We start from the raw sequence: 72,089 nt of genomic DNA, 5'->3' as shown, positions 1-72,089 counted from the left end.
CAGTGCCCCTTGTTGGTGAGTCACTGCGGGTTCGGCATAGCGTCCCGAGGGCCTTCCCTGTAAGACACCAAATGTGTGTGGTAGGTGAAGTGCAAAAAAAGGATCCTTCTCGGAAGTTGGGACTCCGATTTTACTTACATGCGATGCAGGGAGCAGTCCGGGATAATCGGCTATGATGGCCACCAAGACACCATTGCGGCTTAACTGATAGAACGTCCTGTTGATGAGCACCACAAATGTGTCCGGATCTTCTTCGAGTCCGGGGTCGAGGGCCCGGTCAGGGTCCTCTGGTTGTGGAGACGGGCTGTGGACCTCCCTCATAGCTTTTCACAGTTCCTGCTATGAAATAGCAAGGTAAATATTTGAGACAAAGAATGCGGGAAGGTCTGGAGTAAAAAGTAGCAGCTGACCCAGTTTGGGGGGTTGTACATGGAGAATCCATCCCGTTGCTTGGTGCGGATGAACTCCTCTTTCTCTCCTTTATATAAATCGGACAGTATTTTTGCTAGAGCAGCGACGGAGTCCGAACCTTTACGACCGCAGCGGGTGGCATCGTCTTCTCCATTGAAGTGCCACATGGGTTGTCCCCGATATTGAAGTGGCTGCACCCCCCGCATTATACATATTGACATAACCTCGATTATAGTCAATCCTGATTTGGCCAGCGTTTGTATCCGGCCCATCAGGTAAAGGACCTCTCTGTTATCTTCCTCCTGGGGGCTCCGAGGGCGCCAGCTGCGGCGTTTCTTCAAAGGGGCGTTATTAAACTCAGGAAGGCCCCTCTGAATAGGGTCCGGAAGGGGGACGTCCTCCATATAAAACCACTCCGAAGGTCAGTCTTCGGATGTCTTCTTCGGAGTACCGGACAGGTATCCGGTCCCGGCGATGCGCCATATCTCAGCTCCGCCCACTTGATATATTGGCCCCTCCTGTGTACGGGGTACGAGGCAGAATAGCCTCTTCGATAGCTCAAAATGAGCTTCACAGCCCAAAAACTGCTCGCAAAGGGCGACATAGCCAGCGATGTGTAATATGGAGGCAGGAGTAAAATTATGCAGCTGGAGGCCGTAGAACTCCAGGAGCCCGCGGAGGAATGGATGGATTGGAAATCCAAGTCCCCTTAATAAGTAAGGGACAAGGCATACCCGCTCCCCCATAGATGGATTGGGAAAGCTCCCCGCTTGCTCCCCACCATTGTAAGTGGCTAGTCCGGCTCGGACGGGGACCATATACGCAGGAGGGAGAAACCCCTGGCTCTGTAACTCTACTAACTGTCCGTGGGAGACGGAACACTTCTTCCAATTGCCTGGCTTAGGGCTACGGGGGCGAGAGGAGGAGCTGCGATGGCCAGCCATGATGGGATGGATTTTTCCGGGCGTGCTCCGATGGATACTCACTGAGGGAGGATGGTGTGATCTGGATCTAAGGATCCCCGGTCCCTTAAATAGACGATTTACTCACATGGTTAGGGTGGCAAGTGTAAAAATGCCCCGACTTCTCGCATTCGCTCGACACATGGAAGATAGCCATTATTAGGCGCGGAAGCCAAGGAGCGCAACATTTATGGGAAGTCGGACACGATTCAACAGCTACTCAGAATTTGGAGAAGAACCTGCCTTGCAATGCCGAAGACAATTTGCACGCCGGACTCATCGTCATTGAAGCCTGGTTCGGGGGCTACTGAGGGAGTCCTGGATTAGGGGGTCCTCGGACAGCCGGACAATATACTTCCGCCGGACTGTTGGACAAGATTCAAGACTTCGTCCCGTGTCCGGGTGGGACTCTCCTTTGCGTGGAAGGCAAGCTTGGTGATACGGATGTAGATCCCCTCCCTTGTAACCGACTCTGTGTAACCCTAGCCCCCTCTGGTGTCTATATAAACCGGAGGGTTTAGTCCGTAGGAGAACAACAATCATAATCATAGGCTAGCTTCTAGGGTTTAGCCTCTACGATCTTGGGGTAGATCAACTCTTGTAATACTCATATCATCAAGATCAATCAAGCAGGAAGTAGGGTATTACCTCCATCGAGAGGGCCCGAACCTGGGTAAACATTGTGTCCCCCGCCTCCTCTTACCATCCGCCTTAGACGCACAGTTCGGGACCCCCTACCCGAGATCCGCCGGTTTTTACACCGACAGTGGGCGACGGCCATGGTGGGATAGACAAGGTTGCTTCTTCGTGGACCCTTCCTGGGTGGAGCCCTCCGTGGACTCGCGCAACCATTACCCTTCGTGGGTTGAAGTCTCCATCAACGTGGATGTACGATAGCACCACCTATCGGAACCACGGATAAAAAATCTCCGTGTCAACATTGCGTTTGCTCCCTCAAACTCCTCCCTTTACCTTCATATGCAATTGTTTTACATTCCGCTGCTATACTCTTAGAATTGCATGTGTAGGTTGATTGCTTGACTTGTGCTAAGTTGCTAAAATCTGCCAAGAACTAAAATTGGAAAAAGGCTAGATTTTTATTTGGTTAAGTAGTCTAATCACCCCCCCTCTAGACATACTTTTGATCCTACAAGTGGTATCAGAGCTTTGGTCTCCATTTGCTTTGATTTCCATAGCTTTTGGTGGTCATAGCCTTGGTTTCACAACCTAGGAGAGTATGGCGTCTAGCGAGGGAAATTACCACCGTAGAGGTCCTTACTTTGATGGTACAAATTTTTCTAGTTGGAAGCATAAGATGAAAATGCATATTCTTGGACATAACCCCGCCGTTTGGGCTATTGTGTGTATTGTCTTGCAAGGTGAATTCTTTGATGGGAGAGAACCAAACCGTGAAGCTACTGCGGAAGAGTTGAAGATGCTACAATACAATGCTCAAGCTTGTGATGTTCTCTTCAATGGATTGTGCCCCGAAGAATTCAAGAATGCAAAGGAAATTTGGGATACTTTGATTGATATGCACGAAGGTACCGACTCTGTCAAGGAATCCAAATTGGATGTGCTTCAAAGTCAACTTGACAAGTTCAAAATGAAGGATGGTGAAGGTGTCGCCGAAATGTACTCTAGGCTTGCTCTCATCACAAATGAGATTTCCAGCTTGGGAAGTGAAGAGATGACCGACAAATTCATCATCAAGAAGATCCTAAGAGCCTTGGATGGAAAATATGATACCGTGTGCACATTGATCCAAATGATGCCCAATTACAAAGATCTCAAGCCAACGGAAGTCATTTGAAAAATTGTTGCTCATGAGATGTCACTCAAGGATAAGGAAGAGCTTCACAACAAGTCAAGTGGTGCTTACAAAGCCTCATGTGATGCTCCCACATCATCAAGTGAGAAACAAACCTTCAATGAAGAATTGAGTCTAATGGTGAAGAACATCAACAAGTTCTACAAGAGTAGAAGCAAAGAAATAAGCTCCAAGTCAAGGTCCTACAATGACAAAAGATCTTCTAGTCGTGAGCGTAATTGCTACAACTGTGGAAGACCCGGACACTACTCCAATGAGTGTACGGCTCCCTACAAAAGAAGAGAAGATTCTCCAAAAAGTAGAAGTAGAAGAGAAGAATCACCACCAAGAGAAAGGAGGAGTAGAGATGATCGTTATGATCGAAGACCCTATCAGAGAAGCAAGGACTCGGAAAGGAAGGATAAGTCATCAAGGAGCTACACAAAAAGAAGACATCAAGCTCATGTTGGTGAATGGGTATCCGGCTCCGACTCCGACAATCACTCTGAAAGAAGTTATCACTCCGACTCCGAACATACTCAAGATGAAGGTGTTGCCGGTCTAGCACTTGCGTTAACTAACTCCTACGACATATTTGACTCACCAAATGAAGGAATTGGAAGATGCTTCATGGCCAAAGGTCCAAAGGTAACACATCCCGAGTATGTTGATTTCAATAGTGATGAAGATGATTTGCTAGGTGATGATGATTTACTTGTTGACAACTCTAGTGATGAAAGCTATGATGAAACGTCAATTAATCATGCTAATCAAGATAAAACGAATTATGATGATAAGAAGGAGATTGAGCGTCTAACTAAAGAACTAAACACTCTTAAGTTAGCTCATGAAACTACCTTGGAAAATCATCGAGAACTTTTAAAGACTCATGATAAGCTACGCTTTGAAAAGCTCAACCTTGAGCAAGAGCATGAGTTTTTAAAGGCAATCAATCATGATCTTCGGAAGAAAAGTTCTTCTTACATTTCCAAGCATTTACTCTTGTCTACTTACATGCCACAAGTTAAATCTAGCAACAAGAACAAGAAAGCTGCTTCATCTAGTAGTAACAACAATCAAGCTAAATCCAATGTTGTTGCTTCTAGTAGTTCTCTTGATTCCGCTAATGATTCTCTTAGCCAAGTTACACTTCAGCAAGAAAATAGCTTATTGAAGGGAATTATAGAGAAAGGTGTTTACAAGAGCCTTGCCGGAAGTAAGCAATTTGAGGAAATTGTACGCAAGCAAGGAAGACACCAGAAGAATCAAGGTGTTGGTTTTGAACGAAAATTCAATGCCAATGGAGTTGAGTGGGAAGAAGATCAATACCCCAAGACGAAGTTTGTTCCTCAACAAGAGAAGTATGATCCTACTTCTTTCAAAGGGACACAAGCTCAAGATGATCTTCCACCACGAGACCACAAGCAAAAAGGCAAGGACAAGCTTCAAGAGGAAATTGATGCATTTGAAGAAGCACCCAAGGCCTTGGTCAAGTGGGTTCCCAAGACTACATCAAGTTCTACTTCATCAAGTACAACTACAACTCCAAGGATTCCCATCAAGATGGTGTGGATCCAGTAGAAGAAGAACTAGAGAGTTCTTGAGGGTGACTCCGCCAACATACTTCACTCTTATCATTTTGGCAAGAACAACTTCCATATCTTGCACTATTTCAAGGAGTCACAAACCCTCTTGTTGGTAAGACAAGGGACAAGGTAACCCAATGCTTTCATGGACATCATCTTGTGTATGCATCACTCTATGTCTATGGATATCCTTGTTTGTTCCTTGTGGGAATAACCCGTGAAAGTGCAACTCACTCCAAAGGATTGCTCCAAATGATCTACATCAACATTGAGCATCTACATCTTCAACACCTACATGAAGTCATCATTGACAAAACCCAAGGTTAGTTCATCCCTCTAAGGGGGGATATCACATCTAGGGGAGCTTTACTCTAATCAATTGAGTTAAAGCAACTCTAATGGTGTGAACACATCAATGCTTTATGTAAAAGTGGTAACCCCACTTGTGCTTAAATGATGAGTATGACCTATGATCAAATGTTCTCATTTGACTCCTAAGTCAATATACTCATATATAGATGACCTAGTCATCGCCAAATTGCTTGATAGATGCTAGAGTGTTTGTGCATGCTTTGTCACATATTTCATTTGCCATTTTATTGTGTGAGCATGTTGGTTGCATACTTTACTCATTCGAGGACATCCATTTGTAGTTTTGTTTGGCTCTTTCTCTTTTGCCAAATGGATGGACAAGAATGCCTAAGAACTCCCTCTAGCTATCTATGCTTTTCTCATCTCAAACTCTATTCATGCTACATCACAAAGTTTGATCAAGTCGGATTCGAACCACTCTGTGTGAGGAGCACTCGGAGTTCCCGATTCGTCATAGACTTAAACCTCCAAAACCTCTTTGTGCATCTCGGTCTGACCGATTCATTCTTTTCGGTCCTACCGAGTCATTAAGTTGATCTAGGGTTTTCAATCTCGGTGCAACCGATTAGAACCTTTCGGTCACACCGAGTTGCAGTAACTGCCTGCAGTTTCGCATCTCGGTGCCACCGAGTCGTTCCACTCGGTCACACCGACAGGGTCAGGTTATATATACCGACGGGCCAAATTTTGGAAATTTTTCTGAACCTTCTCGCCCGCGCATAACCTGCTCTGCCTCTTCGGGTCTCCGGATCGTCCTCTCATCGCCAGCGACCTCCCACCGCTGGTCTCCACCGCCGTCAACGGAAATCTTCACCGCCGTTGCCGCCGTAGCAAGTTCGTCGCCGAACTAGGGTACGAACTTGATCTGTGTGCTAATCCTTTACTCCGATTCTTAGCACATTGCTTTGCCATGATTCTTGCCACGCTTGAAATCATCCTGTCCAGCGAAAACATCTCGTAGATTAGTTTTGATTTGAAAATTTAGGGTTAGATCTCCGCCGAATTCATCTCGGACCGACCGAGTTGTAGAAATCGGTCTCACCGATTTTGGCTTAGGCCAGAGCACACGCGTTTTCGGTCTAACCGAAAATTGCAAATCGGTGTGACCGAGTTCGATTCTTTGTGAAACCCCAGCAGTCTCGGTACCGCCGAACTGTGACTCGGTCTGGCCGATTTCACTAGTTTAGGTTCGAAAAGCTGCTTCGGTGTCACCGAGTTTACAAATCGATAGATCCGAAATGCTTTCTGTGAAGAACTAAAACTAAGTTTTTAAGTCATCCATTTTGCAAAACTCTTGTACTTTGTGATGCTCATCCACTCTACCTCATCTATAACCTATTCACAGGGTCTGCTGTCAGAGTATTTGCAGAGATGTCTGACCAGAGTGATAGTCAGAACAGGTCTCAACAACAGGTGCAGATGAGTGAGGGTTCAGATCCCTCTAGCAGCTATGATGATGGCAGCAGGAGCACTCCCAGCAATCTGCCAAAGGCTGCTACCAGGACAAGGAAGAAGAAAACTTCTGACTCTAAAGATGAAGATTATGTGGCAGTTGAAGATGAAGCCACTTCAAAGAAGAAGGTGCTAAAGAAAGAGTGTGGCATAACTGCAATAAAGCCTGGAATTGAAACAAAGATGCCAGCAAGAAGACAGCCAATGTCAAAGCCAAGGAAAGTTGCCATAGGGGAAACCATGAAGTTTACCATTGAATCAGATGATGGTGAAGCAGCAGGTGATGGTAAGAAGAAGAGGGCCAGATCCACTACTGCCAAAGTTCTTGGCAAGCCCTCAATGAGGAGAAATTCAGAAGAAGAAGAGGAAGAGGATGCTGCACCAGCACCCAAAGCTCAGAAGCTTATGGGAGATGCTATCAAATCAGGGGCTGCTCCATCAAAGCCCAAAGCTGCTCCCAAGGCTGCTGCTCCAGCTCCAAAGCCAAAACCCAAGAGGAGCACTAGGAATATCCCTGCTGAAGAAAAGAACGAGGCCCCAGTGCCTCAAGCTGCTGAAGAAGAAGAAGATGATTCTGTTGTGTTGAGGAAGCTGAAGCCCAAGATCCCTGACCACACTGATGCACACCCAGTTGCAGAGAATATGAAAATCAGGAAGGATGCAGGATTGAGACTATGGAGAGAGTCTGATCCCTATGCTATCAGGAGAAGGACTGCTGTGGACTACAGATTCCACACTAAGGAACAACAGGACTTCTATGAGACTATTCTGCTTGACAAGAAGCCCATTGTGTGTGACATGAGATGGGTTGACTGGGAGTTCATCAAGGAGAATGAAGATCACTTCCCTGGTGTGCTTGATAGCTTCAAGGCATGTGGAGTGGACACTTTTGTTGCCCAGAAGCTCACCAAGTGGAATGATGAGCTCGTCATGCAGTTTTACTCCACTACCCACTTCTATCCAGATGGAAGGATTATATGGATGTCTGAGGGTACTAGGTACCAATCTATAGTTGATGAATGGGCCAAGCTTATAAATGCTCCTGAGGAACATGAGGATGACTTGGACATTTATGCAGAGAAGAAGAAATACCACAACAGTATGGCTAACATGTACAAGGAGATCCCAGATGCTGCTTTGGATACACATAAGTTTGGATCAGTTCACTACCTGTTGTCTGGTCTGCCAACAATCAACTAGATCTTAAGGCACACACTGCTACCCAAGTCAGGTGATCACAAGATGATCAGAGGACATGCTATAAACTTGCTGCACATATTTGATGTCCCACAGAAGTTCAAGTCATGAGCCTGATTGTTGAAACAATCAAGAGGACTGCAGCTGATCAGAAGAGAAGTTGTGGGTATGCCCCACACATTCAGGAGCTAATCAACTCAAAGATGGGCAAAGGCAAGTACATCTTGGATAAGGAGCACCTGCCCATCTATCCTGAATTTGAAGATAACACTGTTGTGATGAATGAGAATGAACCATCTTCAGCTCAAGCACATGAAAAGAGAGAGAAGGCTGCAAAGATGCCAACAGCAGAGGAGGCATCTCAGGTATTCTTGAAGAGCAAGCAAGACCAGATTGGATATCTGATCCAATCCACCCTGAGGATTGAGAAGGGCTTGGCCACCCTGACCAAGAACCAGGAGAGTCTGGAGAGGATCATTGAGCAAAAATTCTATGACCTTGATGTCAAGGTGACAGAAATCCAAACTGATGTTGAGAAACTTCAGGAGGAAGCAGAGGAGAAGAAGGGAAAGTCTACCATAGATGCTTTTGCTAGAGTGCCCAGAGGACAGCGATCTGCTGCAGTGCCAGTGACAGACACTAGAGCCACAGCATCAGCAGCAGCAGCTACAGCTCCAGTTCCACCTCCAACAGCTACTCAACCAGCTCCAGCTACTTCACCAGAAGTCTTCGTCCTTGGAGTTCTCTCAACACCACCTCCCGAAGATCAAGCCTGAGAGTCGTTTAGCACTATGCATTTTTAAACTTTTTGGTAACTTGTTGCTAAAGGGGGAGAAAAATGTATAGATCATAGGCTTCGAGAGAGAGAGAGAGTGTTGGTTTTTATCTCTCTTTGCACTTATTTGGTTTTGTTTGAAACTTTTGTGTGCTTGTGTGAGCTACTTGTGAGATACTTGTTTGATCCTGTGTTTGATCATATGCTACCCTTAATGCTTGTTGGATGATATTATCTCTTATATCCTAGATGATCATTCACTTGTTTTGGTGATGAGTGCATGCTTTAACTTCTATCATTTTGAGCGCTCCACCAAGATATATGGGACATGGAAGAGTAACCCATGATCCTAATCGATTGTGCATTTGCATTCACAAGCAAATTTTAAATAATGCACAAATTTAGGGGGAGCTCTTGCTTATCACATACTTCTCGAAGCGACGATGCTTTTTCAATACTATTTATCACTTGTCGAAGCTTTGATCTATATGTTGTCATCAATTACCAAAAAGGGGGAGATTGAAAGTGCAACTATCCGTGGGTGGTTTTGGTAATTCCTAACAACATATAGCTCATTGAGCTAATGCTATTTCAAGATGAATATTTCAGGAAAGCTCAATGATTGGCATGGCATGGATTAGAAAGTGGACCCTTCAAAATGCTAAGGACAAAAGATTGGCTCAAGCTCAAAGCACAAGACTCTACATTTTCTATTTTAGTGATCCAAGATCACATTGAGTCTATAGGAAAAGCCAATACTATTAAGAAGGGATGAGGTGTTGCTTAATGAGGTGCTTGCTCAAAATGCTTAGTGATATGCTCCAAAACCCTCCACTACTTTCTCATATCCACATATGTCCCCCACCAAATATCCAACTCGGCCCCACCGATTCTTTATATCCGGCGCCACCGAGTTCAGTTGACATAGCCACTGCCAGAAACCCTAGTCTTTTCGGTCTCACCGATAGGGATCTCGGTCTCACTGAGATGGGATTGTAATCTCTCTGTTTCCCTTCGTAACATTTTGGTCAAACCGAGATGAGCGATCAGTCCCACCGAGATTGCAATGCAAACACTCTATTTCCTTTTCGTAACGTTTCGGTCCAACCGAGATGAGCGAATCGGTCCCATCGAGTTTGCCTGACCAACTCTCTGTTTGACTATTACCAAAATCGGTCCCACCGAGTTTGTCTAATCGGTCTCACCGAGATTACATTATGCCCTAACCCTAATGATATCGGTCCCACCGAGCTGACATGTCGGTCCCACCGAGAATCCTAACGTTCACATTTTGAACTAAATCGGTCTGACCGAGTTCTCTGAATCGGCCCCATCGAGTTTGGTGATTTGTGTGTAACGTTTAGATTTTGTGTGGAGGCTATATATACCCATCCACCCACTCTTTATTCGTGGAGAGAGCCATCAGAACATGCCTACACTTCCAATACATATTTTCTGAGAGAGAACCACCTACACTTGTGTTGAGGTCAAGATATTCCATTCCAACCACATAAATCTTGATCTCTAGCCTTCCCCAAGTTGCTTTCCACTAAAATCTTCTTTCAACCAAATCCAATCCTATGAGAGAGAGTTGAGTGTTGGGGAGACTATCATTTGAAGCACAAGAGCAAGAAGTTCATCATCAACACGCCATTTGTTACTTCCTGGAGAGTGGTGTCTCCTAGATTGGCTAGGTGTCACTTGGGAGCCTCCGACAAGATTGTGGAATTGAACCAAGGAGTTTGTAAGGGCAAGGAGATCGCCTACTTCGTGAAGATCTACCCTAGTGAGGCAAGTCCTTTGTGGGCGACGACCATGGTGGGATAGACAAGGTTGCTTCTTTGTGGACCCTTCGTGGGTGGAGCCCTCCGTGGACTCGCGCAACCATTACCCTTCGTGGGTTTAAGTCTCAATCAACGTGGATGTACGATAGCAACACCTATCGGAACCACGGATAAAAAATCTCCGTGTCAACATTGCGTTTGCTCCCTCAAACTCCTCCCTTTACCTTCATATGCAATTGTTTTACATTCCACTGCTATACTCATAGAATTGCATGTGTAGGTTGATTGCTTGACTTGTGCTAAGTTGCCAAAATCTGCCAAGAACTAAAATTGGGAAAAGGCTAGATTTTTATTTGGTCAAGTAGTCTAATCAACCCCCCCCCCTCTAGACATACTTTCGATCCTACCAGTGACCATGGCCCTCCACAGGCCGTACGTTCCATGGGCCATCTACGGGACGGACGATCCCTAAACTTCTGTGGCCGTCGGATTCGTGGGCCTTCTATGGGCTGTCGGATCCGTGGGCCTTCTATCGGCTGTCGGATCCATGGGCCTTCCATGGGCCTTCTATGGGCCGTCGGGTCAATGGGCCTTCTGTGCGCCATCGGGTCAATGGGCCTTCTACGGGTCATCTCATCTATGGGACTTGTACGGGCCGTATAAGGGGCCGTAAATGGGCTAGAGTGGAAATCGTACGTTTTATGGGCTGACCATAACGGGCCGTTAAACGGCCGTATTTGATGATGCTATGAAAATGGCCCAACAGATTAACGGGCCACAAACGGGCCGACTGTATCCACGGGCTGAATTTGGCCCACAAGCAGAAAAGGCCTGTAACGGGCCGTAAGTAAACGAATGCTGGAAATGAGCCCAAGAATAAATGGGCCCTGAGAAGGCCGAAAGATAACATGGGCTGGAAACGGCCCAACGGTATAATGGGCCGTTAATGGGTATAAAATGATACACTGTTCATCACGGGCCAGTTTTACCACGGGCCGTTAACGGGCCGAGGGTTACTAAGGGCCTCAGATGGGCCAAAAGACATCATGGGCCATACATGGGCCGGAAGTTAAAACGGGCTGGAATTATATTGGACGGCCCTGATGACGCTACTGGGCCTAATTCGGATAGGCCGTAAACGGGCCCTGGGTTAGCGTGCTGTAAATGGGCTATATGCGAACAGGCCGTTAACAGGCTTGCCGTAGGCCGGCCCGCCACCTTTTGACCAAGTCAAATGGGCCGGCCTTTTCACAGGAATGGGCCTCTGTTGGGTCGTGCCACGTGTCGATGTATCATAGGCGCTTTGGGTCCAATGAGTGGACGACATCTGTCCCAACGGTAAGCCGACACGTGTTTCCTCCAGCCAATGATGATTTTACACGTGGAAAATCCCCATTGGTCGGGGCTGTTAACGGGTTATCGGACCCAAAACCGGACCCGATAGCTTAACGGCGTTCCGTTACGGTGGATGCCACGTGTCGGTCACCCTTGACGAAAGCACTTCTGTGACGCGCGATTTATCGTCATGGAAGTGGACACTTCCATGATGATAATTTTGGTAATGTCATGGAACACTTCTACGACAGCACAGGTATGACTATCTTGATTCTCTCATAAATTTTTCATGGATGTACATGCATGACAAAAAACGCGACCTACTGTGAGAAACACGTATCCTCACGGCAGTGTATTTTTTTTGTAGTGCCATCTTCAGCCTAAGCAACACAAGACCCTCGCAAGGGACCAAGCCTCGCGAGGCGGACGATATCAAGACCTCCAGAGGGAGCGGCCATCTCAGGCTGGCTCCTGAGGAGCGGAGATTTCTATGCAAGCCCTCACCTCATGAGGTTCGGATGATGCGAGCATGACGACCAAGGCTAGGCGGGTGCCAGCGGGTGCAGTACAACAGTTTCCTCTTTGGTGCTAAAGAGACAAGCGCAGGCGCGGAGTCCCGAGGAATCAACAAAAGGTTTCCATTTTCATGCAACAAGACCAAGACCGCCAGGATGGCAGGATGGAGGTCATCGTCGAGCCCACGACGGTGTCACAACCAGAAGCTTTGCAGGCGAGGACTACTTTTTGTCAGGATAAGCTATACTAGTTGCCTCCCTTCGAATTTGGCCGTTGTGGGATCCCTTCCCGCCTTCATTTCGGGGAGAGGACCAAGGCCACTATAAATAGGGCTTAGCCACCAGCATAGAGGGGCAACTGAACGAGATGGATCCGGATCATTCAGATCATCCTCACCCTCACTAGCTCAAGAACACACCTCCTGAGGTTGTTCTTCCACTGTACTAGTTCATCCTCAGCCCACCTCGAGGCTAATCCACCACAAAGCAGGAGTTGGGTTTTACACCGCAAGGTGGCCCGAACCTGGGTAAACTGATGTGTCCTATTTCCTTCGAGTTCATCGAGCTAGGCCGTGGGATCGACGGGTTGGCAGACTGGGGAGGTTGAGTTCTTCACACGCACCCAGAGTTCGAATCTATCCAGGGTTTGCGGAGCCCGAAATCCAACAACAAATAGTTCATCCATTTCTGTTGTTTTTGCCTAATCACAAACAGTTAATCCGAGTGAACTGTATGTCGTATATCGCACACACCTTCATCTAGCTGCCCGTTTGTGTTCTTCTGCCTCATCGCAAATAGTTAATTGAACTGAACTGTATGCCCCATATTGCACACGCAACTAAAATCTAAACCCTGTTTGATGTATCTGGCATCGCAAATGTTTTGCATCTTTTTTTTACGGTTTTTTACATCACCGTTTGCGATTAACGCATTGCACACAATTTCATCGAAGGGTCTCTGATTGTAGTGTCACGTTAGCAGCATCCTGCAGTAGTGTTAGCCTTTGTTTATAATGTTGGTCATTTGTTAGAGCAATGTTTAGGTCAACTGGTTCTATTTAATTACAAAAATTGCCGGATTCAGTAAGTGTGTTCTGTGTGCTATACAGATGTCGGCTCTTTTGTGTACCAAAATTAGCATGTGATGTTAAATTATGCAATGATGTGGATGAGCACAGTACCCAGGGAAATTTCTACCAAATTTTGAATGATCAAACTCATCGCATGCACGTAAAGCAGAAGAATCGGCGATTCACACATTTGTTCAAAGTGAATTGTGTCCGGCAGCACCGCGTGCAAAGTTTCCCTCCACCTTTCGAAATTTTTGGCCTACTGCCGAAGTATCTAATTCTTCCCCCTCCCCACCCCCTTTTCACCCTGACCAAAAGCCACATTTCCCATGTTTCCCCCTTCCTTTCCAAGTTATAGCTGCTTCCTTGCTCTCGCCGTCTTGCATCCGTCTGCCACGATCGCCATGGTCTTCTTCAATGACCTCTCGAGCGGTTCCTCCTACGACAACGACTCTTCCACTAGCCGGGTATGCTTCTCTCCTCTCTCTCGGGTTATGATTTGGAATAAAGGATTTTAACCCAACGGCCGATTTGAGTCATTTCTTCCTCTTGTAGCTCCCTGGGACCATCACTTGCAATGAATGGAGTAGGGTGGCTGAAGTTATGCCTGCTCGTTGCCACCATCAGCCTCCATGCGTGAAGTTAGTTGCGTTTGAATCTGTGGACAGTGAGAGGAAGTTTCTGGCATGTGCCGAGAAGGTTAGCCCCACTTTCGTTGTTACAATTCATTTCTTATATGTGATTCAGACATTGTCACTGTGCTATGTTATTCTGGATGTGATTAAGAAAGTGTCGCAGTTTCTACCTAGTATCTAAAAATGTTGCCATCTCATCAGCGGTGCCCTGAGAAAATTATTTGGCACCGCTCCAGCAGTTTGTGCAGCCAACTTTGCTCCACACATCCAAGCAGCCAAGAAGTGAAATACTAAAACTTTATGGCACGAAGGAATTGCGCATTGGAGCAACTAGGTGCTCTGGAGTCCGGTTCCCTGAATTTTTCCTCTGGCATCGGCTCGGCAGTGCAAGGCACTGGTGCCAAATGTAGCAACAGTAGTTTTGACACCGGTTTTGGCATACATAGTGGACGACCTTAGTGCTATTAGTTCTATGTTACTAAATTTGTGCATGTACACACCTGTTAGTATCAATTTGATGTCATCCAAATACTGTCGCTATGCTGTTGCAGTTATATTCAGCTTCCTCATAAAATGTTCAATTTGTTATTTATAGTACATGACTAAGAACTTGTAGCATTGTTGTAGTTAATTATAGCTTGTGATGTTTCTGAATTTGGTTGTTGTCTCAGTAGCAATTAATTCATTTGCACATTGTTTTTTTTGGAGAAGATATGTCATAATTAACGTGTTTCGTCAGTTTTTACAAATATGTATGTGGTGATTTTCTATGTTTCTAGAAACCCATTTCCCCTACAATTTTTACTAATTTAGTTTAAAATATTATAGGATGAACGGAAGTATTCTTACCTGGAGTGGGTCGATCAACATTGTGAAGGAAATATGCCCTAGAGGCAATAATAAAGTTGTTATTTATATTTCCTTATATCATGATAAATGTTTATTATTCATGCTAGAATTGTATTAACCGGAAACTTAGTACATGTGTGAATACATAGAGAAACAGAGTGTCACTAGTATGCCTCTACTTGACTAGCTCGTTGAATCAAAGATGGTTAAGTTTCCTAGCCATAGACATGAGTTGTCATTTGATTAACGGGATCACATCATTAGAGAATGATGTGATTGACTTGACCCATTCCGTTAGCTTAGCACTTGATCGTTTAGTATGTTGTTATCGCTTGCTTCATGACTTATACATGTTCCTATGACTATGAGATTATGCAACTCCCGAATACCGGAGCAACACCTTGTGTGCTATCAAACGTCACAACGCAACTGGGTGATTATAAAGATGCTCTATAGGTGTCTCTGAAGGTGTTTGTTGGGTTGGCATAGATCGAGATTAGGATTTGTCACTCCGAGTATCGGAGAGATATCTCTGGGCCCTCTCGGTAATGCACATCACTATAAGCCTTGCAAGCAATGTAACTAATGAGTTAGTTGCGGGATGATGCATTACGAAACGAGTAAAGAGACTTGCCGGTAACAAGATTGAACTAGGTATTGAGATACCGATGATTGAATCTCGGGCAAGTAACATACCGATGACAAAGGGAACAACGTATGTTGTTATGCGGTTTGACCGATAAAGATCTTCGTAGAATATGTAGGAGACAATATGAGCATCCAGGTTCCGCTATTGGTTATTGACAGGAGACGTGTCTCGGTCACGTCTACATAGTTCTCGAACCCGTATGGTCCGCACACTTAACATTCGGTGACGATCGGTAATATGAGTTTATGTGTTTTGATGTACCGAGGGTAGTTCAGAGTCCCGGATATGATCACGGACATGACGAGGAGTCTCGAAATGGTCGAGACATAAAGATCGATATAGTGGATGACTATGTTGGACTTCGGAAGGGTTCCGAGTGAGTTTGGACGAATACCGGAGTACCGCGGGGTTACCGGAACCCTCGGGGAGTGTAATGGGCCTCATGGGCCTTGGTGGAGAGAGGAAGGGGCGGCCAGGGCAGGCCGCACACCGCCTCCTCCTCTAGTCCGAATTGGACAAGGAAGGGGGGCGGCGCCCCCCTTTTTCCTTCCCCCGCTTTCCTCCTTCCTTCCCTCCTACTCCTACTCATGGAAGGGGTGGAATCCTATTCCCGGTGGGAGTAGGACTCCCCTTGGGGCGCGCCTAGGAGTCCGGCCTCCTCCACTCCTTTATATACGGGGGAGGGGCACCCCATAGACACACAAGTTGATCATTGATCTCTTAGCCGTGTGCGGTGCCCTCTCCACCATAATCCACCTCAGTCATATCGTAGCAGTGCTTAGGCGAAGCCCTGCATCGGTAGCTTCATCATCACCATCATCACGCCGTCATGCTGACGGAACTCTCCCTCGAAGCTCTACTGGATCATGAGTTCGTGGGACGTCAATGAGCTGAACATGTGCAGATTGCGGAGGTGTCGTACGTTCGGTACTAGGATCGGTCGATCATGAAGACGTACGACTACATCAACCGCGTTGTCATAACACTTCCGCTTACGGTCTACGAGGGTACGTGGACGACACTCTCCCCTCTCATTGCTATGCATCACCATGATCTTGCGTGTGCGTAGGATTTTTTTTACATTACTACGTTCCCCAACAGTGGTATCAGAGCCAGGTTTATGCATAGATGTTATACTCACGAGTAGAACACAAGTGAGTTGTGGGCGATACTAGTCATACTACTTACCAGCATGTCATACTTTGATTCGGCGGTATTGTTGGATGAAGCGGCCCGGACCGACATTACGCGTACCCTTACGCGAGACTGGTTCTACCGACGTGCTTCGCACATAGGTGGCTGGCGGGTGTCAGTTTTCCAACTTTAGTTGAATCGAGTGTGGCTATACCCGGTCCTTGTTGAAGGTTAAAACAACACATAGTTGACGAAATAACGTTGTGGTTTTGATGCGTAGGTAAGAACGGTTCTTGCTCAGCCCGTAGCAGCCACGTAAAACTTGCAACAACAAAGTAGAGGACGTCTAACTTGTTTTTGCAGGGCATGCTGTGATGTGATATGGTCAAGACATGATGCTAAATTTTATTGTATGAGATGATCATGTTTTGTAACGAAGTTATCGGCAACTGGCATGAGCCATATTGTTGTCACTTTATTGTATGAAATGCAATCGCCATGTAATTGCTTTACTTTATCACTAAGCGGTAGCGATAGTTGTAGAAGCAATAGTTGGCGAGACGACAACGATGCAACAATGGAGATCAAGGTGTCGTGCCGGTGATGATGGTGATCATGATGGTGCTTTGGAGATGGAGATCAAAGGCACAAGATGATGATGGCCATATCATATCACTTATATTGATTGCATGTGATGTTTATCCTTTATGCATCTTATTTTGCTTAGTTCGACGGTAGCATTATAAGATGATCTCTCACTAAATTTCAAGGTACAAGTGTTCTCCCTGAGTATGCACTGTTGCGACAGTTCTTCGTGCTAAGACACCACGTGATGATCGGGTGTGATAAGCTCTACGTTCACATAAAATGGGTGCAAGCCAGTTTTGCACATGCAGAATACTCGGGTTAAACTTGACGAGCCTAGCATATGCAAATACTGGGGACCGAAAGGTCGAGCGTAAATCGTATAGAAAATATGATCAACATAGTGATGTTCACCATTGAAACCTACTCCATCTCACGTGATGATCGGACATGGTTTAGTTGATATGGATCACGTGATCACTTAAATGATTAGAGGGATGTCTATCTAAGTGGGAGTTCTTAAGTAATATGATTAATTAAGCTTTAATTTATCATGAACTTAGTCCTAGTAGTATTAGCATATCTATGTTGTAGATCAATAGCTCGCGTTTAGCTCCCCTGTTTTATTTTTGATATGTTCCTAGAGAAAACTAAGTTGAAATATGTTAGTAGCAATGATGCGGATTGGATCTGTGATCTGAGGATTATCCTCATTGCTGCACAGAAGAATTATGTCCTTGATGCACCGCTAAGTGACAGACCGATTGCAGGAGCAAATGCAGACGTTATGAACATTTGGCAACCTCGATATGATGACTACTTGATAGTTTAGTGCACCATGCTTTACGGCTTAGAATCGGGGCTTCAAAGACGTTTCTGAAACTCCACGGAGCATATGAGATGTTCCAAGAGTTGAAATTAGTATTTCAGACTCATGCTCATGTCGAAAGGTATGAGACCTTTGACAAGTACTTTGCCTACAAGATGGAGGAGAATAGCTCAGCTAGTGAGCATGTGCTCAGAATGTCCGAGTACTACAATCACTTGAATCAAGTGGGAGTTAATCTTCCAGATAAGATAGTGATTGACAGAGTTCTCTAGTCACTATCACCAAGTTACTAGAACATCGTGATGAACTATAATATGCAAGGGATAATGGAAACGATTCCCAAGCTCTTCGTGATGCTGAAATCGACGAACGTAGAAATCAAGAAAAGCATCGTGTTGATGGTTGACAAGACCACTAGTTTCAAGAAAAGGGCAAAGGGAAGAGGGGGAACTTCAAAAAGAATGACAAGCAAGTTGCTGCTCCCGTGAAGAAGCCCAAAGCTAGACCCAAGCCTAAAACTGAGTGCTTCTACTGCAAAGGAAATAGTCACTAGAAGTGGAACTGCCCTAGATACTTGGCGGATAAGAAGGATCGCAAAGTGAACAAAGGTATATTGGATATACATGTTATTGATGTGCACTTTACTAGTGTTTATAGAAACCCCTCGGCAGTTGATACTGGTTCAGTTGCTAAGAGTAGTAACTCAAAACGGGAGTTGCAGAATTAACAGAAACTAGTTAAGGGCGAGGTGACGATGTGTGTTGGAAGTAGTTCCAAGATTGATGTGATCATCATCGCACACTCCCTATACTTTCGGGATTAGTGTTGAACCCAAATAAGTGTTATTTGGTGTTTGTGTTGAGCATGAATATGATTTGATCATGTTTATTGCAATACGGTTATTCATTTAAGTTAGAGAATAATTGTTGTTCTGTTTACATGAATAAAACCTTCTATGGTCATACACCCAATGAAAATGGTTTGTTGGATCTCGATCGTAGTGATACACATATTCATAATATTGAAGCCAAAAGATGCAAAGTTAATAATGATAGTGCAACTTATTTGTGGCACTGCCGTTTAGGTCATATTGGTGTAAAGCACATGAAGAAACTCCATGCTGATGGGATTTTGGAATCACTTGATTATGAATCCCTTGATACTTGCGAACCATGCCTTATGGGCAAGATGACTAAAACTCCGTTCTCCGGAACAATGGAGCGAGCAACTGACTTATTGGAAATAATACATACTGATGTATGCGATCCGATGAGTGTTGAGGCTCGCGGTGGGTATCGTTATTTTCTGACCTTCACATATGATTTGAGCAGATATGGGTATATCTACTTGATGAAACATAAGTCTGAAACATTTGAAAAAGTTCATATAATTTCAGAGTGAAGTGGAAAATCATCGTAACAAGAAAATAAAGTTTCTACGATCTGATCGTGGAGGAGAATATTTGAGTTACGAGTTTGGTCTTCATTTGAAACAATGCGGAACAGTTTCGCAACTCACGCCACCTGGAACACCACAGCGTAATGGTGTGTCTGAACATCGTAACCGTACTTTATTAGATATGTTGCAATCTATGATGTCTCTTACCGATTTACCACTATCATTTTGGGGTTATGCATTAGAGACAGCTGCATTCACATTAAATAGGGCACCATCTAAATCCGTTGAGACAACACCATATGAACTGTAGTTTGGCAAGAAACCAAAGTTGTCATTTCTTAAAGTTTGGGGTTGCGATGCTTATGTGAAAAAGTTTCATCCTGATAAGCTCAAACCCAAATCGGAGAAATGTGTCTTCATAGGATACCCAAAGGAGACAGTTGGGTACACCTTCTATCATAGATCTGAAGGCAAGACATTCGTTGCTAAGAATGCATCCTTTCTAGAGAAGGAGTTTCTCTCGAAAGAAGTAAGTGAGAGGAAAGTAGAACTTGATGAGGTAACTGTACCTACTCCCTTATTGGAAAGTAGTTCATCACAGAAATCTGTTCCTGTGACTCCTACACCAATTAGTGAGGAAGCTAATGATGATGATCATATAACTTCAGATCAAGTTACTACCGAACCTCGTAGGTCAACCAGAGTGAGATCCACACCAGAGTGGTACGGTAATCCTGTTCTGGAGGTCATGTTACTTGACCATGACGAACCTACGAACTATGAGGAAGCGATGATGAGCCCAAATTCCGCGAAATGGCTTGAGGCCATGAAATCTGAGATGGGATCCATGTATGAGAACAAAGTGTGGACTTTGGTTGACTTGCCCGATGATCGGCAAGCCATAGAAAATAAATGGATTTTCAATAGGAAGACGGACGCTGATAGTAGTGTTACTATCTACAAAGCTAGACTTGTCAAAAAAGGTTTTGACAAAGTTCAAGGTGTTGACTACGATGAGATTTTCTCACTCGCAGCGATGCTTAAGTCTGTCCGAATCATGTTAGCAAATTGCCACATTTTATGAAATCTGGCAAATGGATGTCAAAACTACATTCCTTAATGGATTTCTTAAAGAAGAGTTGTATATGATGCAACCAGAAGATTTTGTCGATCCTAAAGGTGCTAACAAAATGTGCAAGCTCCAGCGATCCATCTATGGACTGGTGCAAGCATCTCGGAGTTGGAATATACACTTTGATGAGTTGATCAAAGCATATAGTTTTATATAGACTTGCGGTGAAGCCTGTATTTACAAGAAAGTGAGTGGGAGCACTACAGCATTTCTGATAAATATATGTGAATGACATATTGTTGATCAAAAAGAATGTAGAATTTTCTGGAAAGCAAAAAGGAGTATTTGAAAGGAGTTTTTCAAAGAAAGACCTCGGTGAAGCTGCATACATATTGAGCATCAAGATCTATAGAGATAGATCAAGACGCTTGATAAGTTTTTTCAATGAGTACATACCTTGACAAGATTTTGAAGTGGTTCAAAATGGAACAGTCAAAGAAAGAGTTCTTGCATGTGTTACAAGGTGTGAAGTTGAGTAAGACTCAAAGCCCGACCACGGCAGAAGATAGAAAGAGAATGAAAGTCATTCCCTATGCCTCAGCCATAGGTTCTATAAAGTATGTCATGCTTTGTACCAGATCTATTGTATACCCTACACTGAGTTTGGCAAGGGAGTACAATAGTGATCTAGGAGTAGATCACTGAACAGCGGTCGAAATTATCCTTAGTGGAATAAGGATATGTTTCTCGGTTATGGAGGTGACAAAAGGTTCATCGTAAAGGGTTACATCGATGCAAGTTTTGATACTGATCTAGATGACTCTAAGTCTCAATCTGGATACATATTGAAAGTGAGAGCAATTAGCTAAAGTATCTTCGTGCAGAGCATTGTAGACATAGAAATTTCCAAAATACATACGGATCTGAACTTGGCAGACCCGTTGACTAAACTTCTCTCACAAGCAAAACATGATCACACCTTAGTACTCTTTGGGTGTTAATCACATGGTGATGTGAACTAGATTACTGACTCTAGTAAACCTTTTGAGTGTTGGCAACATGGCGATGTGAACTATGCATATTAATCACATGGTGATGTGAACTATTGGTGTTAAATCACATGGCGATGTGAACTAGATTATTGACTCTAGTGCAAGTGGGAGACTGAAGGGAATATGCCCTAGAGGCAATAATAAAGTTGTTATTTATATTTCCTTATATCATGATAAATGTTTATTATTCATGCTAGAATTGTATTAACCGGAAACTTAGTACATGTGTGAATACATAGACAAACAGAATGTCACTAGTATGCCTCTACTTGACTAGCTCGTTGAATCAAAGATGGTTAAGTTTCCTAGCCATAGACATGAGTTGTCATTTGATTAACGGGAGCACATCATTAGAGAATGATGTGATTGACTTGACCCATTCCGTTAGCTTAGCACTTGATCGTTTAGTATGTTGCTATTGCTTTCTTCATGACTTATACATGTTCCTATGACTATGAGATTATGCAACTCCCGAATACTGGAGGAACACCTTGTGTGCTATCAAACGTCACAATGTAACTGGGTCATTATAAAGATGCTCTATAGGTGTCTCTGAAGGTGTTTGTTGGGTTGGCATTGATCGAGATTAGGATTTGTCACTCCGAGTATCGAAGAGGTATCTCTGGGCCATCTCGGTAATGCACATCACTATAAGCCTTGCAAGCAATGTAAGTAATGAGTTAGTTGCGGGATGATGCATTACGGAACGAGTAAAGAGACTTGCCGGTAACGAGATTGAACTAGGTATTGAGATACCGACGATCGAATCTCGGGCAAGTAACATACCGATGACAAAGGGAACAACGTATGTTGTTATGCGGTTTGACCGATAAAGATCTTCATAGAATATGTAGGAGCCAATATGAGCATCCAGGTTCCGCTAATGGTTATTGACCGGAGACGTGTCTCGGTCATGTCTACATAGTTCTCGAACCCGTAGGGTTCGCACGCTTAACGTTCGGTGACGATCGGTAATATGAGTTTATGTGTTTTGATGTACCGAAGGTAGTTCGGAGTCTCGGATATGATCACGGACATGACGAGGAGTGTCATGGAATTGTCACGGCAGATGTCCTTAGCGTGAGGACTTAGTCATGAGGCCAACGCATCTATGTAGTAGTTTGAGAGGGGTTGAACGGAATCGAGAGACACAACACAAGGCAAGGATTTAGACAGCTTCGGGCCCCGGGAAACATCATCCGGTAATAACCCTACATGCTGTTTGTGGCTAGGTCTCATTATGCTCATGAGGGAGTCGCCGTAAACCGGCTCTTTGTGTCTAGCCCTAAGATTATTGATTCTTGCTTGTCTCTTGTCCCTCTTTGGGGAGCCCTGCCCCTCCTTATATAAGTTGAAGGGGCGGGTTACATGTGGAGTCCTACTAGGATTAGGACTAGTCTATCTCTAATACAAACCGGATACAAGTCCTGGTCTTAACTCCTTGTAAGGTAAATATTCCTCATGCCTTTCCTCTTAAACCGGCCCACCATAGTATGAATCGGCTTTCATGAACCGCCCGTTGGGCCACCGGGTCTTGTCACTCCTCTGACCCGCCTGCCGGATTACCAATGAATCGTAAACCGCCAGGTCCAAACGGGTCGCCAGTGAATCATCAAGTCTCAGCCGGGTCTGAAGTAAACCGCCAAGTTCGGCCGGGTTATACTTCCGGCCGGTTTACGCCGCGGGGTATATCCCCGACATTAGCCCCCAGTTTAATTTTTATTTATCCATGTTAAACTGATCATGTAAAACAAACACAAGAACAAATTTGACAGATTATGCTCCGGGTTAAGAATTCTTGTAAACCGGCATCTGATCATCCTTAAGTCCTTGTCATTTCCTCCTTCTAGAAAATCCGGGTCAACAAGCCAGCTTCATACTCAATTTGCTAACATTGGTTTCTCACAGTGAAATATTGTGAAGAATAATCCACTTGAGTTGGCTTCCAAAGCGCCGGTTTAATAAATATGGGTCTTGAAATACTCATCTGATATTCAGCCGGTTTGAAGATGTAAAACTTGCCGGTTTACTATTACCAAAATTGTCGGGTTATAAAAACTGATAATTTCGGGTCATGATTGTTTCCAACGCCGGTTCATGATTGTTGCCAACGCCGGTTCATGACTATTGATGATGTCGGGTTATGATTGTTGCAGACACCGGGTCATAATGATTGGTGATGCCGGGTCAATCTGGTTTGCTCAAAACTGAAAATCGGAAGATATTTCTCCCTTATATCCATATTACCTGTAGCCCCCATGTCTTGAACAGAACAAAGTGATGATTTGAGATTTGTTTCCATATAATTACTGCCACTTTGAAGAAATCCATGTTGTTCATCTCTAGTAAAAACTGAATACTCCATATATGTACCCCCAAGTACCGGGTTGTCATGCTTGCAGCAACCTGGGACTTGTAATTGCTTATAAAAACTTCAATCAGTGTAGCTCCCAAGGGCTGGGTCATTATGCAATAATAAGCAGGGACTTTGTGAATATAATCATGTAGACTTGAGCAGTGATGTGTAGCCCCCAAGGGCCGGCTCATTATGATGTGATGAGTCAGGTCTTTATTAAGATGAGCAAAAAAATTTGACTTTGCATTAGCCCCCAAGTGTCATGGTGCATGCTTGCAGTGACATGAGACTTGCATATTTGATATAATCTCAATTTAAATAATGTAGCCCCCAAGTGCCGGGTCGTAAGCCTGCAGCGACTCGGGACTATTCCTTCAATTGTAGAATAAATCATATCCATTGACAATATAATAGCCATTGCGCTAAAGCGACTTTGAAAACCTTAATCATAATACTGCTTGCTGATAACCATAATAAAATCCAGCCATGTTGGCTATTTGAAGATTTGAATAATATACCCAATGATTCATAAGCGCATGATTCCAATGGCGCAATCCAAATAGATACTGGCGACTTATAGTCCAAAGCCAGGTCGGGTTAACAAACACCGGATAATTTCTCATCATACACTGGCGACTTATCGTTTTAAAGCCAGGCCGGGTTAATAAACACCGGTGATTTATAATTATGCTTTATTCAACATGTTTCTGCATACAGCAAGTTTAAAGTGTCCTGGCGGTTTACCGCCGGACGGGTCATAATGCCCAACATATAACCTGGGTTGATAACCAATGCTGCTCTTAAGAATAATCAAATATGAAATATATCATACCTGTGACATAAATCACATCATTGGTTGGCCAACTTTATTGTAGTAAAGGTGATAACCCCAATCTTGAGTACTGATAACTCCTTCCATATTGCGCCGGTTTATGATAAAACCGTGCCGGGTTGTGATAAACACCGGATTATCCATATATAATACTGGCGACTTGTAGTCAAAACCAGACCGGGTTGATAATCTCCGGATTATGACTGATCATATAATGACAACTTGTAGTTGAAAGCGTAGCCGGGTTAATGAACACCGGTTTAACAGAAAACGTCATAAGTTTTGTCAAAAGAGAGAAAAAATTGGCAAAAAGCAAATGAAAACTTGTAGTCGAGGCTTTTCACGGGCTGCCAGGCCCTAAATTCGAGGCTTTTCATGGGCTGCCAGGCCACTGAGTTAAACCATTTCACAAAGCCTTTTAAGATGGTCCTCAATCCTTAACTAATCATCGTTTTAACTTGACAAGTTCCGGGTCTTTTTTGGAGTGACTTGTCAAAGTTCGAAGGGTCATACCAGGTTTACCTGGGCGGAGTAACTTACTTAAAAAGGCAGGCTAACCTAGGGTTTTAGGTGTATACACCAGGCTTCCAAGCCATGGCTTGATAGCCTATTACAAGTGTAGATTCTTTGTTCATTTCGACAGCAAAGAATCCCCAAGTAACATTTTGAGCTATGCTCAGTGGGTGCCTATGTTTGAGTTTGTTGTTTTACAACACTCTCTTTGGCCCCGGAGTAATTTGGCTTTGAGCCGATCAAGAGGTGTGACTATGGTTCGGATACGACCAAGCCCCCAAGTGATGTTGTGGCATTGCGCCGATCAAGAGGTGTAGCTATGGTTCGGATACGACCAAGCCCCCAAGTGATGCTTCATATATGACTTTATAAGCCGGATCAATGAGCAAACAGGGCGCCGCTTTATAACAGAAGCCCCCACGTGATCAATAATATGATAAGCCAATAAGGCAGGATACCCATGTTTGAACCGCGCATCATGGCAGCAGGTCCTCTTTGGCAACCTTTAACTTTTTGCAAGAGATAAATTCTTCTTGAACCTGGATTTTGAACCGGATATTGAGAGCTTCAAAGCTTTGTGGGAGACATCTTTCCCTTGAACCGGACTTTAAACCGGAATCTTCATTTTCAGTCAGAAATTTTCTAACGACCTTTAAACTCGAACTTGCGAGCAGTTAATTCCTTTTTGAACCGGAAATTCTTAAACCGGATTTGAGAGCTTCAGAGCTTTTGTTGAAAGAACAGATTTCCCTTGAACCGGATTTTAAACCGAATCTTCATTTTGAACCGGAAATTTTCTGACGGCCTTTAAATTTTCATCAATATGGTAGTAGCCTCCGGGACCGGGTTATCTTTCCCTCCAACGTCCCGGGGTTCTTAAATTCACTGAAAACCGGCAACATTTGCTGAGTCGTATCATTGTAGCCCCCGAGTCTCAAGGCGACTCGAGGAGTTGGCTTGAGATTCTCCATATTTGTCCGTGATATAAACCGGCATAAGTTGTATATTATTGGTGTTGATAGCACGATGTGAATCCACAGAAGGTTGAGGTGACTGTGGTGGGTTATAAATGATCCCGTATGAGCCGTGTCAGCAACTCGGCCAATGGTTCCTTCCAACTGGCGATTTGAAGTTAACCAAACTGTAGTGGCGGCGACTTGAGCGCCTGCCCATTGGGCCACCCAGCGCAGACGGCGGTTGATAGTATATGATAATTTGCCTCCATTTTGTTTGAAAGAAAACCGGGCTACCCAAGCTGTGACTTGCTCATACTCAATAAACAGCTCATGCAGACAGGTGCGGCCCGGTATGTTGATGTAGACCAGGCCACCAGAGACGGACAGCAAATACGACCGCAGCATCATAGGCAGCTCGGACAGATGAGTCGGCCGCATGTCACGGCATTGCAAGCCGGTGCGGATGGGGAAAATCGGCACCGGTGTTGTAAACCGGCACGGACGGGCGAGTTAATGTAGACCGGGTCCGCAGCAGCGGCGGTTTGCATACACATTTGTTGAACAATGCAGTATGGTTGGATGCTGGCGCTTAATAATATTGGCGTGAGCTTCATATCCGTGACATAACAATCATCCTTTCAGTGAATAATTGTCCTGCATAGAAAACATCATAAGCCAGAGTAATTGCTCTTTTAAAGAAAGCAATATGTAAAAAAAATATACTGGATGAATTTCACCTGATATGTCAGGCCAGTAATTATCCACCGCGGAGTTGATGATCACCATGGTGAAGCTGAAATCAATCACAGCTGAGCCGGCCGCGGGAGCAGACAAATAAGTTGGTCGCATCGTTGTAAACCGGCACGGACAGGGAGAGTCGGCCGCGGCGTTGTAAGCCGGTGCGGACGAGAGAGTCGGCCGCGGCGTTGTAAGCTGGTGCGGACGAGAGAGTCGGCCATGGGCGTGGACAATAAGTCAATCGTGTGTGTTGATGTAGCGGGGGTGGCAGCCTTGCGCAGAATGAGCGCTAGTGCAAAAATGATATTTTCTCACGCCCCTTTTACAACACCTTTGTAATGAATGATGGTCCTACGAAAAAATATCACGAACCAGAGTAATCGTTCTTTGACGAAAACAATATGTGCTAATAAAACAGATTGAGATGGGTATCACATGGAATTTTTTGTCGGGTGATTACGGATGCTGGTGTGGATAATGCTGGACGTGCTCGAATCAAAAATAGCCGGACAGATGCACATCTAATGTAGCACTAGCACCCACGTGGTTCTTCCTTTGTCTTTTGCCCTCTTTTTTAAACCGTGCAAGTAGCAGCAACAGTACTTTCAACTAGCACTCGTGAGTGTTGTGACCTTTGCTGGTTCTTCTGTTAGCTGCGGTGCTCCACTGCAAGAAATCAAATTCCATCCACGGCCGCACCGCCGGTGTTTCCCTAAAGAAACTCAGTTTGTCTCTATTGTTAAGAGCAAGCAAATCAATGGAGGAGAACAGCGAAACGAAGCCGTGAGGGCGAGCCGGCGAAGAAAAAACGAGGCAATTGCGGTTTAAAGCGGCTCGCAGCACTACAGGTAGGCCGGGTCGAATATGGCGGCTGGAGGCAGTAGCTCGAAGGCCGAACAATGACTTGCGGCGCCGGAACCGACAGCGGAGGCCAGCCACGAAACCGCAGCAATGAAATCTGCTCGAGGTGGGCAGTAGCGACACGAAGCGGGTCCCTGGCCATAGTGGCAGCTTAAGGTGACTCGCCGGCGGCGCAGGCAGAGGTCGGTGAGGCAGGGCCGACTTGTAGCAGGGGTGGCCCAGCGTGGCGGCTCGCACAGAGGTGAGGACATGGCGCTCGAGGTCAGTGGCGAAGGCAACGACTATTGCTTGGCGGGTCCAACGTGGGCGTCTTGAGTGGTGTTGTGGCAGAGGCGAAGGCAGTCAGGCCCGCGGGGGCGGCTCCAGGTGATTCAGAGCAGCAGCTTGGCACCCATGGCGGTGCCATCGGCGGCTTTGTAGGTGAGCGGGCCATGGCAGAGGCGGCTCACGCCGCAACGGCGGGTTGAGGTGCGGCAGTGCAAGACGGCAGAGGCAGCGGTTGACGGAGGTCCAGAGGCGACAGCGCATCAGCAGCAGCTGAAGTGGCCTGCGGCTTTCCGAAGCTTGCTCCGGTGGCTCGGAGACAGTGCGAGTCCGTGCCCACGACCAACTCTCCCACCGGGTCATGGCTAGTTTGACCATCCCTTTTTTTCAACAGTGTATGTACTCTCGTCTTTGCACGCAGGAGATGCTGCCAGTCGTGGCCTTTTTCCTTCGCTGTTTGATTTCTTTTTGTGATGGCGTGGAGAGCAACAACACAAACGTGGTACTTTGGCCTTGGTCAATGTATTGATGGCAGGAAAGTATACAGGACGGTAGAGCAGCAATCTCGGCGACTTATGCACGTACAGAATTCCTATCGGTCTCGGCCTCTTCCAGGCAGTGCATCCAACATCGATCTGGCTTCGGATCATAGTATATTGAAGGAAGTAACAACAACAACTACCAGTAGACGATCCGAGTAGTATGCCCAATCAGATTTCAACGTAAGTTGCAGGTTTCAGCCACTTGGTGATTTGACGGCTTGACGGATTCCTAGATGTCGTGCACAACAGCCACCGAGAAAGCTGATCGCGTCCACCCCATTGCACAGTGACGCAAGGATTAAACTCTTGTTTGCCGTTTTGACTCAGCAGATCGCCTGGTGACAGCGACGGACAAATCGTAACCCTAATTTTTTCTTGAACCTTAAATCCCGTATATGTCGTTCCGGCTGATTGCCATGGAGACGATGTAGATCTTTCCAAAACTCGTTCTTCTTCATTTAGAAAATTGCGAACTCCTCGATCCCTTGGAGAGATCCCTTGAAGAACTTAACACCACCGTGCGCAGGCCCCACGGTGGGCGCCAACTGTCGTGGAATTGTCACGATAGATGTCCTTAGCGTGAGGACTTAGTCGTGAGGCCAACGCATCTATGTAGTAGCTTCAGAGAGGTTGAGCGGAATCGAGAGACGCAACATAAGACAAGGATTTAGACAGCTTCGGGCCCCAGGAAACATCATCCGGTAATAACCCTACATGCTGTTTGTGGCTAGGTCTCATTATGCTCATGAGGGAGTCGCCGTAAACCGGCTCTTTGTGTCTAGCCCTAAGATTATTGATTCTTGCTTGTCTCTTGTCCCTCTTTGGGGAGCCCTGCCCCTCCTTATATAAGTTGAAGGGGCGGGTTACATGTGGAGTCCTACTAGGATTAGGACTAGTCTATCTCTAATACAAACCGGATACAAGTCCTGGTCTTAACTCCTTGTAAGGTAAATATTCCTCATGCCTTTCCTCTTAAACCGGCCCACCATAGTATGAACCGGCCTTCATGAAGCGCCCGTTGGGCCACCGGGTCTTGTCGCTCCTCTGACCCGCCTGCCGGATTACCAATGAATCGTAAACCGCCAGGTCCAAACGGGTCGCCAGTGAATCGTCAAGTCTCAGCCGGGTCTAAAGTAAACCGCCAAGTCCGGCCGGGTTATACTTCTGGCCGGTTTACGCCGAGGGGTATATCCCCGACAAGGAGTCTCGAAATGGTCGAGACATAAAGATCGATATATTGGATGACTATGTTTGGACTTCGGAAGGGTTCCGAGTGAGTTTGGATGAATACCGGAGTACCGGGGGGGGTTACCGGAACCCCCGGGGAGTGTAATGGGCCTCATGGGCCTTGGTGGAGAGAGGAAGGGGCGGCCAGGGCAGGCCACGCGCCCCCTCCCCCTCTAGTTCGAATTGGACAAGGAAGGGGGGCGGCGCCCCCCTTTTTCCTTCCCCCTCTCTCCTCCTTCCTTCCCTCCTACGCCTACTCATCGAAGGGGTGGAATCCTACTCCCGGTGGGAGTAGGACTCCCCTTGGGGCGCGCCTAGGAGGCCGGCCTCCTCCCCCTCCTCCACTCCTTTATATACGGGGGAGGGGGCACCCCATAGACACACAAGTTGATCATTGATCTCTTAGCCGTGTGCGGTGCCCCCCTCCACCATAATCCACCTCGGTCATATCGTAGCAGTTCTTAGGCGAAGCCCTGCGTCGGTAGCTTCATCATCACCGTCATCACGCCGTCGTGCTGATGAAACTCTCCCTCGAAGCTCTACTGGATCGTGAGTTCGTGGGACGTCACCGAGCTAAATGTGTGCAGATCACGGAGGCGCCATACGTTCGGTACTAGGATCGGTCGATCATGAAGACATACGACTACATCAACCGCGTTGTCGTAACGCTTCTGCTTGCGATCTACGAGGGTACGTGGACGACACTCTCCCCTCTCGTTGCTATGCATCACCATGATCTTGCGTGTGCGTAGGAATTTTTCTGAAATTACTACGTTCCCCAACACATTGGCCATAGTCTTTGAAGATGTGCCTAGCAAAGCTCTGGAGCATGTATGAGGAAGAGAACGGAGATAGGCTTAGAGAAAGTGTTGTCAATGCTGAAGAATATTTCAAGATGCGGGGAAAAAAGAGGAAGATGAAGAATGAGCTCAGACTTTTTAAATTAGACTTTGCTAAGATGGTGTTGGCGAAGGAGGAGGCACTTTCCCAGTTGGTCAGCGCAAAACAGGTTCTTACTGAACTGAAAGTAGAGGTGGACAAGACGAACCTGGATGTTCATGCATCAGTCGATTAGGGAAATGAATATATTATTCTAATATTGTACTTATGAAGGTGAACTAGCTATATGATGTATTGTGCTATTTTCATGTGCCTATCGTACTGTTATGTTAAAATATATTTATGTGCCTGCTATGAAATTGGCAAACAGCTGTTCCATCTGAAATGTGAATTTGCGTAATACTGGAATTACTAATTGTAAAACAAATAAACCTGCTAAATGGGTAATGGAACCTTTACAAACGGTTCTATCAGTAAAAGCGTGTGAGATGGATAGCCCAACGCCATACAGTTATGTTCATCAAATCGTGTGTGATACATGTGAATAAGGCAAACAGTTAATAGAGGCAGAGCGTGTGTGGTCGTTGCGCCAATCGCACATGAGGTTATACAGAAAACTGTGTGGGATATACATACGAATGGAAACGTTTGTATGGGATTCACTATGTGGGATGTGCATATGAATGGAAACGTTCTTCTTGGATTGACTGTGTGAGATGTACATATGAACGGAAACGTATTCCTTGGATCGACTGTGTGGGATGTACATACGAAGGGAAACGTTTCTCTGGGATTTACTGTGTGGGATGTACTTCCTAACGGAAACGATTGGGCTTTTATAATTGTATGCGATGGCTAGCCTGATCGCACACGAGCTCATTTTGTGCAGCGTGTGTGACCGGAGGGCCTATCTGAGGGAGTCCTGGACTAGGGGTTCCTCGGGATGCCGGTCTATCACTCATGGACCGGACAGTTGGGCCGCACTATGGCCGCTTGTGCACCGAACTACAGAGCGGCATTGTATCCGGACGGGAGACATTTTGCGCCTTGGTGTGTACTCCAAGTCAAGATAGAACATTCGGCATGCTTGTTCCCCTTTTGTAATGGACTATGTGTAACCCTAATACCCCTGATGTCTATATAAACAAGGGGACTTAGTCTGTAGAGGCTAGAGAACAATCACCATCCTACTAGTTTAGGGTTTAGTTCATCTGATCTCGTGGTAGATCGACTCTGTAATCCCCATATACACAAGCAATATAATCAAGCAGGACGTAGGGCATTACCTCTTAGAAAGGGCCCGAACCTGGGTAAATATCGTGTCCCATGTCCCTTTTTCCCCATCAATCCAAGATCCACAGTTCGGGACCCCCTACCTGAGATCTGCTACTTTTGACACCGACATTGGTGCTTTCATTGAGAGTTCCATTGTTGGATCGCTGAAGGATCAATGGCTCGCCCGATCATCGTAGACGGCATCAACACCAGGGACATCTTCATCCCCGACCAGCTTTTCGCATTTGGCAGTTGCACAGCAATTCGACCGATCATCTTGACCTCGTCGACAACTTCGCCCCTGAGCACTGTATCAGGTTCGGCAACTTGGAATACGTTGCCGATACTCGGGGTGATCTGATCTTCACTGGCTTCTCAGCCTTGCCTTAGACGCCTAAAAACCCAGGAACCTTGGCTTCCGGATCCCCCTTGGTCCGATCACTGGATCAGCCACTGATGCACACCAGGCCATGAGCCCGGATGCGATCGCTACCTCTGAAGGCCCAGAGTTAACCTCGGCCGGGCTCACTCCCCCCACTACGGATCAGGCCTCGAGCCTTGATGTGAGTTTGGCCTCCCTGGACCAGGAGCCGGTCCCTGCCGAACCCTCCCTCATCACCGCGGGTCAATCTTCAGATCCCCTCGCTAGCTCGGCATCCGAAGATTAGGAGTCGACCCCGGCCGAATCCACCCCTCACATCATCATCGCACTGGAGATCAACTCCTAAAGGATCTTAAACACCGATCTGACCAGTATCACCTTGATAAACGAGGCTCTTGATCGGATCCAAACGATGACCATCACAGATGACCTACCCTCGGCCCATGTTCAACAGGGCCTTGAGGCAGGCCATTGGGAATTATGTCCCACCCACCACACACTTAGTAGCTACGGTCGGAAATTTAATCGACATGTTGGACTACGCCTCCGATGAAGCCGAAGACATGGACGACAATATCGAATCAATAGCCCACACCGATGCCACCCCCCCGTCACGGGTTAGTGGACGGCAACTTCCACCTATGATGTTTACATGGTGGACACCGTCAAGGACAACGGCGATGGCGCCACCAACGGTGATGGCACCCCCAGGATGTTCCAGGGGACGAAGGAGCAGCAAAACCAACACGGGCACCGGGGAGGGTGACACCCTGGACAATATCGAAGACCTCGACGACCCCACCCCCGACCAGCAGCCCGACAGCTCAGAAGAACGCGAGGATGAGTTCAATCCCGAGGACCTCAACGACTCCAAGGACAGTAACTACCTCCCTCTCTACGAAGAGGAGGTCGGCCTTAGAGCCGAGGACTTTATAGTCCCCGAGGATCCACTCGACCAAGAACAGTTCAAACAGTAACTTATTGCCACCGCGCGAAGCCTAAAGAAGAAGCAGCACCAACTCAAGGCCGAACAGGACACCCTCAATAACAGATGGACAAAAGTCTTGGCAGCCGAAGAAGGGTACGACTATGATCAACAAAACAAAAGCTACCCAAAGAGGAAGCTGTTCCCGCAATTCGACAATGAGGCCATGGAGACCGTATCACCCGAACGAACTCAAGGCGACCAGCCAGACCGCCCCCTCGATGCTGGGACAGGCCGGCTGGAGATGCCAAATACCCACCCATCCCGCCTCACCTTCAAGGCATGGGAAAAGCGCAGCCAAAATATGAATGCGATTCGCGACACGACCTGGCTGCTAGAGCAGGTCAGTCAAGGTCCATCTATGGATCAAGAGGTTACCCTCCCAATAGAAGAGACGGATACCAAGCATGGCTCGACCGAAATGATGAAGTTCGGGATCAACACCAGGCCAGCATGGAATCCAAGGTTCGACGCGATGTGGCCCGAATAAGGGGCGCCGCTCACGCAATGTGCTTCACCAATGAGGTGATGCAGCACCAATTCCCAGAAGGGTTTAAACCCGTAAACATCGATCCATATGATGGAACTATAGACCCGGCCATGTGGATTGAAGATTTCCTTCTCCACATTCATATGGCACGAGGAGATCACCTCCACGCCATTAAATATGTGCCATTAAAGCTCAAATGACCTGCCCGGCATTGGTTGAACAGCCTCCCCGTAAACTCCATAGGGAGCTGGGAAGAGCTCGAGGATGCTTTTCAAGCAAACTTTCAAGGCACCTATGTCTGGCCTCCGGATGCCGACGACCTGAGCCATGTGGTCCAACCGTCCAGTGCGTCAGCCCGGCAATTTTGGAATCGGTTTTTGATCAAAAAGAACCAGATAGTCAATTTCCCGGATGCCGAAGCCATAGACGCGTTTAGACACAGTATCCGGGATGAATGCCTCGCATGACAGCTCGGCCAAGATAAGCCGAAGACAATGGCGACTCTTATCTCGCTCATGACCCGCTTCTGTGGGGGCGAAGATAGCTGGTTGGCTTGTAGAAGCACCAATCTAGAAGACCCCGGCACTTCGGAAGTCGAGGATGGAACGGGAAGCCATATCGCAATAAAAATAAGCGTCGACACAATGGCGCCGAGGCTGATGACACGGCAGTTAATGCCGGATTCCGCAATACCCAGTCAAGGCCACGGAAAAGGCCCTCTAAAGGAAACCAGGACAGACCCACCAAGCTAGATGTCATGCTGGTTAGGCCTTGACAGATCCATGGCACCTGGGACAAGCCTGCTAACCACACCAACCGTAATTGTTGGGTAATTAAGCAGACCGACAAACTCATAGCCGAGGACACGGGCAAAAGCCCCCGTAGTGAGGACGATGAGGAACCTCGCAGGCCGAACAATGGAGACCAGAAACAATTCCCTCCCGAGGTTAAAACAGTGAATATGATCTATGCCACTCAAATACCCAAGAAGAAGAGGAAGCGCGCACTTCGGGACGTCTACGCCATAGAGCCTATAGCCCGGAAATTTAATCCATGGTCAGCATGTCCGATCACCTTCGATCGCAAGGACCACCCGACCAGTATTCATCATGGAGGATCGGCGTCCTTGGTCCTAGATCCCATTATCGATGCATACCACCTTATCAGAGTCCTCATGGACGGAGGCAGCAGCCTCAACCTGATCTATGAAGATACAGTAAGGAAAATGGGAATTGACCCGTCAAGGATCAAACCCAGTAACACCACCTTCAAGGGTGTTTCCCTGGCATTGAAGCCCACTGTTCGGGCACCCTCACCTTAGAAGTAGTGTTCGGCTCTCCGGACAACTTCTGGAGCGAAGACTTGATCTTCGACATTGCCCCTTTCACAGCGGCTATCACGCCCTCCTAGGCCGAACAGCGTTCGCACGGTTCAAGGTCGTCCCCCATTATGCCTACCTCAAACTAAAAATGCCCAGACCAAGATGCGTCATCATAGTTAATGGCAACACGGAACGCTCTCTCCGGACCGAGGAACACACTGCAGCCTTTGCTGCCAAATACCAAACTGGTGCCGAAGGGCCGAAGTGTCGGCTCGCCGTCAAGGCGCAAGAGACAAGAAAGTGGGCTTGTGCCCTATATCCAGCCAAGGGGCCTCCATGCACTCAACAAACATAGGGATATGCCCCCACCGCATGCCCACCCCAGCAGCACGTTACGTGCCTCGACAACACAACTTCGCGCTCAAACTACCATGGGCAACTGTGGGGCTTAACCGTACCATTGCATAATGCGTCTTTGGACGACGAACAGGTACCATCTAGGACCTATCTGGCATAAAGCCCCAACAGCGCAGCGACCTCCCAATGCTCCTTGTCAAGGACCCGTCGTCGGACAACCACACCCTCCATGGAGTTTTTCCTTCCAACAGAAGCAAAGGCGCAAACGTGCGGTAGGGCACAGTTAGGGTGTTAACCCACACATCAAGGCCCTACGTACACCATTCATCTGTAAAATTCTTTTTTTCCTTCATGCAACGTATCCCTATCTGAAGCTATGTTCAGTCATTCGAATTGTACGGCTAAACTTCATGAGCTTATGGGAAATAAAGCAAACCTTTTGAGGTCCCTCTACAGTTATCCATACTGCACTCTTTTTCTTCCTGCTCTTCGATCTTGTCTTAAACCTATGGCACATATTCATTCTTAAATGAAAATCGGCTAATAGACCGGGGGCTCAACCGTCACGCTCGCCCCGCGCATTAAGTCCAGCACCCCATTTTCCAATGTGTTCGGCGTCTTGGATATTGCATTATATGCATCAGTATTGAATTACGTCTTGGGTCAATAGTTGGGTTGCCCTGCTCATGTGCTTACCTTCTTATGTTCTGCATGTTCAGGTAAGAAGGTAAAGGGAGAACCACCGCGATTGTGCTTCCGGCTAGTTCGGTCAAGTACCGCGATTGTGTCGTTATGTACCGCGATGTTCAGCTAAAACTGACTGTCATAATTGGCGGGAACTTGTCGGCGATCCGATGATAGGTGTTAAACCCAAAATTGTTGGCGATTATACCGTGTAACATGAAGGGTTTGTCTTTGACCAAATCAAGTGATATATAATTCGCTGAATATCACAGCACACTGGGGGCTGGTCACCAGCCCGCGCAGTCAAGCTCCTATGGCTAAGTGAAGGTGATAAACCCGCATAGTCCGATTGCCTTGTTTCCCTCCTACACTACTGACTTCGGGCACCGAGACCTTGGCTAAGGGTTACAGTGCGGAGGATGAAACACCCCTCGTAGCATCTACACGGGGGCTGAAGCCGACGACTGGTAACTTTTAGAATAAAGCGGCCGAGCAGGAGTCAAAATAAAGCATCAAACACATATAAGTATGATAAACCATACATGAACAACTACATTAAAAAGTATAAATGATCAACCATAGTTTAATACATAACGGCACATTACTCAAGGAGTACATCCTTTGAACACAATGCCTCTACTTCCCGAGCACCGTCCATCATGGCGGAGAAGTATTGCTCTGGGCGCCTATGCTCCTTTCTAGCTGGGGGAGGTCCGGTGGCTATCTCGACGGGCTTAATCTTCGGCCAATGCACCATGGTCTTCGAGAACGCCATCCGAGCCCCCTCTATGCTCATTGAGCACTTAACGGCATCAACACGGGTGGTAGCATCACACAGCTTCTCCACCAGGCCAAAATAGCGGCTCGGTATGGGCTCGCAGGGCCATAGCCGGACACAGAGGTCCTTCATGGCTGGCTCCGCCAGCTAGTGCAGCTCCATCAATTGTTTCATTTTATTAACAAGGAGGGAAGGGTGCTCGGGCGCTTGGAACTGCGCCTAGAACAGCCCCGGCTTGGTGTCACCCTCCCGAGCCGCATAGTACCATGACGCATCTGCCGCACTCTTCGGGAGCTCCGCAAAGGCACCCGCGGAACGCCAGACCTGTGTTAGCAATATGAATCTGTGGCCGCCAAAGACACTTTGCAGTAATTACTGTTTACCATTCGCAATCTGCTTTACTTGTAGGAGCTCTTCCCGAGTGCCTTGCGTCTCCGTCCGAGCCTCCTGGACCTCCGTCTTCATCTTCTCCAGGTCGATGGCATGATCCCTTGTTCTTCTGATCAAGGTCCTCACATCTAGTGATGGCATCCTTGAACTCTTGTTGCACTTCAGCCACCCTGGCCTCATGTTTATCACGGTCGGTTTTCACCAACGTAAGCTCAAAGGCCGCTTGTTCGGCCGCCGCCTTCTATTCGACTGCTTCCACCTTGGCCTTCCGCAGCTCGGCCTCAAGGCCCTCGATCTCTGCGGCGATAGCTACAATCATTTCTTGCTCAGGTATAATCCCGAATACCCTACTTAACACGAAACATGCACATGACTGTGTTTCGAATAGACTAACCTTGTGCTTCGTCAAACCACTTGTTCACGAGATCGAGCTCCTCATCGGAACTCTTGAGTTTCCGATTTATCTCGACCAGCTTCTCGGCATTGGCAGTAGCCGCCAACACCGAAGCCTACCAAATAAAACAAACATGACATTTAGGCCACTGTTCTAACGATTTTTTATCCTCTGCCAGGTTTTTTCAAAACCTGCTAGATTCTCGGGGGCTGCTACATACAAGGATTGCTCAAATTTTGTTTGCAAAGAACATTCTTTACAAAGAAAGCATTACTTTGTTTACCTCAAAGCCTCTTAGGAGGCCACCAAAAGCTTCTTTCAGTCCGCTGTTAACGGACCGAACACTTTGCAAAACTGCACCCATCAGGGCGCGGTGTTCCGCGACTATAGAGGAGCTGGTCACGGCCTCCTCCATCATGTCCGGCCATTCTACCACGACCAGGTCCCTAATGTTCGGCACCAGCGGTGGGGCCCCGGCTCCCCCTTCGGTGGGTGGTGGCTTCGACACTTTGGAAGGCCGTGAGGGCCCCAAAACTATCTTTTGAGAGGGCCCGGCTTGCCTGAGCTCATTCTCCTAGTCTTCGGCGGTCAAAGTGTTAGCCTCGGCCATGTCGATGTCGCCATCGCCCCCCGTGCTCGGCACGGGTGGGGTCCTTTGGGACAGCACCTCCCCGGTCTCCCCGATGACCGGAGGAGGCGCAGAGTGCGATGGGCCTCCACTTTCTGCCAGATTGGTTGGCAGAGAAGTGCCCTCCGAGATTTGGTCGGTGTGGAGGTCGCTCGGCGGGCTGCAACACGAGTGCGTACATGATTTAAGTAATGGGCTAGTAAAACCGGCACCCGGACATTCTTCGGATTCTCACCTTTTATCACGGGGCTTGACCCTCGGAACCCTCTCCGAGACCTTCTCAGAGGCTGCAGACTTCTCACCGAAGTCCGAACTATCCTCAAGCAGGACCAATTTTCCCCTTCTCCTCTTCTTCGGAGCCGGGGAAGGGTGCTCTTCGTCAGCTTCGGCCTACACCGCTCTCTTCCTAGTACGGGAGGAGTCGCTCTCCTCCTCCTCTTCTTCTTCCTACTCCCCCTTATGTGTAGAGGGGGCGTGGGTGTCCCCGGACTTGGTGTCTAAAGGGACTCGTGAGCGGAGGCCCTCCCTGGCCTCCCTTGTGGGGTTCTTCTTCTTCTCCTCCTTTTTCTTTGGCGGTAAGGTGCCACGCCCAGCATCTCCTCTAGTTGAGCCGACCTGGGGTGTTCGGGTAGTGGGGCCGGACTATTCATCTGCACGGCCCTCTTAAGTCAGTCCTGTGGAAGCGGAATTGAGGACCATAGTGGGAATACAAATATCCGGACATAAAGTGAATAATACTACATTACCTCCTTAGGGGGATTCTTGGCATCAAGGCCGATGTCCTCCTCCTCGGTCGGCCACGTATTCTGTGGCTTGAACAACACCTTCCCAGCTTCTCGTGCATGGTGCTATAGAAGTGTTGCATGGTGCAGGGTTCTTCGGGCTTCCAGGACCACATTGGGGCAGCCCGAAGTTGGCAAGGTAGGAGATGGCGGTGGAGCATGATCTGGACCACGCTGGTCAGCTTGGCCCCCGCCTTTATGATATTGGAGACGCGTTTTTGCAGCACCTCCACCTTGGTAGTAGAGCCCTAGTCAAGGCCTTTCTTGGTCCACGAGGTTAACCTCGCAGGGGATCCGGATCTGAATTCCGGAGCGGCCGCCCAGGCCGCGTCACGGGGCTCTGTGATGTAGAACCATTCTTTCTGCCAGATCTTGACCGTGTCTATGAACACGCCCTCCGGCCACCCGAGTCGGGTGAGCCTACTCACCATAGCGCCCCTACAATCCGCGTGCTAGCCGTCGACGATCTTCAGCTTGACATTGAAGACCTTCAGCCATAGGCCAAAGTATGGCTGGACCTAAAGAAAAGCTCCACAGATGGCAATGAAGGCTGAGATGTGGAGGAAGGAATTTGCAGCCAGGTCATGGAAGTCGAGCTCATAGTAGAACATCAACCCTCGAACGAACGGGTGGAGTGGGAAGCCCAGTCCCCAGATAAAGTGGGGAATGAACACCACCCGCTCACCGGCGCGGGGCATCGACAAGACCTAGCGCTCCTCAGGGGCCTGATGAATGATGTTGGGGGAGAGGTAGCCCGCTTGCTTCAGGTCCTCAATGTCGTTGTTGGAGACGCTTGAGGCCTCCCACTTACCCTTCGCTCTGGATCCAGCCATGGCCGAGTGCGGTGAAGTGGGGTCTTTTGAGGGAAGTTGAGCTGGGGCGCTAGTGCTTTGTGGAAGACTGTGGCAAAAGGAAGAGGAAGGCGTGAGGGGGTAACTGTGGCTGGTCTCTTTTTATAAGCGGTCGTGAAACCAAGAGTCCTTTAAACGTGTCGCTGGCCTCGCCACCTCCCAATATACTCGTGATGTTATGCGCGAGTGGGATACTGGGAATCATTGATCAAATCCCTTAAAAAGTGGGAAACGATCTCCACAATGATGGGATGTGCCATTAGAGGGGCTACCTCGAGCTGTGCATCGAGTTCTCATGTTTATGACCGGCCGCGACCCTTCGCCGAAAACTGTCAGTTGGAGGTACTGCGTATATTTGAATGGTTGGCCTTCAAGGTTAAGTAAAATCGATAGTTCGGATGCTGGATGCGGCGTGATTATGCATGTGTGCTGGATACCCTTTAAAGGCTCGCTGGAAAGGATTATTTCGAATACACAGGAGGAACTCTCGTACAAACCAGAGACTACAGATGTGAGAGTTACAAGAAGCCGACGTTGAAGGCTAGTTCGGGGGCTACTGAGGGATTCCTAGACTAGGGGGTCCTCGTGATGCCGGCCTACCTCTCATGGGCCGGACAGTTTGGCTGCACTATGGCTGCTGGTGGACTGAACCGCGGAGCGGCATTGTATCCGGATGGGAGACCTTTTGTGCCTTGGTGTGTACTCCAAGTCAAGATAGAAGATTCATCATGCTTGTTCCCTTGTTGTAACCGACTATGTGTAACCCTAATACCCCTGGTGTCTATATAAACAAGGAGACTTAGTCCGCAGAGGCTAGAGAATAATCACCATCCTACTAGTTTGGGGTTTAGCTCATCTGATCTCGTGGTAGATCGACTCTATAATCCCCATATACACAAGCAATATAATCAAGCAGGACGTAGGGTATTACCTCTTAGAGAGGGCCCGAACCTGGGTAATATCGTGTCCCACGTCCCTTGTTCCCCATCGATCCAAGATCCACAGTTTGGGACCCCCTACCCGAGATCCGCCGGTTTTGACACCGATACTATCCCCGATGGTTTCTGGGTCGTGTGGGAAGGACCCCCCTATCGCCCTCGCTAGCAAGGCGACAGTTTAAAATGTCGTCGCGGAAAGGGGTTAAAACCGTTTGTATATAAGCTCGATGTACCAGTGAGTCAGGTGAACTGAACAAAATAGCCCCTAAATACTACTCCCTCTGTCCCAAAATAAGTGACTCAACTTTGTACTAACTTTAGTACAAAGTTAGTAAAAACTTGAGTCGCTTATTTTGGGACGGAGGGAGTACTATGGATGGGCTTTGTACTACTTCCAGTAGCATCTCCTCTGTCTAGCACACTCAGTAAGACGTAGAGGAGGAGGAGCCTATCAAGGAGCTGGAGGAGTGGAATCCGGCGCCAGCCGCTGTTGCACATTTAGCAACGCCCAGCTCGAACATCCTGTGTCGCTCCCTCTCGAAGCGGCGGGACTCCTCGCAGATCTCCGCATTCTGCGCCACTGCAACGACTTCTGTTGCGGACACAGCGGTGGTAAGACTGTTTGCATTCTCAACTAGGTGCTCCTCCTCCTCCTGCAAAACTCGATAGTGCGCAAGGTCGCTGATGCAAATGCAGGCCTCCACCTCCCACCTTCAGGCCGTGATGGCGGAGCGGGTGATGACCCCAACAGCCGATGGTGGCATGGCAGCCATGACGGTCACCTCCTACCTTCGAGCCGTTGTGGCGGAGCGGGTGATGGCCCTGACGGCCAAGAGTGGGGTGGCGGCCAGGACGGCCAGCTCCCGCTTTCGGGCCACGGTGGCAGAGCGGGCCATGGCCCTTGCGGCCGATGGTGGGTGGTGGTAACGGTGGCCGGCAACAACTACCGTGGGGCAGTGGTAGCAAAGCATGTGGTGGGTGTTGTGCACTGATGTCTGCTAGAACTACGTCGGTATTTCCCCAAAGAGGAAGGGATGATGCAGCACAGCGACGGTAGGTACTTCCCTCACTGATGAGACCAAGGTTATCGAACCAGTAGGAGAACCAAGCAACAGTACATCAACAACACCTGCACACAAATAACAATACTCGCAACCCAACGTATTAAAGGGGTTGCCAATCCCTTTCGGGTGACGGTGCTAGAAGTTGGCAAACGGATGTGAGAGGGTTGTAAATATTGATAGATCAAACGCCAAATAAAATAAATTGCAGCAAGGTATTTTTGTATTTTTGGTTTAATAGATCTGAAAATAAAAGGCAAATAAAACAGCAGAGGCAAATAATATGAGAAAGAGACCCAGGGCCATAGGTTTCACTAGTGGCTTCTCTCGAGAAAAATAGCAAACGGTGGGTGAACAAATTACTGTTGGGCAATTGATAGAACTTCAAATAATCACGACGATATCCAGGCCATGATCATTATATAGGCATCACGTCCAAGATTAGTAGACCAACTCCTGCCTGCATCTACTACTATTACTCCACACATCGACCGCTATCCAGCATGCATCTAGTGTATTAAGTTCATGGAAAAATGGAGTAATGCAATAAGAACGATGAAATGATGTAGACAAGATCTATTTTTGTAGAAATAGACCCCATCGCTTTATCCTTAGTAGCAACGATACATACGTGTCGGTTCCCCTTCTCTCACTGGGATCAAGCACCGTAAGATCGAACCCACTACAATGCACCTCTTCCCATTGCAAGATAAATAGATCAAGTTGGCCAAGCAAAACCAAAATATCGGAGAAGAAATACGAGGCTATAAGCAATCATGCATATAAGAGATCAAAGAAACTCAAATAACTTTCATGGATAAAAAGATAGATCTGATCATAAACACAAAGTTCATCGGATCCCAACAAACACACTACAAAAAGAGTTACATCATACGGATCTCCAAGAGACCATTGTATTGAGAATCAAATGAGAGAGAGGAAGCCATCTAGCTGCTAACTACGGACCCCAAAGGTCTACAGAGAACTACTCACGCATCATCGGAGAGGCGCCAATGGAAGTGGTGAACCCCTCCGTGATGGTGTCTAGATTGGATCTGGTGGTTCTATAATCTGCGGCTGCTGGAATTGATTTTCGTCGACTCCCTAGGGTTTCTGGAATATTGGGGTATTTATAGAGCAAAGGGTCGGTTCAGGGGGCACCCGAGGTGGGCACAACCCACAAGGGCGCGCCTGGGCCTCCTGGCGCGCCCTGGTGGGTTGTGCTGCCCTCGGAGCACCCCCCCAGGCGCTTTTCCGGCCCATTGGATGTCTTCTGGTCCAAAAAAATCCACAAAAAGTTTCGCTGTGTTTGGACTCCGTTTGGTATTGATTTCCTGCGATGTAAAAAAATGCAGAAAACAGCAACTGGCACTCGCACTATGTCAATAGGTTAGTACCAAAAAATGATATAAAATGACTATAAAATGATTATAAAACATCCAATAATGATAATATAATAGCATGGAACAATCAAAAATTATAGATACGTTGGAGACGTATCAACATCCCCAAGCTTAATCCTGCTCGTCCTCGAGTAGGTAAATGATAAAAATAGAATTTTTGATGTGGAATGCTACCTAACATGTATTCTCATATTCTTTTCTTTATAGCATAGACATTTGGACTTTTATATGATTCAAAGCAATAGTCTAGTTTTGACATGAGGACTTAAATACTCAAGCATACCAACAAGCAACCATGTCTTTCAAAATATCAACGCTAAATTAAGCTATCCCTAGCCCATCATGCTCAATAATTGATCCATTCATGAAACACACTCGAATATTAGCTACACCCAATGCTCAAGTACGATCATAGTGCCCCCTAGTTGGTGCTTTATAAGAGAAGATGGAGACTCAAAATAAAAATTGCATAAAGTACAAGAAAGGCCCTTCGCAGAGGGAAGTAGGGATTTGTAGAGGTGCCAGAGCTCAAAGCGAAAATTGAGAGATAAAACATTTTGAGAGGCATACTTTTCCCACCAACAAAAACGCCTTAGAGCTCCCGACACTTTCCATGCTAGATATATCATAGGCGGTTCCCAAACAGAAAATAAAGTTATTCCTTTTTCAACCATACTTTCACTTTCCATGGCTAGCCGTATCCATGGTTGCCTTCCATACCAACACTTTCCAAGGAATTTATTATTTGACAACATAAAGTAAATTCATTTTTCATTTCAGGACTGGGCATCCCTAATACCTTTGCCTTACTCTCGTGCAATGACAAGTGAATAAACACTCATCGTGAGAATAACACATCTAGCATGGAAAATATTAACCACCCCTCACCGCCTCGCGAGCGGTACGAGCACACAAAAGAGAAATTTATTTTGAATATTAGAGATGGCACATACAAATTTTCTTAGAACGGCAAAAGAATACCGCATATAGGTAGATATAGTGGACTCATGTGGCAAAACTGGTTTAAAGGATTTTGGATACACAAGTAGTGATCATACTTAGTGTAAAATGAAGGCTAGCAAAAGATTGAGAAGCGACCAACCAAGAAACGAATAATCTCATAAGCAAGCATTAAGCATAATTAACACCGAATAATGCACCACAAGTAGGATGTAATTTCATTGCATGACTATTGACTTTTGTGCTTGCATAGGGAATCACAAACCTTAACACCAATATTCTTACTAAAGCATAATTACTCATCAACATGACTCACGTATCACATCATCATATCTCAAAACTATTACTAAGAATCAAGTTTATTTTTGTCCAATGATCTTCATGAAAGTTTTTATTATATCCATCTTGGATATCTATCACTTTGGGACTAATTTTCATGTGTTGCTTTTGATAAGCTCAAACAAATATAAGTGAAGATCTTGAGCATAATATTTATTTCTCTCAAAATAATTTAAGTGAAGTAAGAGAGAATTTCTTGAAAATTTTACTAACTCTCAAATAAATCTAAGTGAAGCAAGAGAGCATTTCTTCAAAAATACTAAAGCACGCCGTGCTCAAAAAGATATAAGTGAAGCACTAGAGCAAATCCATAGCTCATAAAAATTTAAGTGAAGCATAGAGAGCAATTCTAACAAGTCATGGCATAATTTTGGCTCTCTCAAACAAGTGTGTACAGAAATGATTCATGACTTAAAACACAAAGCAAAACAAGCAAAGACTCAGATCATACAAGACGCTCCAAGCAAAACACATAGTATGTGATGAATAAAAATATAGCTTCGAGTAAAATACCGATGGTCGTTAGAAGAAAGAGGGGATGCCACTCAGGGCATCCCCAAGCTTAGTTGGTTGCTTCTCTTTGGACAATAACTTTGGGTGCCATGTGCATCCCCAAGATTAGGCTCTTCTTACTCCTTATTCCTTCATCCATCGTAAGATAACCCAAAACTTGAAAACTTCAATCACACAAAACTCAACAAAACCTTCGTGAGATCCCTTAGTATAAGAAAACAAATCACTACTATAAGTACTGTATCAAACCAATTCATATTTTATTCTTGCATTATATCTACTATATTCCAACTTTTCTATGGCAAAACACATCAAAGAAAACCATAGAATCATCAAAACAAGCACACAAGGCAAAGAAAATAGAATCTGTCAAAAACAGAAGAGTCTGTAGCAACCTAGATAATTCTAATACTTATGTAACTCCAAAATCTTGAGAAATTAGGAAAACCTGAGCAATTTGTATATTAATCTTCTTCAAATAGAATCAGAGCAAAAGCATGTTTCTGTGATTTATGAAAATTACTTTCGTGAGTGCATAAGTTTCTATTTTTTAGCAAGATCAAACAACTATCGACCAAGAAGATCCTAAAGGCTTTACTTGGCACAAACACTAATTAAAACACAAAAAATACAATCATAACAGTAGCATAATTGTGCAAAAACTCAAGAACGGAAAGCAAAATACAAAAATAAATTTTATTCATTGGGTTGCCTCCCAACAAGCGCTATTATTTCACGCCCTTAGCTAGGCATAAAGCAAAGATCTAAGTTTTGTCATCTTTGTTTCGAGATCCATAGGATGCCCTCATGATTGATTCATATGTTGGCCTAATTCTCGTTCTAGGGAAGTGTTCCATACCCTTCCTTAGTGGAAACTGAAATTTAATATTGCCCTCTCAAATATCAATCACGGCACCGATAGTGCGTAAAAATGGTCTACCAAGAATAATTGGACAGGACGGATTGCAATCAATATCAAGAACAACAAAATCTATGGGCACATAATTCCTATTTGCAAGAATAAGAACATCATTAATTCTTCCCATAGGCTTTTTAATAGTACAATCCGCTAAGTGCAAATTTAAGGAACACTCTTCAATATCGGTAAGACCAAGCACATCACATAAAGATTTCGGAATTGTAGAAACACTAGCACCCAAGTCACATAAAGCAACACACTCATAATTTTTATTCTTGACTTTGATAGTAGGTTCCCATTCATCATGTAATTTTCTAGGAATTCAAACTTCTAATTCCAACTTTTCTTCTAAAGCTTTCATCATAGCATCAACAATATGTTTAGTAAAAGATTTATTTTGTTCATAAGCATGGGGTGTATTTATCATGGATTGCAACAAAGAAATACAATCAATCAAAGATAAACTATCATAATTAAAGTCTTTGTAATCCAAAAGAGTGGGCACATCACTAGTTAAAGTCTTGACCTCTTCAAACCACTTTTATCAACTTTCTCAACAAGATTTTCACCCTCCGAATTATCGGGACGCCTTCTAGGTAAAGTTGACTCTTCTACAGTCCCTTTTTCATCAATCTTAACTTTACTAAAAAAAGGAATTAATAGAAGAAACACCAATCATTTTAAGATCATCATTTTTATCTTCTAGCGAGATTGGTTTAGCAGCCATTTGATTTACTGGGGTAGCTTGTGCATCAGATATTTTTCCTAGCAAACTTTCAACAAAAGCATATTTAGATTGGAGATTGCAAACTTCTCTACTAATATCATCAAGTTGTTTTGTTATAGCATCGAGCACAATGGGGTGTTCTTTAAGTTCTTCGGTAAAATACTTATTATGCTCAAATTGTGTAGTCATATATTCCTTAGTACTTTTCTCAATTTCAAGCAAAATATTAGGGTAAGGAACATCATAATATTTTCTTTGAGGCATCATGACTACGCAAACAAGAATGCACTCAAAAACAGATCCGGCAAGAAAACGGCGAACGAAAAAGAGGGCGAATAAAACGGCAAATTTTGTGAAGTGGGGAAGAGGAAAACAAGAGGCAAATGGCAAATAATGTAAAATGGAAGGAGATGAGATTTGTGATTAGAAACCTGGTAGATGTTGAAGATCCTCCCCGGCAACGGCGCCAGAAAATTCCTTTTGATGTCTGCTAGAACTACGTCGGTATTTCCCGAAAGAGGAAGAGATGATGCAGCACAGCGATGGTAGGTATTTCCCTCGGTGATGAGACCAAGGTTATCGAACCAGTAGGAGAACCAAGCAACAGTACGTAAACAACACGTGCACACAAATAACAAATACTCGCAACCCGACGTATTAAAGGGGTTGTCAATCCCTTTCGGGCAACGGAGCCAGAAATTGGCAAACGGGCGTGAGAGAGTTGTAAATATTGATAGATCAAATGCCAAATAAAATAAATTGCATCAAGGTATTTTTGTATTTTTGGTTTAATAGATCTGAAAATAAAAGGCAAATAAAATAGACCGCAAACGCAAATAATATGAGAAAGAGACCCGGGGGCCGTAGGTTTCACTAGCGGCTTCTCTCGAGAAAAATAGCAAACGGTGGGTGAACAAATTACTGTTGGGCAATTGATAGAACTTCAAATAATCATGACGATATCTAGGAAATGATCATTATATAGGCATCGCATCCAAGATTAGTAGACCGACTCCTGCTTGCATCTACTACTATTACTCCACACATCGACCGCTATCCAGCATGCATCTAGTGTACTAAGTTCATGGAAAAAAGGAGTAATGCAATAAGAACGATGACATGATGTAGACAAGATCTATTTATGTAGAAATAGACCCCATCATATTATCCTTAGTAGCAACGATACATACGTGTCGGTTCCCCTTCTGTCACTGGTAGACTAGCCATAGTGGGGAGTAACTTAGACTAGTAAGAACATGGTTAGTAATTCAGCCAACTGCTGGCTATAAGATGTTGCCATATAATCTATAGCCAACACATATAGTCACTCATACAACAAGCTTAGCTATAAGGCTGGCTATAAGATTAGTACTTTTTCTCTTCTTCTCTCTATCTCTTTCCCCGCATTTATTGCATCTGTCTTGAAGCACGCATATAGCCAGGCTCTTGCATGAGAGCCCACTCCCCTTACTTTTTTATGTCTATCTCCTCCACATAGGCAAAATTGCCATGTAAGCAGGTTATAATCCCACTATGTGCTTTCTCTAACATGCATATGTTACTAGTCTATGTTACTACTACCTCTATAGTGGGGAGTAACATATGTGTGGTGTCATGCAACACTTCATGTATTAGGTTATAAACTCATCTTGCCTTGATATGTGTGATGTTACTCATACAACTAGTAACTAGCTATGTAACCACATGCCTCTCTTTATTAATTAATTGCTTGCCACATCATCTATTTTATCTAGATATGTGTGATGTTACTATGTTACTCCCACTGTGGGTAGTCTTACCCCCACTATGGCCAGCCTTAAGCTTAGAGGCATGGCACACGCTATCCTAGACTAGTTACTACTACCTCCCCTACACATGAAACTGCCACACGAGCGTTCGGGTTGCACTCGGCTCTTCACCTCTTCGGGAAGTCGAACTTGATGGTACTACTACAGTACTATACTTTTCTCCATCTGACACCGAACAAACTGTTGCATGTCCATCGTGTGCGGGAGGGAGAGCGTGTAGCGAAAGCTTCTCCTAGTCCTGTGAGCCACCACACTCATGAGCGAGGGAGAGGGCATTGTAATCAAGCTTCTCCTTGTTGTACGAGTTGAAGCGACACATCAAAGCAGTGCACTCGATATATTTCAATAATTTGCGTTTACCGATGCATTAATTATAACGCATGCATGCATGTCGTGACTTTCCTTTTGATACTTGTATGTGTTGATTTAATGCACCTTCAAGTAGTATGAATATGTGATGGTAAAACTATCTAATGCCCCGGTCCTAAAGCGAGAGATGGTGGTGCACGAGGAGGGCGAGATCATGCCGACAGAACAGGACCCAACGATGGAGGTCCCTATGGACCTCACCTTGCTCCACTACCCCTTGTGCCTCTGCCCCTTGAAGCCTCCAGTGTACGAGGTTCGAATACACCTCTTCCGTTCGGCTGATCATGAAAGGTGCAGGTTTCTTGATTGATGTGCTATTCGATTGGATTTGTGCAGTGCAAGAGAGGGCACCTGGCCTGCGCGAACTGCCGCAGTGAGCACCCCGGGAACCAGCGGCGGTGCCAGAAGTGCGAGCACGGCGGCGGCTTCGACGTGCGCAACACGGCTATGGACGCCGTCCTCTCCTCGCTGAGGGTGGAGTGCCCACACGAAGGCTATGGGCTCTCCGCCACTTACCACAAGCTCGCCGATCACCAGAGCGTGTGCCCGCTCGCGCCCGGCAAATGCCCCGTTCCCGTCTGCAGCTACGAAGGCCCGCCGTCGGTGCTCCCTCACCACATCAGCACCGTGCATCCCATGACTGTGCACAGGATCTAGTACGACAAGGTGCTACAGCTACAAGTGCCGATGTCGGAGCCGCGGTGCTTGTTGTTCGCAGAGGAGGATGGCTGCCCGTTTTTTGTAGTCGGTGGCATGCTCGACATCGGCGCGCCTATCACTGTGTCGGTCATCTGCATCAGAGCGGGGGCGTCCCCACCGCCGCACTACGCGTCCAAGGTGTGGGCGAACGGCCCGCCCAGGGAGAAAAAGGCAGGACCGACGCCGTCAAGGTGGAAATCGAGGTGACAAACAGCAAGGAGCCCAGCGCCGTCGTTGTGCATGAGCCGGCCTTCTTCATAGTGCCGCCCAAACTGCTGGCCGGGGCTGGGTTGTCGAGGACGGTGTCCCTCCACATTCGGATTGACATGCTCACCAAAATGATTCCATAATTCCTTCTATTTATCTTAGTAATATGCTAATATAGGGTTTAGCTCGGTCTACTCTAGCTTAAGAGATGGTGGATTTTGCTGGCGACACAGCAATTACTTCGACATCAGATCAGCAGTTAAAGTAATTTCCAATAGTCGAAGGGATATATTGTGTCTGTTGGATAAAGAGATCCTTTGGGTAAGGAGTATAACCTGCTTATATGCTTGTTTGTTGAGGAAGTGTTGCATACTTCTGCGAGTTGAAGCGAGACATCAAAGTAGTACTACTACTAGTAGTACTCAACCGACTGCGCACCAGGTAGACGAAGCTTGTGTCGTGTTGGTGCCGTGTGCGGCCCGCACATTAACCAAAACCTCGGGCCTCCAGGTTAGCCTCTGTGTTTTAAACTTCTCAATCTCAAGGCCAAGAAGCAACGTGAACCTATGATAGAGCCAATCGGATGGTTGAGAACACTACAATTCATAGCTACAGATGCATGTGCGAGAGAGGACGAGTGTGTGCGTGCACCTCTTCTCTTCGTGTACAACGTATAAACATAGAGTACAAGTGTATGTGGGTGGCATCGACGTAGAGAGCTAGATATGGTGCGTGCGAGAAGTCCAGAGAGACTAGGTGTGTGCGTGGGAAAGAGGGAGAGAGATGATATGTGTCGATGTAATGCGTGTGAAAACAAGACTAGTCTATAGCTCGCCCCGAGGCTATTCCTGGCGAACACCTCAATAAACGTAAGATATGTATCCGACGATGCCAGTTATTGCACGTACATAGCAGTAGAAAAAGAAGTGTCGTGGCATATTTCAAAACTGCTACACCATGCCCCTCCCCTACAAACTGCCACTCGAGCGTTCGCAACTGCCATAGTCAGATCCTATGTGCGATCTTCATTTTGTTTAATGGGATCTGTCATGGAATTATCACGGCAGATGTCCTTGAGCTAGGACTTAGTCGTGGAGCCATCGCAACTAGGAAGCTTGAAGGGGTTATGCGGGACAAGGAACACGAGGGTTATACTGGTTCAGCCCCTTACGGTGAAGGTAAAAGCTTACGTCCAGTTCGAGGTGTATTGATTAGGGTTACGATCGCCAGGGAGCTAAACAGCTATGCCCGGTTCTCGATGAGGTTGTTGTTGTCCCTAAGCCACTGCCGGGTCCTCCCTTTATATAGGTAGGCTGACACCCAGCAGCCCTTAGAGTCCCGGCCGGCTCATAAGAGCGTCCGGCTCGGACTCTAAACAATACTTGCCTTACACTACAAGTCTACTATAACAATGATGATAACTACGGGCTTTAAGCCATATCCGGGTCTCAGCCCACCTCTGGCCCATTATCTTGAAACTTGGCTCCGGGCTTCTGGCAACGACCCTACGAGTAACCCGGCCCCTCCTGGCGGGTGACTCTAAGGTCTATATCCTCAACATTAGGCCCCAGATTGATTTGAGCCGGCTCGTGTCAATCTTCAGCTCTGCAGACAGAAAAAATCTCCGGCTTACTATTCATGTGAAGGCCATAACCCGGAGTGACGTCATCCTCTGGACTCCGGATAATCCGCCGTGACGTCATCCTCCATTAAGTCCGTTTTTTGCTCCGCCAGATCCGCAACGGATCTTCGCTTTTACTGTCGTTCCGAAAATCGAGGCGCCGTGAGGGGGAGATAACCACGCCGTGGCCTCCTTGAATCCCGCGCCCACTTATGACTCTGCCTTATAAATAGGCCGGCCCAGCACTTTCTTCTCACACTCTCCCTCTTCCTCCTAGCGTCGTCGCTCCTCTGCTCGAGCTCCGCCACTGCCGCCGCCGTCGCGCCCCTGGTCTTCATCAACCCGGCCGCTGCATCACCCTGATTCGGACCAGACTCACGGCGGCGACCTCCGCTCCTTCCAACTCCGGTGAGTCTCCTCTGCCTTGTTAGAACAGATCTGTGGTAGGGTTCTTTCAGTTCTTCGTGTTCATCACCATTGCCCACAGACTCGGTAGTTCTTGTTGCCACTGTAGTTAGTTGATCTTTAATCTTGCGTAGAACCACTGCGGTAGACGTTTGGAACCCATTTCATCTGCAAGAAATCCTCTTTTTACTGCATAAGAACTGTGTTCAACCTCAAGAACTTCTCCTGCCTCCGTTTTTTAGGTCTAGAAAATTTTCTCTGCTTCAACTATTTTGATCCAAAAAAGTTACGGTAGTCTGTGAAACTTGTTTACCGCACTTAATAAAAACTGCAACCATTGAATCTCGGCGGCTTACATGTCCGGCTTAAAGAAAACACGCGCCGTAGAACTTTCCGATTTAAGGAGAACCATGCTCCGTAGACTCTTCCGGCTTAACTGTAGTAACCCGTAGATGACTAACTTATTCTGAACGCTCCTATGGCTTAGATAACCCACCATATCTGAATACACATCATTAGTCCCCTTCATAAGCCGCCATCTTAGTTTGAACAATAGATCCCCGGCTTATAATTGACCCGGATACTTTCCTCTTTATTATAGACCACCAACCTTCACCATGCCTCCCAAGGCTCCTATCACTTGCAACTGGATGAGATCCAATGTCACTGACGAGACCCTGGCCAACTTTGTTAAGTCCGGATATCTGCCCAAGAAGGAAGTGATGTCCTACCGTGCCCCTAACCCGTCAGAAGAAAGACCGCAGCCGAGGGACGGGGAGGTAGTGATCCTTGCGGACCATATGAGCCGGGGCTTCGCACCGCCCGGCTCAAAATTCTTCCGAGACGTGCTCCACTTCTTTGACCTCAGGCCTCAGGATATAGGACCCAATTCCATATCCAACATCTGCAACTTCCAAGTTTTTTGTGAAGTATATCTTGGAGAAGAGCCGAGTCTGCTGCTCTTCAGAGAACTGTTTTATTTGAACCGCCAAAATGAGTGCGCCAACGGGCCAAGTCTAGAGTTAGGCGGCATCTCCATCCAGCGACGTAGGGACTGTCTGTTCCCTTACGCAGAGCCGCCAAGTCACCCCAAGGACTGGAATATGACTTGGTTCTACTGCCAAGACACATCCCCGGCTGACGAGAGCCCGCTGCCCGGCTTTCGCCCAACCCGCCTAGAGCCGACTCATCCGTTATCCGACAAGCTGACTGCCGCAGAACGCCAGCCTCTGCTTCCAACGATCAACAAGATCAAAGCTCTGCTAGGCAATGGTCTGAATGGAATAGACCTAGTCCGGGTCTGGATCACATGGCGGGTGATCCCATTGAGCCGCCGCCCCGGCTTAATGTGTGAGTACACCGGGCGAAAGGATGACCCGCAGAGGCACAGCCGCAATGATCTTCCAGAAGACGTTGTTGAAGAAGAGACCAAGGCCATGTTAAACGAGAGCTTGGCCGACTGTGGAAGGACCGGGCTAGCCCCGTTCTGCAAGACCAATCCAGCCCCTGCGGTAAGCCGCTGACTTTAACCATTCCACTTCTTTTACATGTCACCTTGCTCTGAACCGTTTTAAGAATTTATTACTGTACTTCTCAGGCTGATGACAAGTTCTGGCGGGTCAAGTATGACCATGAGGCGGCCAAGAAGGCGAGGAAGGCGAAGAAAGCCGCCAAGAAGGCCGCCCCTCGTAAAAAGGGAAGCAGACCCACCGCTTCGGAGCTGCTGCAATTAAGCGACAGCTCCGAGTCTGAGGTAACCCTTAAACCTTTAAACTCTTGCCATACTTGTTGTTTATTGCTGTCCGCCTTATCAACATTTTGCTTATTGACAGGATGACACCGGCGCCAGTAACCCGGTGATTGAAGAGGTAACATCATTTTCCTCCGACTCGGAGCCTTTACCACAGCTGAAAGTCCGAAAAGTAACCCAGAAAGTAAGCTTTTCTCATCCATTAGCTCATCAAGACCCTCAATTTCTTCTGAAGCAGCAGGTTCATGAAAGCCGGCATCACACCCGGGCCCGCAAAGACACCGATCTCTCTGCCGGGTTACCCGACGCAACAAGGAAGCGTCGCACTGAGGTTTTTTCTCATCTGTACCCTTTTCATCCGTTGGCGGGTGTCATCCATCAGCCACTCAACTCTTCTGACTCCAATTATCAGGAGACCTCCCCCTCTTCGGGTGACTCCATGCAGTCAAGTCTGCCGGCCTTCAAAACTGCACCCGGGTAATAATAATCTCCTTACGTTATTTGTCTGTACGTACTCTTTGTATACCTAACACTTCTGCCTTTTCAGTGCCCAGGCAAAGCTCACCAAAAGAGCAAAGAAGACCAGGTCAGCCGGAGTGCCAGACTTGCCTGAGCCGGAGACGACAGCTCAAGAGCCGCCAGCCGCCTCCGCCGTCGAATCCACCATTCCCATGGACACGGCGCCTGAAGCCCCTGCCCCGACCACCAAGACAACGATCGAAGCATCAGCTAACCCGGAGGCCTCCAGCTCAGCCCCACCAACTAACGACCCGGACGTGGTAATTACCCGGACGAAGTATGTTGAGCCGGGGAGGCCAACCGCGCTGGCCAAATGCTCCGCGAAGGGGGAGTTGCTGCAACCCCACCGGGTGAATCTGGATCTCTCCAGCTACACCGATTTAAGCATTGGGGAGCTCGTCTCAGGCTACATCAGCCATGTTCACAAGAGCCAGGACGCCGAGATCGCCATGGTCAACCAGATCCAACAAAAATCTGAGGTAACCTTCTGCTGTCTTCTTACTTTCTGCATAGTGATCCTTGTCATGCTAGCCCCCAAGTCTAGAACTTATACTTGAATATGTTGTAGACTTTGATTCCGGCTTACTCAACTGAACCGGCAGTACATAGATAGAGACGTTCAATATGCATTAGCCCCCAAGTGCCAAGTGTCTTTGCTTGGAAAGTGCTTGGGACTTATATAATGACTGTTAATAACCCGGAAATATATGCAGGCTGCTGGCAAGAAATTTGAGTCGGACCTGGCGGACCTCAAGAGCCGGCTAAAGACACAAGAGATGGAGACCCAGAAGGCGAACGCCAAGTTTGTCTCCAGCATCGCCGCTCAGGAGAAACTGAAGACTGAATTCGACGCTGAGCGGAAAGCCTGGGCTGAGGAAAAAGCCGCACTGGTGACCCGGGCAGAACAGACGGAGAAGGCCCTCACTGAGAAGACCGCTGAGCTTCTGGCCTAAAGCGCCAGGTTTCCCAAATGGTGGCTGCTATCTTTGGTAAGTCGCCTCACCAGCTTTCATCAAGTCTGTGCATGTTATGATTCATCCTTGTCACCGGCTTGTCTGACCTTTATGAGACAGGTCCCAGGAGTGCCAACCTCAACCAGAGCGTGGTCACCAAGCTAAAGGCCGTGTACACCCTGGTGGAACAACTCTACACCGGGTCACAGCGCGCCTCAGCTGTGGTGGCCCTCTCCAACGAGGTGCCAACCCATCTGGCTGAAGTCCTGCGCCGGCTCGCAGTTCTGCCACAGCGGATCCAGGAGCTACGCCGGGCCTCCGCAAGATCCGGAGCAATTGCCGCACTGAGCCGGGCGAAAGCATTCCTGCCGGAGCTAGACCCGGCAGACATCGCCCTGGGTTACCCCAGCCTGAAGGAAGACGGCTCCGCCTTCGACCAGAAGGACTTCGCGGCATGTGTGAAGGCTGTACGCCCGGTGGCCACCATCATCGGGAACGACACCGACTTAACCAAGTATCAGCCGGGGTACAACGCGGAGAATCAGAGGATTCCAACCCCTCGCTACGAAGCCCTTAGTCTGATTCCTCCGGCTCGCCAACACACCTTCGCCCCCGAGATTGACCCGGCCGGGTTAATTGACGAAGAAGCCCAGTTCGAAGCTCTCAGCGGCATCAACTGGAAGTCGTCAACCTTCGAGGTCTTGGGATCAGCCGGAGCAGAAGACGAGCCGGGGACTTCGACTCAGCAGGTGTCATAAAGCGGCTGGCGGCTCACCGAACAATGCTCCACCCTTGAAACTTTTGAAGAATTTTTGTAATAGAATAAGTACAACAATTTATCTCTGACGTGCCATCGTGCACGTAATGAATGCTGAAACGCCTTGAAGTTATTCTTTTAATGCTCCTCCGGGTCATGATTATCCCTTTGTCCTGCTCATCCTAAAAAAGTACCTTCAAGTATCTGCATAGAAAGGCAAATCACAAGTCTCAAGGCGGCTTACCGCCCTGGAAAGCAGGTGTTTGAAATGGATAACCCGGAATACAAACCGAAAAGACTGGTCGTTAACTATACTCTGAACATAGCTGCGATAACACACTTAACAGCCTGTAAGCATACTCCCGCTTTAAATAACCCGGGTAGCTCGGTCGGTACCTTAGCTCAACTTTACCTGTCTTGATAACCTCCATGATGTTCAACTAACAAGACAAACCAAAGTCAAGCCGGCACGTGAGACCCGGCAGTACATACCTTGACATGATCAGAGTAGACCTGTGATAAAAACTTGGGGCTTCTGATTCGAATACGACCAGAAACCCGGTCCAAAGGGGTTAAGCTAAGATTCGGATGCGATCATATAGCCCCAGTGGGTGTGGCGATGCCAATCAAAAAGGGTATCGACAGCTATGCTCTCTTTGGTTCGAATACGACCCATGTTTGAACAGGAAGCCCCCAAGTGATTCTGAAAATTGTTTAACGACGCTGATTCGAATACGATCCACGTCGGTTCTCAGAGGGGTTACACTATGATTCAAATATGACCAAAGGCAACCTCCCAATGAGCTCGGCACTTTGCCAATCAAAATGGGTATCGACAGCTATGTTCTCTTTGGTTCGAATACGACCCATGTTTGAACAGGAAGCCCCCAAGTGACTTTATTGCTTACGGCTAGACTCGAATACGATCAGAAGCCGGCTCCTCCTTTCAAATTAGTATGTAAAAAATGACACACATATTTGGAGGAGAAAAAAGGACAGAGGTCCCGCTTTATTGCTTATCATAATATATACATGTCTGAGATAAATATGTACACCACGAGAGCCGGTAGCTCAAGTGTAGCAAGGCCGAAGCTGAGCTATGTTCCACGGCCGACGGGTCTCCTCCTCAGACTTACGCGAATCATTATGTTCCCGAATATCAATGAGGTAATATGACCCGTTGTGCAAGTTCTTACTGACCACAAAGGGCCCTTCCCAGGGTGGGGATAACTTGTGTGCATCTGTTTGGTCCTGGATGAGCCGGAGCACAAGGTCGCCTTCCTGGAAGACCCGGGACTTGACCCGGCGGCTGTGATAACGGCGCAGGTCTTGTTGGTAAATTGCTGAACGGGCTGCTGCCACATCATGCTGTTCGTCCAACAAGTCCAGAGCATCTTGACGCGCCTGTTCATTATCCGTCTCAACATAAGCCGCCACACGAGGCGAATCGTGACGAATGTCGCTGGGGAGGACTGCTTCTCCGCCATAAACCATGAAGAAAGGCGTGAAGCCAGTAGACCTGTTAGGAGTAGTGTTGATGCTCCATAAGACGGAAGGCAACTCCTCCACCCAACAACCCGGCGTCCGTTGCAAAGGGACCAAAAGCCGGGGTTTGATGCCCTTCAGAATCTCCTGGTTAGCTCTCTCAGCTTGACCATTGGATTGGGGGTGAGCCACTGAGGAAACATCAAGTCGGATATGCTCCCGTTGACAAAATTCTTCCATAGTGCCCTTGGATAAATTGGTGCCATTGTCAGTTATGATACTGTGCGGAAAGCCGAAGCGGAAAATCACCTTTTTCATAAATTGAACCGCCGTGGCTGCATCGCATTTGCTAACTGGCTCAGCCTCCACCCACATTGTGAATTTGTCAATTGCCACCAAGAGGTGGGTCTTCTTATCTTTGGACCGTTTGAAAGGTCCAACCATATCAAGCCCCCAGACCGCAAAGGGCCAAGTGATTGGGATCATCCTCAACTCCTGAGCCAGCACATGAGCCCGTCGTGAGAACCTTTGGCAACCATCACATTTACTGACCAAGTCCTCTGCATCAGCGTGAGCCGTCAGCCAATAAAAACCATGACGGAAAGCCTTGGCTACAAGAGATTTTGACCCGGCATGATGGCCACAATCCCCTTCATGGATCTCGCGCAAGATCTCTTGACCTTCCTCAGGGGAGATGCAACGCTGAAACGCCCCTGAAACACTGCGATGATGCAACTCGCCATCAATGACAACCATTGACTTAGCCCGCCGGGTCACTTGCCTGGCCAGAGTTTCATCCTCAGGCAACTCTCCCTGGGTTATATAAGCCAGATATGGTATTGTCCAGTCCGGTATGACATGAAGAGCCGCCACCAGTCGTGCCTCCGGGTCAGGGATAGCCAAGTCCTCCTCTGTAGGCAACTTGACCGAAGGGTTATACAGGACATCCAGGAAAGTGTTAGGCGGCACCGGCTTTCGCTGAGAGCCTAGCCGGCTTAACGCATCAGCCGCCTCATTCCTCCTGCGATCAATATGCTCCACTTGGTATCCCTGGAAGTGCCCAGCAATGGCATCAACCTCGCGGCGATAAGCCGCCATTAGAGGATCCTTAGAATCCCAGGTGCCCGACACTTGTTGAGCCACCAAATCTGAGTCCCCAAAGCATCTTACCCGGCTTAAGCTCATCTCCTTAGCCACCCGAAGACCGTGGAGCAAAGCTTCGTATTCAGCCGCATTGTTAGTGCAAGGAAACATCAACCGTAGCACATAATGGAACTTGTCACCTTTTGGGGAAGCCAATACAACACCAGCCCCCGAGCCCTCCAACTGTCTGGACCCGTCGAAGTGGATAGTCCAATAAGTGTTATCCGGCTTTTGTTCAGGCACTTGAGACTCCGTCCAATCATTGATGAAATCCACCAAAGCCTGAGATTTAACAGCAGTGCGTGGCACATATTTGAGGCCATGAGGTCCCAGTTCTATAGCCCACTTAGCAATTCTTCCTGTAGCCTCTCTGTTCTGGATAATATCACCAAGGGGGGCAGAACTGACCACAGTGATGGGATGACCCTGAAAATAATGCTTGAGTTTCCGGCTTGCCATGAACACACCGTATACGAGCTTCTGCCAATGCGGGTACCGCTGCTTGGACTCAATGAGCACCTCGCTGACATAATAAACCGGCCGCTGAACCGGATGCTCCTTACCCGCCTCCTTGCGCTCCACAACAATAGCCACGCTGACAGCTCATGCGTTTGCCGCTACATATAGTAGCAAGGGCTCCTTATCAATCGGAGCAGCAAGGATGGGGGGCTCTGCCAGTTGCTTTTTCAAATCCTCAAAAGCAGTATTAGCTGCATCATTCCAGACAAAGTTGTCAGTTTTCTTCATCAACTGATATAAGGGCATAGCCTTCTCACCCAAACGGCTTATAAACCGGCTTAAAGCAGCGATGCGACCCGCCAAACGCTGAACATCATTTACACACGCCGGCTTAGCCAGGGAAGTGATGCCCTTGATCTTCTCTGGGTTAGCCTCAATGCCTCTGTCAGAAACCAAGAAGCCCAATAGTTTGCCTGCAGGAACACCAAAGACACACTTGGCCGGATTAAGCATCATTTTATAGACCCGGAGATTATCGAAGGTTTCCCTTAAGTCATCTATCAGGGTTTCCTCCTTGATGGATTTAACCACAATATCATCCACGTAGATGTGAACATTGCGCCCGATCTGTTTATGAAGACAATTCTGCACACAACGCTGGTAAGTTGCCTGTGCACACTTGAGTCCAAAAGGCATAGACACATAGCAGAAGGCTCCAAAGGGAGTGATGAACGTCGTCTTCTCCTGGTCCTTAACTGCCATCTTAATCTGATGATACCCGGAATAGGCATCCAAAAAACTTAAGCGTGCACAACCTGCCGTAGCATCAATGATTTGATCAATACGGGGGAGAGCAAAAGGATCAGCCGGACACGCCTTGTTCAAGTCCGTGTAGTCCACACACATCCGCCAGGTGCCGTTCTTCTTGAGTACAAGAACCGGGTTAGCCAACCACTCCGGGTGAAAAACCTCAACAATGAACCCGGCCGCCAAGAGCCGGGCCACTTCCTCACCGATAGCTTTCCGCCTCTCTTCGTTAAACCGTCGAAGGAACTGTCTGACCGGCTTAAATTTTGGATCAATATTGAGAGTGTGCTCTGCGAGTTCTCTAGGTACACCTGGCATGTCAGAAGGTTTCCACGCGAAGATGTCCCTATTCTCACGGATGAACTCGATGAGCGCGCTTTCCTATTTCGGGTCCAGATTTGCACTGATGCTAAACTGCTGAGATGAGTCACCTGGAACAAAATCAACAAGCTTAGTCTCATCAGCTGATTTAAATTTCATTGCTGGTTCATTCTCTGTGGTTGGCTTTTTCAGAGAGGTCATATATGTTGGGTCAACATTGTCTTTATAAAGTTTTAACTCTTCTGTGGCACAAACAGACTCTGCATAAGCCGCGTCACCTTCCTCACACTCCAGAGCCACTTTCCGGCTACCGTGAACCGTAATGGTCCCATTGTGACCCGGCATCTTGAGCTGTAAGTACACATAACACGGCCGTGCCATGAACTTGGCGTAAGCCGGCCGTCCAAATATAGCGTGATATAGACTTCTTATCTTGACCACCTCAAAGGTCAACTTCTCCACCCTGTAGTTGTTCTCATCCCCGAAAGCCACTTCCAGCTCAATCTTGCCAACTGGATAAGCCGATTTACCAGGTACCACACCATGGAAGATAGTATTTGACTGGCTGAGGTTCTTATCGACTAGCCCCATACGACGGAAAGTCTCATAATAGAGGATGTTGATACTGCTGCCTCCATCCATGAGTACTTTTATGAACTTATAACCTCCCACCTGAGGAGCCACCACTAAGGCCAGGTGGCCCGGGTTATCCACCCGGGGGGGTGATCCTCCCTACTCCACACTATGGGCTGCTCAGACCACCGTAAATAGCGTGGAACCGCCGGCTCCACAGCATTAACAGCCCTCTTGTGAAGCTTCTCGTCTCGTTTGCACAAACTAGTTGTGAACACGTGATACTGTCCACCACTAAGCTGCTTCAGGTTGGTCTGATAACCCCCCTGCTGCTGTTGATGACCCTGACCAGACCGTTGATTAAAGCCCCCTTGACCGTTCTGAGGACCAGAATTTGAACCGCCGCCCGGGCCATGAAAGCCGCCGGCGCCTGAGCCGCCACCCGGCCCACTGTAGTTTTTGAAGGCCTTCATGGTAGCACAATCCTTCCACAGATGAGTCGCTAGCTTCTCTCTAGAGCCGTTTCTTGGACAGGGTTTGTTCAACAGCTGCTCCAAAGAAGGTCCTGACCCGCCGCCTCGGGGAGGGGGCCTCCCCTTGCGTCGCTGGTTATTACCTTGAAACTTGGTGTTGGCTACAAACTCTAGGCTACCGTCGGCCTTACGCTTGCCTCCTCCTTGGTTCCCCGGGTTAAACTTGGGACCCTTGCCGTTGCCATTCTTCTTTCCCTTCCCTGCCCTTTCATCGTCTGAAGGGGGATCCTTGGTACCATCGGAATCGGCGTACTTGACAAGAGCCGCCATTAGGGTACCCATGTCGGTGCAGTTGCGCTTGAGCCGCCCAAGCTTCATCTTGAGAGGCACAAAGCGATAGTTTTGTTCCAACATTAAGACTGCAGAGCCGGCATCCATCTTATCTGATGAATGTATGATCTCCTTGACCCGGCGAACCCAATGGGTCGTGGACTCACCCTCCTGCTGCTTACAGTTAGTCAAATCCACAATTGACATAGACTGCCTGCAGGTATCTTTGAAGTTTTGAATGAACCGGGCTTTCAGCTCGGCCCAAGACCCAATGGAGTTCGGTGGTAACCCTTTCAACCATGTGCGGGCAGTTCCATCTAACATCGTGGTAAAATATTTGGCCATGGCCGCCTCACTGACCTCCAGCAATTCCATGGCCATCTCATAACTCTCAATCCAGGCTGCAGGCTGTAAGTCCGCTGTATAGTTAGGCACCTTCCTAGGGCCCTTGAAGTCCTTAGGCAGACGTTCATTACGAATGGCTGGTACCAAACAAGGGACACCCCCGGTCCTAGTAGAAATTCCCACATCAGCGGACGTCGTTGGATACGCCGGGGGGTCTGGTAGGCCGTCAATTGAGGCGCGTTTGGTCTATTGCGTAGAAGGCTCCATTATGAGCCGGGCCATGGCCAGGGGGCGGGTCATGGCGTCGGACGTTACTTGAGCCGGTCGCTGAGACCATGTGCCGGCTGTAACTCGGGCTCTGGCCTGGTCGAGGGGTTGAGTGGATCATGTCCCGGCTGTAGGAGTATGCCTCTTGCTGCGCTAGCGCTGTCTGAAGCAGCTCCCTGACCCGGCGGGTTTCAATAGCCGTTGGGGAGTCGCCGTCAACTGGGAGAGCCGCCAGCCGTGCTGCCGTAGCGACCATGTTCTCCAGCGGGTTATTTTAATGACCCGGGGGTATTGGCACATACTGAGGCGGGGCAGGAGGCACCTGGGGAGGCCCCATCCCTCGTGACTGAATAAGGGGTCCAACCCCAGGTGCTGTGACCCCTGGCGGGTTACTGGATCCTGCACCCGGTGTGTTGAAGAGATTGCGTGGATCGTAGACCGGCGGGAGTCGAGACTGGGCCTTCTGATGCCTCCTTCTCATGACCTCATTAGCCGCGTTCTGATCCATCATGAGCTGGAAGGACTGCGCCTGAATCAGCTGAGTCCGGGCGTCGAGAGCCGCCCGCTCCGCAGCCAGCCTGATCCCTTCCGCTGCAAGATCCTCTTTAGCTTTTATCACATCCAATTTCAACTGTGCCACCTCCGCATCATGCTGGGCTTGAGCCGCCGGGTCAACCATGGCGGTTAACAGGGCCGTCATCTTGTCTGTGAGATCCATCAGCACCTGTGCCGGGGAAGGCACCGGGTTTCCTGCTCCAGGGTTCTGAACAGGCTGCGCACCAGCCATAAAAACTCCAACCTGACTTGGCGGCTCGAAAAGGTCCGGAATACTGTCACCGTCGGAATAACCTATGAGCCTGCCATCTTGAAGTTGGTACAATGAGTTTGACTCATTAGTGGCCGATTCGCCGTCAGAGCCGGCGGCCGCCTCATCGTCGGACCCGGATGGATCAGCGGGCCCTTCATGGATGCATCCCACAAAGGCACGCCTTAAGGCAGGCCGGGCCCGGGCGGGTCGTGCGCGCTGAGCCGTTTCGATGAGACCGGCGCAGAGATCCGGCTCGGGGTGCGGCTCACCGATCTTGCCAATGAAGACATGATTTCCGCCAAAGGGGACCCGGTACCCGTACTCAATTGAGCCGGCGCCGGGGCCCCAGTCCTTGTCGTCGATGTAGAGCTTGCCGCGACGACTCTTGGTCATCCGGCATATGGCGTATCCCTTGAGCCCTTCGAAGCTGCCCTTCAAGAAATCAAATCCACCGTGCGGAAGCCCCATGGTGGGCGCCAACTATCGTGGAATTATCACGGCAGATGTCCTTGAGCTAGGACTTAGTCGTGGAGCCATCGCAACTAGGAAGCTTGAAGGGGTTATGCGGGACAAGGAACACGAGGGTTATACTGGTTCAGCCCCTTACGGTGAAGGTAAAAGCTTACGTCCAGTTCGAGGTGTATTGATTAGGGTTACGATCGCCAGGGAGCTAAACAGCTATGCCCGGTTCTCGATGAGGTTGTTGTTGTCCCTAAGCCGCTGCCGGGTCCTCCCTTTATATAGGGAGGCTGACACCCAGCAGCCCTTAGAGTCCCGGCCGGCTCATAAGAGCGTCCGGCTCGGACTCTAAACAATACTTGCCTTACACTACAAGTCTACTATAACAATGATGATAACTACGGGCTTTAAGCCATATCCGGGTCTCAGCCCACCTCTGGCCCATTATCTTGAAACTTGGCTCCGGGCTTCTGGCAACGACCCTACGAGTAACCCGGCCCCTCCTGGCGGGTGACTCTAGTCGGCAGAAAAAATCTCCGGCTTACTATTCATGTGAAGGCCATAACCCGGAGTGACGTCATCCTCTGGACTCCGGGTTATGGCCTTCACTTGGCCGTGTTATGTGTACTTACAGCTCAAGATGCCGGGTCACAATGGGACCATTACGGTTCACAATTGGATCAAAATAGTTGAAGCAGAGAAAAATTTCTAGTCCTAAAAAACGGACCTTGGCCCGCGGTAGACGAGGGAGCTTGGCCTGTCGGTTTTCTACTACTCACAAGCGGTCGAACATAAGTGATGTACCAAGCCGATGCGCGTCGCTTCGGTGAGCAGCGGGCCGGACATACCATGCTAAGCGGCGGGCCGGACCGACCGTGTGTTGGTGCTACTGTTTACATGCGGTCCCACGTGTCAATGATGCACCAAGCCGATGCGCGTCCCTTCGGTGAGCGGCGAGCCAGACCGACCGTGTGTTGCGGCGACGCTGCCACCTCTTGAGCACTGCGTTGGTTTTCCCTTGAAGAGGAAAGGGTGATGCAGCAAAGTAGCGTAAGTATTTCCCTCAGTTTTTGAGAACCAAGGTATCAATCCAGTAGGAGGCCACGCACAAGTCCCTCGCACCTACACAAACAAATAAATCCTCGCAACCAACGCAATAAAGGGGTTGTCAATCCCTTCACGGTCACTTACGAGAGTGAGATCTGATAGATATGATAATATAATATTTTTGGTATTTTTATGATAAATATGCAAAGTAAAATAAAAGCAAAATAAAAGGCAATGGAAATAGCTTGTTGTTGCAAGATTAATATGATGGAAAATAGACCCGGGGCCATAGGTTTCACTAGTGGCTTCTCTCATGGGCATAAGTATTACGGTGGGTGAACAAATTACTGTTGAGCAATTGACAGAATTGAGCATAGTTATGAGAATATCTAGGTATGATCATGTATATAGCCATCACGTCCGAGACAAGTAGACCGACTCCTGCCTGCATCTACTACTATTACTCCACACATCGACCGCTATCCAGCATGCATCTAGAGTATTAAGTTCATAAGAACAGAGTAACGCTTTAAGCAACATGACATGATGTAGAGGGATAAACTCATGCAATATGATATAAACCCCATCTTGTTATCCTCGATGGGAACAATACAATACGTGCCTTGCTGCCCCTACTGTCACTGGGAAAGGACACCGCAAGATTGAACCCAAAGCTAAGCACTTCTCCCATTGTAAGAAAGATCAACGTAGTAGGCCAAACCAAACTGATAATTCGAAGAGACTTGCAAAGATAACCGGTCATACATAAAAGAATTCAGAGAAGATTCAAATATTGTTCATAGATAAACTTGATCATAAACCCACAATTCATCGGTCTCAACAAACACACCGCAAAAGAACATTACATCGAATAGATCTCCACAAGAGAGGGGGAGAACATTGTATTGAGATCCAAAAAGAGAGAAGAAGCCATCTAGCTAATAACTATGGACCCGAAGGTCTGAGGTAAACTACTCACACAACATTGGAGAGGCTATGGTGTTGATGTAGAAGCCCTCCGTGATCGATGCCCCCTCCGGCGGAGCTCCGGAAAAGGCCCCAAGATGGGATCTCACGGGTACAGAAGGTTGCGGCGGTGGAATTAGGTTTTTGGCTCCGTATCTGGTAGTTTGGGGGTACGTAGGTATATATAGGAGGAAGAAGTACGCCGATGGAGCAACGTGGGGCCCACAAGGGTGGAGGGTGCGCCCCCCTACCTCATGCCTTCCTGGTTGATGTCATGACGTAGGGTCCAAGTCCTCTGGATCACGTTCGTTCCAAAAATCACGTTCCCGAAGGTTTCGTTCCGTTTGGACTCCGTTTGATATTCTTTTTTTGCGAAACTCTGAAATAGGCAAAAAATAGCAATTCTGGGCTGGGCCTCCGGTTAATAGGTTAGTCCCAAAAATAATATAAAAGTGTATAATAAAGCCCATTAATGTCCAAAACAGAATATAATATAGCATGGAACAATCAAAAATTATAGATACGTTGGAGACGTATCAATCATCCCCAAGCTTAATTCATGCTCGTCCTCAAGTAGGTAAATGATAAAAACAGAATTTTTGATGTGGAATGCTACTTGGCATAATTTTAATGTAATTCTTCTTAATTGTGGTATGAATATTCAGACCCGAAAGATTCAAGATAAAAGTTCATATTGACATAAAAGTAATAATACTTCAAGCATACTAACTAAGCAATTATGTCCTCTCAAAATAACATGGCCAAAGAGTTCATCCCTAAAAAATCTTATAGTTTGGTCATGCTCCATTTTCGCCACACAAGAATGCTCTCATCATGCACAACCCCGATGACAAGCCAAGCAATTGTTTCATACTTTAGTAATCTCAAACTTTTTCAACCTTCACGCAATACATGAGCGTGAGCCATGGATATAGCACTATGGGTGGAATAGAATATAATGATGGGGGTTATGTGGAGAAGACAAAAAAGGAGAAAGTCTCACATCAACGAGGCTAATCAATGAGCTATGGAGATGCCCATCGATTGATGTTAATGCAAGGAGTAGGGATTGCCATGCAACGGATGCACTAGAGCTATAAATGCATGAAAGCTCAACAAAAGAAACTAAGCGGGTGTGCATCCAACTTGCTTTCTCACGAAGACCTAGGGCATTTGAGGAAGCCCATCATTGGAATATACAAGCCAAGTTCTATAATGAAAAATTCCCACTAGTATATGAAAGTGACAAAACAAGAGACTCTCTGTCATGAAGATTATAGTGCCACTTTGAAGCACAAGTGTGGTAAAAGGATAGTAACATTGTCCCTTCTCTCTTTTTCTATCTTTTTTTTGGGGCCTTCTTCTCTTTTTTATGGCCTTTCCTCTTCTTTTTATTTTTTTATTTTTCCTCACTTGGGACAATGCTCTAAAAATGATGATCATCACACTTCTATCTATTTACAACTCAATGATTATAACTCGATACTAGAACAAAGTATGACTCTATATGAATGCCTCCGGCGGTGTACCGGGATATGCAATGAATCAAGAGTGACATGTATGAAAGAATTATGAATGGTGGCTTTGCCACAAATACTATGTCAACTACATGATCATGCAAAGCAATATGACAATGATGAACATGTCATGATAAATGGAATGGTGGAAAGTTGCATGGCAATATATCTCGGAATGGCTATGGAAATGCCATAATAGGTAGGTATGGTGGCTGTTTTGAGGAAGATATAAGGAGGTTTATGTCTGAAAGAGCGTATCATATCACGGGGTTTGGATGCACCGACGAAGTTTGCACCAACTCTCAATGTGAGAAAGGGCAATGCACGGTACCAAAGAGGCTAGCAATGATGGAAGTGTAAGAGTGTGTATAATCCATGGACTCAACATTAGTCATAAAGAACTCACATACTTATTGCAAAAATCTACAAGTCATCAAAAACCAAGCACTACGCACATGCTCCTGGGGGGATAGATTGGTAGGAAAGGACCATCGCTCGTCCCCGACCGCCACTCATAAGGAGGGCAATCAAAGAACACCTCATGTTTCAAATTTGTTACATAAAGTTTACCATACGTGCATGCTACGGGACTTGCAAACTTCAACACAAGTATTTCTCAAATTCACAACTATTCAACTAGCACAACTTTAATATCACTACCTCCATATCTCAAAACAATCATCAAGCATCAAACTTCTCTTAGTATTCAACACACTCATAAGAAAGTTTTACTAGTCTTGAATACCTAGCATATTAGTATTAACAAAATTACCATGCTGTTTAAGACTCTCAAAATAATATAAGTGGAGCATGAGAGAACAATAGTTTCCATAAAACAAATCCACCACCGTGCTCTAAAAGATATAAGTGAAGCACTAGAGCAAAAACTATAAATCTCAAAAGATATAAGTGAAGCACATAGAGTATTCTAATAATTTCCGAATCATGTGTGTCACTCTCAAAAGGTGTGTACAGAAAAGATGATTATGGTAAACTAAAAATCAAAGACTCAAATAATACAAGATGCTGCAGGCAAAACACATATCATGTGGTGAATAAAAATATAGCTCCAAGTAAGTTACCGATGGAAGTAGACAAAAGAGGGGATGCCTTCCGGGGCATCCCCAAGCTTGGGCTTTTTGGTGTCCTTAGATTATCTTGGGGTGCCATGGGCATCCCCAAGCTTAGGCTCTTGCCACTCCTTGTTCCATAATCCATCAAATCTTTTACCCAAAACTTGAAAACTTCACAACACAAAACTTAACAGAAAATCTCGTGAGCTCCGTTAGCGAAAGAAAACAAAACACCACTTCAAGGTACTGTAATGAACTCATCCTTTATTTATATTGGTGTTAAACCTACTGTATTCCAATTTCTCTATGGTTTATAAACTATTTTATTAGCCATAGATTCATCAAAATAAGCAAACAACACACGAAAAACAGAATCTGTCAAAAACAGAACAGTCTGTAGTAATCTGTAACTAACGCAAACTTTTGGAACTCCAAAAATTCAGCCAAAATAGGACGACCTAGATAATTTGTTTATTGATCAGTAGCAATTGGAATAAATATTTTATCATGTTCTGGTGATTTTTAAAAATTATTTTCATGAACAGAAAGTTTCTGGAATTTTCTGCAATATCAAATAACTATCATCCACGAAGATCCTATAGGTTAAACTTGGCACAAACACTAATTAAAACATAAAAACACATCTAAACAGAGGCTAGATCAAATATTTATTCCTAAACTGAAGCAAAAAGCAAAAAACTAAAAATAAAATTGGGTTGCCTCCCAACAAGCGCTATCGTTTAACGCCCTTAGCTAGGCATAGATAATTTTAATGATGCTCGCATGAGAGACAAGAATTGAAGCACAAAGAGAGCATCATGAAACACGTGACAAACACATCTAAGTATAACATACTTCCTATGCATAGGCATCTTATAGGCAAACAAACTATCATAGTAAGCAAAGACTAGCATATGCAAGGAAGCGGAAAGAAACAATAGCAATCTCAACATAACGAGAGGTAATTTATTAACATGAAAATTTTTACGACCATATTTTCCTCTCTCATAATAATTACATGTGGGATCATAAGAAAATTCAACAAAATAGCTATCACATAAAATATTTTCAACACGATCCACATGCATGCAAAGTTGACACTCTACCGAAATAGTGGGATTAACATTAACTAAAGTCATGACCTCTCCAAACCCACTTTTATCAAAAATTTCATAAGATTGAATATTCTCCAAATATGTGGGATCTAAAGTTGCCACTCTTCCAAACCCACTTTCAATACTATGGCAAACACTAATATCAATCTCATATTCATCATGGGGCTTAAATAAATTTTCAAGATCATAAGAAGAATCACCCCAATCATGATCATTGCAACAAGTAGTAGACATAGCAAAACTAGCATCCCCAAGCTTAGGGTTTTGCATATTATTAGCACAATTGATATCAAGAGAATTTATAGTAAAATCATTGCAATCATGCTTTTTATTTGAAGATCTATTGTGAATCACTTTATAAAGCACTTCATCATAATTTTCAGAGTCACGAATTTCAAGCAAAACCTCATAAAGATAATCTAGAGCACTCAAATCACTAGAAATTGGTTCATCATAATTGGATCTCTTAAAGAGATTAGCAAGGGGATGAGGATCCAGAAACTTTTAGCAAGCGAAGATGCAAGCAAAAGGAAGGCACATGGTAACACAAGATCGAACGGAAGGAGGGCGAATAAAACGGCAAAGGTGAAGTGGGGGACAGGAAAACGAGAGGCAAATGGCAAATAATGTAATGCAGGAGATAAGGGTTTGTGATGGGTACTTGGTATGTTGACTTTTGCGTAGACTCCTCGGCAACGGCACCAGAAATCCTTCTTGCTACCTCTTGAGCACTGCGTTGGTTTTCCCTTGAAGAGGAAAGGGTGATGCAGCAAAGTAGCGTAAGTATTTCCCTCAGTTTTTGAGAACCAAGGTATCAATCCAGTAGGAGGCCACGCACAAGTCCCTCGCACCTACACAAACAAATAAATCCTCGCAACCAACGCAATAAAGGGGTTGTCAATCCCTTCACAGTCACTTACGAGAGTGAGATCTGATAGATATGATAATATAATATTTTTGGTATTTTTATGATAAAGATGCAAAGTAAAATAAAAGCAAAATAAAAGGCAATGGAAATAGCTTGTTGTTGGAAGATTAATATGATGGAAAATAGACCCGGGGGCCATAGGTTTCACTAGTGGCTTCTCTCATGAGCATAAGTATTACGGTGGGTGAACAAATTACTATTGAGCAATTCATAGAATTGAGCATAGTTATGTGAATATCTAGGTATGATCATGTATATAGGCATCACGTCCGAGACAAGTAGACCGACTCCTGCCTGCATCTACTACTATTACTCCACACATCGACCGCTATCCAGCATGCATCTAGAGTATTAAGTTCATAAGAACAGAGTAATGCTTTAAGCAAGATGACATGATGTAGAGGGATAAACTCATGCAATATGATATGAACCCCATCTTGTTATCCTCGATGGCAACAATACAATACGTGCCTTGCTACCCCTACTGTCACTGGGAAAGGACACCGCAAGATTGAACCCAAAGCTAAGCACTTCTCCCATTGCAAGAAAGATCAATCTAGTAGGCCAAACCAAACTGATAATTCGAAGAGATTTGCAAAGATAACCAATCATACATAAAAGAATTCAGAGAAGATTCAAATATTGTTCATAGATAAACTTGATCATAAACCCACAATTCATCGATCTCAACAAACACACTGCAAAAGAAGATTACATCGAATAGATCTCCACAAGAGAGGGGGAGAACATTGTATTGAGATCCAAAAAGAGAGAAGAAGTCATCTAGCTAATAACTATGGACCCAAAGGTCTGAGGTAAACTGCTCACACAACATCGGAGAGGCTATGGTGTTGATGTAGAAGCCCTCCGTGATCGATGCCCCCTCCGGCGGAGCTCCGGAAAAGGCCCCAAGATGGGATCCCACGGGTACAGAAGATTGCGGCGGTGGAATTAGGTTTTTGGCTCCGTATCTGGTAGTTTGGGGGTACGTAGGTATATATAGGAGGAAGAAGTATGTCGGTGGAGCAACATGGGGCCCACGAGGGTGGAGGGCGCGCCCTAGGGGGGTAGGCGGGCCCCCTTACCCCGTGCCTTCCTAGTTGATGTCTTGACGTAGGGTCCAAGTCCTCTGGATCACGTTCGTTCTGAAAATCACGTTCCCGAAGGTTTCATTCCGTTTGGACTCCGTTTGATATTCTATTTCTGCGAAACTCTGAAATAGGCAAAAAAAACAGCAATTCCGGGCTGGGCCTCCGGTTAATAGGTTAGTCCCAAAAATAATATAAAAGTGTATAATAAAGCCCATTAATGTCCAAAAAAAAATATAATATAGCATGGAACAAAAAAATTTATAGATACGTTGGAGACGTATCGGACGCCAGTGCAACGGGCTGTAAGTTTACCGCCTAACTTAATTTGTAAAGGGTAACACTTGTTTTGCCTCCTTAACGAGATCGGTCGCTAGAAATACTCATTACATACGTTTCTCGAACGCGTACGTGGGCCTGCGTTCTCAATGGCTGAGATTCGCGTCTACAGTAACCTCATTGTACCCAGCAGTGTCTATGTTCTTCTGGAAGCATCAGCACGTCAGTGTGATCAATCCATGCAAGAAGCTGGCAAACAACCCCTCGACATGTGCCACGTGGCTTCATTGAGCTCCCCCATCATTTTATTCAAAATTATATTGACTAAAAAAGAGAGACATCTCCCGAATCAAAAACTTGCTCGTATTTTGTTTCCTACTTGCTTTGCACGTACCGGAAGAGCAATTATAATAAGTTACAATCAGTATGCTATAATGATTAAACAATTATATTTGTGTTCAGTTGCATGAGAGAGAAGAGGAGAGAGAATGGAAGCGGGTTGTAGATTAACAGCTGGCTACAGCACAGACTCCAAGAAACATTGTGAGAGTGTACAGTGGGCCATGCATTAATAAAGTAGTACTGATTAGCAACTAGCTACACTATACACGTTGGCTATTAGGTTGACTATATATGACATGGCAACTCCATATAGCCAGTTGTTGGCTATACTACTAGTGCCATGTCATCTAATGAGTCTTTCAACATGCGTCAAATTATCACGAGGGATAACTCTCCTTA

At 46.7% G+C, this 72,089-nt stretch overlaps 1 pseudogene; it reads left to right on the top strand.

Annotated features, from left to right (window-relative positions):
• Positions 1–41,578: 41,578 nt before the first annotated feature.
• On the top strand, positions 41,579–50,003 carry LOC109769729 (uncharacterized; annotated as a pseudogene).
• Positions 50,004–72,089: the final 22,086 nt, after the last annotated feature.

The sequence above is a fragment of the Aegilops tauschii genome, chromosome 4 (assembly GCF_002575655.3).
Source record: "Aegilops tauschii subsp. strangulata cultivar AL8/78 chromosome 4, Aet v6.0, whole genome shotgun sequence".
NCBI lineage: Eukaryota > Viridiplantae > Streptophyta > Magnoliopsida > Poales > Poaceae > Aegilops > Aegilops tauschii.
Note: the sequence above shows the minus strand (reverse complement) of the source record. Positions and strands in the feature narration are given on the sequence as shown.